Below are 71,164 nucleotides of genomic sequence, written 5' to 3' on the forward strand. Positions count from 1 at the left end.
CACACGTGCACACGTCGAAAGGAATCAAAAAGGCACTTGACAACGATGCCAAGCCCATTAAAAAGAGGATCGGTTTTGTACAAAGGTTTTCCATAAGCCAGCATTTTTAAAAAACATAAGTTCTCTACAGTAACAAGTTATTTTAACTAAAACAAAAGTATTGAGATGTGCAGAAATGCAAAAATAAAAGTTTAAAAAAAATCCCAAAGTATGATACATTTTATGTATCATGCAGAAACACTCAAGTTTCCTGAATCTTAGAACACCTTTGGCATTTCTGAATCTCAAGGACACAGAAACACAGATACACCCATGACTTCTGCCAAACAGAATCTTCAGAAGTAGACCAAAAGTTAAATTTAAGATGAATTTTTCTATGGAAAAACAATACAAGTTATAAGGCTGCAAGTTGCTGGGGGGTAGGTGAGTCAATTTTACCCTCCTATAAGCCTGTCAACCTTCACTGCTCCTTTGATTTCATATAGAAAACGCACAAAAAAACAAATGAAACCCACTGGATGAAAGAGTGAAATGTGGAGACTTACCCTATATTTCAGTAGTAAAGAGGCAAGTATCTTTATAGGAAACATTTGGTTGCAAAAACTAGACCTACGTGTTAATATTTTACTTAGAACAAGCCATATATTAAAATTCACATTTAAATATTTAATTTGAATTTACTGAAAACAAACATCATAGGTTAAAATGGTTATATTTATCCTTCAAAGCTACTATATTTTATGTTATTTTATTTATTTATTTTAATAGATCTTGATTGGAGTATAATTGCTTCACAATTCTGTGTTAGTTTCTGTTACACAACAAAGCGAATCAGCCATATGCATACACATGTCCCCATATCCCACCCTCTTGAGCCTCCCTCCCACCCTCCCTATCCCACCCCTCTAGGTCATCGCAAAGCACCAAGCTGATCTCCCTGTGCTATGCTGCTGCTTTCTACTATATTTTAGCAGCATTAGGATGCAGGGTAAAATGGAGTGTATTCGGTAATATAGGACAAATATTTCATAGAGTGTAGCTTATTGATAATCACCACACGATCCTCTGTGATTTACATGCCTCTTAAAAATATATAGGAGGGCTTCCCTGGTGGCGCAGTGGTTGAGAGTCCACCTGCCGATGCAGGGGACACGGGTTCGTGCCCCGGTCCGGGAAGATCCCACATGCTGCGGAGCGGCTGGGCCCGTGAGCCATGGCCGCTGAGCCTGTGCTCCGCAACGGGAGAGGCCACAAAAGTGAGAGGCCCGCGTACCACACACGCACACACACACACAAATATATATATATATATATATATATATGTATTAAAATTTTTTAAAATTACACTTTTCTTGTTAGGAGATTAAAAAATTTCTAATAAAAGTTCCCATCTTTTATTAGGCATACATAAGTACAATATAAATGTGACACAATTCACACCATTATTTCACCCCTATACTCCCCTGGATCTAGGTATATACCCAGATACTGATTTGGCTTACCTCTATGTCTCCAAATAACTGAGGCAAATACAAAAAAAAAAGCCCAAGAAATAAAATTACTCTTAAAAGAGCTCAATGAGCTTGTATACTGCAGTTACATTTCCACTTTGTTTAATCATGCTAACTAAAAAAAAATGTTTAACTGTTCTCATTCCATGATGCCCTATTATTCTGTACTAATTTTACAGAATTCCAAATACGTTGTACATATACATGTTTTATTTATATATCCTTCCATTTCTAATATCATAGCAAAAGTCAATGTAGCTATTTTAAGAATGCTTTACATAGGATATAAATTTTTAATAATAATATCTAATTAGTGTGATATCACAAATCTTAACTTCTTTGAATGTACTATTTGATTATTAAAATATCACTCTCTTTAGCGGAGCGGGTAGCGGAGGCGCGCGGGAGAATCCATGTCCTTCTTAGAACCGTTTCCTCTAAATACTTTTAAACCAACAGCTCTTGGCGAAAGTCTTCATCCCTTTAAGGCTAAGTTCTCGCGAGACGACAAGACGCCGGATAGCTTAATCGCACGTTGTGCCTGCGCGCGCTGGGGCAGCTCGCACTTCCGCCCGAGGCGTGTTGCGACTCACAGCAGCTGCCGGTCTCGCGTGGTGACGCAGCTGTTTTTTCTCGGCTAGGTCTGCTGTAACGGACGGAGGCCGCCTGAGCTGCGGAGTTGCAGAATCTGGCGTTCGGAGCTGCGGTTCTTGGCGAGATTTCGCGTTGCCCGTCCTCAGCCGTTTCACCGATAATCAGCGGATCGCTTTGCCAAGTGCCGGGAAGAACAAAGGAATTCGGAAGGAGACTCTCGGCTCCCGGCCGCCTTTCTCTGAGTGGCTTCGTTTCCCGCTCGCGCCTGTCCGGAGAAACTGGACTTATAACCGTCACTGGATTGTAAGTACCCGAGGCGAAGAGAGCTCACTACGCCCCGCTTTTTGCGTATCTTTGTTCCGGGAGAGTTTGTGGATTGGGAGTATCTGCTGAGCCTTACTTTCTGTGCCGAAAATCATTCCGTAGGAGCCGCCATTTGCTTTCCCTGCGTTGTCCTGCAGCGGCAGGACAACCTCTATCTAGAGGTTGGAACTTGGCATTGCAGCTAACAGATTTAAATGGACCTGAGTAAGGCAATGCGTCATTAACGACTGGTATTGTCACAGCATATTTAGAAAGACTTGGAACTTAATTCCGAATAGACGCTTAGTTGCTCTTCTACCTAGAACTCTTTGTAATTAAAGACGTCAATTTATAAAGAACTGGTCTTTCTGTTGAAATAGCTGAAATTTTTTAGTGCAACAAGTGGTTATTAGAGAAAAACTGAGTCACAAAGAAGTAAAGATGAGTAAGAGCAAAGATGATGCTCCTCACGAAGTAGAGAGCCAGTTTATCTTACGCCTACCTCCGGAGTATGCCTCTACTGTGAGGCGGGCGATACAGTCTGGTCATGTCAACCTGAAGGACAGACTGACAATTGAGTTACACCCTGATGGGCGTCATGGAATTGTCAGAGTGGACCAGGTCCCATTGGCGTCAAAATTGGTAGATCTGCCATGTGTTATGGAAAGTTTGAAAACCATTGATAAAAAAACCTTTTACAAGACAGCTGATATCTCTCAGATGCTTGTCTGTACAGCTGATGGTGATCTCTATCCTCCTGTTGAGGAACCAGTTGCCACTGCTGATCCCAAAGCAAGCAAGAAAAAGGATAAGGACAAAGAGAAAAAGTTTATATGGAACCATGGAATTACTCTGCCTCTAAAAAATGTCAGAAAGAGAAGGTTCCGTAAGACAGCAAAGAAGAAATATATTGAGTCTCCAGATGTGGAAAAAGAAGTAAAGCGGTTGCTGAGCACAGATGCTGAAGCTGTCAGTACCCGTTGGGAAATAATTGCTGAAGATGAAACAAAAGAAGCAGAAAGTCAAGGCCTTGATATCTCTTCCCCAGGAATGTCTGGCCACAGGCAGGGCCATGACTCATTAGAACATGATGAGCTTCGGGAGATATTCAATGACCTCAGCAGCAGCAGTGAAGATGAAGATGAGACACAGCATCAAGATGAAGAAGATATAAACATCATTGACACTGAGGAAGATCTGGAAAGGCAGCTACAGCACAAGCTAAATGAGTCAGATGAACACCACCAAGAAAACGAGGGAACTAATCAGCTGGTTATGGGAATTCAGAAACAGATTGATAACATGAAAGGCAAGCTCCAAGAGACCCAGGACAGGGCAAAGCGACAGGAGGATCTCATCATGAAAGTGGAGAACCTGGCTCTCAAGAACAGATTTCAGGCTGTGCTGGATGAACTGAAACAAAAGGAAGACCGAGAAAAGGAGCAGCTCAGCTCTTTGCAAGAAGAGCTAGAATCACTCCTAGAGAAGTGAGGAGAGTTTTGATACTTAATTTCATTCCTGACAGTGGTCAGCCTTGAAAGAAAAACTTTGTTTTCATCACCTGGACTAGACAGTAAAACTTTGCAGTAGTTCCCAGTTTCCTCCACTGCCTTCTATTGGATTTGTTTTATAATTGTGAATTTCTATCTCATTTGTTTTTTGGAACCACTTCGGTGGGTGTTTGTCCTGTAGTAAGTAGGAATGTATAGACAGATAAATGTAGGGAAGTTGTAGGATTAGTGGAGTGAACAGTTCAGTTTGGTAATTAATCACAGCTTCACTGCAGGACTTTGCTGCTGTTTCTCCGTTTACCAGAAGCTGCCATTGCTACTCTGTGATGCCATCTGAGATAAATTAGTAGATTCTAGTTTGGTGGCAGTGAAGTTTGTTTACATACGTTTTCCCATGCTGTAGCTATTTTCCCAGTTATTCAAAGCAGTTTTCCACATTTTGCATTGCAAATCATTTCATAAAGTTGTTTTAACAATAAATAAAAGCAAGTAATTTTCACCTTAAAAAAAATAAAATATCACTCTTGAAATAACAATTGGCAGACGATCATAAGCTTTTTTTTGACTTCATAAACACTCTTAACAACTTATTTAATACACTATTGTCCAAGCAAGTTGATTAATAGAGAATCAAAAACATACAACTTGAAGTAGAAAAAAAAAAAGCTGTATTTATGAAGATGTTTACAATAGTTTATTTGAGGTTATTTCCAATTTTTCACCAATTTAAAAAATTGACCTACTCAATGAAACCATGTGAATGCAATGTTAAAAAGTATAACTATGAATCACAGAATTTAAATTTAGTATGAAAAGATAAGAATGGCAAATTATATTGAAGCTATGTGGAATTATGTTTATAGACAGCAGGAAGAGAAAATTAAAATGTAAATATTGCTTGATAGGATAATGGGATTAGAGGTGGTCTTTTAAATTTTTCATTTTTATGCTAATACCTTTATAAAACCCAAAAATCTTCAAACAACACATTTTTTTAAAATTGTGGTAAACGACACAAAACAGAAAATTTATAATTTTAACCATTTTAAAGTGGACCGTTCATTGTTACGAAGTCAACAAATTTTTAAAACTTTCAGAGGGCACCTGAATAAAAGATGTGTTGTCCACTGGTGATTTTAATGTATCTGGTATATAACTAAAGTCACCACAAAACCCTTTCTGGGAAATTGGCAGATCATAAACATAAAAAATTTATTTTGCTTTTTATTAAACCTTATTGTTTTGCTGTTTCAATATTCAAATTTACTCACAAGAAAGAGTCAGTTTCATATTAGATTTGGTTTCACAAATGCTGCTCCTGCTATTCATTCTTATCACCAAAAAAAAAAAAAGACTATTTGTGACTAACGATAATATGTTACAGAAAATAAAAAGTTAAAAGGTTTTCAATCTGCATATCTGGGAACCTAAATTAAAGCATCACACAACATTTTCAAAAACAGAAAAGCCATTTGATTTGACTCAAATCTTAGTTTTAAGATGGCAGAAAGTACCTTGATAATTTTCTTTTAAGAAAGAAAGAAAACCAAGCCATTAAAGAGAAATTCTTCCAAGAGAACTGAAACATGCTATATACCTCTGACTTGGCACTCCTTCTATCTGGAGAACTTGTTTGGTAACTGTTTTCATCACAGAATGATCTAAAGTAAAATGAATTGAAATTAGAGTAATTATTTTCCAATGAGTGGCTATTTCCATTTAAAACCAAAAGCCAACTAATTATTGCTTTTCCCAGACATTTAAATATGAAATCTACATTATATAATTATACACTTATTTCCCCCTTTGTGTATTCTAATTTCTTCCTCAGAAACCTAAGATGCCATCTTGCAGACTGCCCACAGTGGCTACTATTTTGGCAGCAGCAAAGGTCAACTTGAAACATTTTGCATCTGAAGTGGCTTTGGATACCTTTGGATACAAAGTACAGTCTGAGCACCGTCCAGACGCTTAGATACCTAAAGAGCATCTAAGATATCAAACCAGGGCATCCAAGATAACAAACCAAGTCCTGATATTCCCTCAAAAGCTGCTCCTCCCATCAGCTCCCTTCTTCTAAGGGATACTACCCAGTTGCACACATAATCATCAACGACTTGTCTCCTTGTTACTATTTCCTTCATACCTCACATCTATCTGCAGGTCTTGAGAGCTACACCCTCAAAACACAACCTGAATTCAACCACTTTTCACTTGCTGCAAACTTCCAACCTAACCTAGGCCATAAACATCTCTTATTTGGAGCACTGTGATAGTCTCCTAACTGGTCTCCCTGTTCCTCTTCTTTTTTTTTTTTTTTTTTTTTTTTTTTTTTTTTTTTGCTGTACACGGGCCTCTCACTGTTGTGGCCTCTCTCGTTGCGGAGCACAGGCTCCGGACGCGCAGGCTCAGCGGCCATGGCTCATGGGCCCAGTCGCTCCGCGGCATGTGGGATCTTCCTGGACCGGGGCACGAACCCGCGTCCCCTGCATCGGCAGGTGGATTCTCAACCACTGCGGCACCAGGGAAGCCCCCTGTTCCTCTTCTTTATCCTCCCAAGTCCCTTCTCTATACCAGGTCACCTTATTCAGATACGATTTGGATCATGCCTTTTTCCAGTTCAAACCCCTCTACTCATTTAGAATAATCCACATCTTTACTCTGGCCTTCAAGACTTTACAAGAGCAGACCCCTGGCTAGCTCCTTGACCTCATGTCATACCACACTCTTCTTCACTCAGTACTCTGCCCAGATTGGCCTCCTTGCTTTTCCTTAAATACTCCACCCACCTACATGCCTACATACTCATTGCCTCCTTGTCCTGGAATGTGCTTACTCCACATCTTCCATGGCTTGCTCCTCTCTTCATTCAGGTCTCCGTTCAAATGCCACTTCTCCAGTGAAGCTGTCCCCTAACAAACCTATCCAATGGAGTCCTACCTGCTCTCCCTCACTCTCCTTACATTAAGATAGTTTTGCACTTCCTACTCTCTAAAATTATATGACTTATCTGTTTACTCATTTCTATCTGATGTCCTTCACTAGAATGTAAGTTCCATGAGGGCAAGACTTTTGTCTGTCTGGTTCACTGCTTTATCCCTAGTCCCTAAACCCGTATCTGGCACACAGAAGATGATTACAAAATTACTTGTGAATCTGACAAATGAATAAAGTACTCCTGGCAAGAATTCAGAGGCTGCACAGGAAAGAAAGAATGCTCTTGGTGGAAGCAGGCTTAGTATCTAGGTTCACCTCTATTCAGAGTAGAGATAAGAAAAATTGACAAGTATAATTCACTTTAGTTAGTACAGTAGCTGCTAAAAACATAAGGGAAGTGCAACACTAGAAAAGTACAGTTGAAGCTTGAACAACATGGGTTTGAACCTCGCGGGTCCACTGACACACGCATAGTTTTCAATACATATGTACTATCGTCCTACATGATCCAAGGTTGGTTGAATCCACAGATGTGGAACCACTGACTATAAACTTATACCCAGATCTTGAACTGTGTAGGGGTCGACACCCCTAACCCCACGTTGTTCACGGGCCAACTGTATATGATGAGGAAAGTTAAACACATTAAGTTTTAAAAAACTGTCAATACCTGAACAAATTGTTTTTGTTTTGCTATGTGTTCATCAATTTAAAAAAAGTGACCACATACCAACAAGCAGATTTTTTCTTATATCCAGAACGAGCAGAGTTCTGTTGGTTTCAGGGGCCTTTAGTAAAGCCTTTGCTCCTTCACTGGTGAGGCCGCACTGCTGCAGGTCAAGTGCTTTCGATGAAAGACAAACGTCACTTGCTAACTCTACAGATTTAACATATAGACAACTCTCATTTTCTCACGTGTGGAAGAGTCCTGCACAAGACAAGTCATGGCAGGTTTGTAATTTTGGGTATGGAAAAAAACAGAAACATATACGCACACACATAATGCATAATCCAATTTAAAAACCTCTTCTTGGATGTGCAGTGATAACCCTGGCTTTAGTACCAATAAATCATACAACGTATTTTACAATTACAGAACTGAAGAATAACTGTATATAACCTATGAGCAAAAAGCATCACAAAATGAATCTCAGTTCATAATTAGCAAGGGCGGCAGGGGCATGTAAACCTCACAAGCAAAACCTGGTGGAGCTCAGAAATGCACTGCATTCTTTTGATCATGATCTTCAGCTCCAAATCACACTTGAAACTAGTTCAAAGGGGAAAACAAAATAGAAGAAATGTAATAACTGTTAGTTTTAGAGGAAAAAAAGACAAATCTAAGAGGATACAAATAATAAAAACTTTCAACAATGTGTGAATAGAGAATACATACTAAAAACCTATCATGAAAGTAGGATAGTCAAGAACCCTCGCAGTAAAAGGTCAGACAAAACCCAGAAAAACTGATCATGAATTCTAGTAGTTCTGGGGCTGAACAACCTACTCATTTAAACCAAAGGGATCATCACTAAAGCACAGGTATTAAAAAATATTACATGAAAGGAAACTATCATGAGTCTTTTGTTTAAGTGTTGTGTGGACCATCACATTAAAATAACTGGAGTCTTTCAACACCCCCATGACACATAGAAATAGCAAGTCAGACATACGGATCTGACAGGATATGATACAACCCTTACAAACTCTCACTACACTAAGAATGGACACAGGGTATAATTAACCAAATAGCCAAATTAATACAAACAGCCAGTAAACCTCACCAGTCAATCAAATGAATACAAAATAAAACAAAATGTGGTTATTCTCCTATCAGATGAAGCCAAGATTCTGTAAGAAAAGCCTTTAAATAATGTCTATACCCTTTGGATCCAACAACTCTCTTTCTAAGAATTTAACCAAAAGAAATAGTCAGAGATATAGGTAAGGATATATATCAGAGTACTATTTGTAACTGAAAAACTGGACAAAGCTTATATACAAGAATGGATAAGCTATGTGCACTGTGGCATATTCATATAATGGAATACTGAACAATCACAAAAAATGATGTAGGAGATGCAAATTTACTGACTTGCTAAAATGCTCATACTAAATTAATTGAAAAAAGTTATAAAATTTGGAGTAATCCCACTTGCATAGAAAATGGAGAGGTACTCATTTTTGTAGTTTCACATTTTTTTACAAGTGCTACAGGCCAGTGTTTGTGAGAGGCAGGCTTCCCATCTACTGTTGGGGTGGACTACAAATTGGCATAGCCTTTCTGGGTGGTAATTTGGCCATGTGTATCAAATGTCTTAAAAATAGGTCACACTTAGTCATTCCACTTGTAGTACCTTATTCTACAGAAGTAATCCCGATGGACACAGAGATGTATATACAACGTATTCACATTGTTTCTGACAGGGAAAAGCAAACTGTCTAAATAGAATTGCAAAGAATTGATTAAACTATGGGACATCAATACGACGCAATACTACATGATACATCTTTAAGTGAAAAAAGCAGGAATGTGAAATAGCAAGTATACTACAATTCTATTTTTGTAATCCCTAAGTGTACATATATATTTGTAGAAGAAAAAAAGACTGAAAGTATATACGCCAAAATGAACAGTGATTATATCTGGGTATTAAAATTATAGGTTCTCTTGTAACTCTGTATTTTCTGTAAAGGATATATGCAACTCTTAGAGAAAGTTGAAAAGCAAAATAAAAGCTATCAGTAAAATGAGGCTTTAAAACATCCTATCACAATAGTATCATGCCAAAAGCTAAGCATATTAAAAATTCAATATTTTCAATTTTAGAATTTCCCTCTAAGCCATAAATCCTCACTAAGAGATTCTGCCAAAGCACTTGCACCCAGGTCACCAATGAGCGGGTTGCAGTTCAGAGTGATGCGCCTCAAACCAGCCATGCAGTCAAGATCACGTCTCCTGGAATGAAGACTCTCAGCCCAGGTTTCTTCATGCCTTCTGGTAGTCTGATACTTCAAAGATTTAATGGGATGAAATTAAGATGCTTGAATAAGGAAACAGGGTGTGCCTGAGTATGGCTTCTTATGTCAGAGATTTACACACACACACAGATCAAGCATATATGCCAGGAGCATCAACCTGAGAACTTCAACAGTCACTTCTGGTTTACGAGTCCAGTGAGTGACCCAGATTCTGCTCGGTCAGTGATTAGATTCTAGCCACTGCATTTCCTGTTTCTGAACACTTATGTAAAGTTGGACAACTCAATTACAGTCTATGAATTATTTTCCTTATCTTCTAAGTCAGGGAATTGGTTCTAAATTCTATCTTTGCTGAGGCCCTATATTTCATCATCCTGTCCTCCAATGGCCTCCAAACACCTGACTGGGCAAATCATAAGAAAACTTTTTAATATGCATCTTATTTATTAACAAATTATATACACAAAGTTCCATACATATAATTTATGTACATGATAAACTACACAGATTTTTAAAAATAATACAAAGGTAAAAATGTTCTAATATTTTCTTTTCCTAACTCCTAAGGCATTATTTTATTTTACTTATTTTTTTATAAAGATTTATTTATTTATTTGCTTGTTTGTTTGTTTGGCTGTGCCGGGTCTTTAGTTGCAGCATGCCGGATCTTTTAGTTGTGGCATGTGGGCTCTTAGTTATGGCAGGCACGTGGGATCTAGTTCCTTGAGCAGGGATCGAACCCAAGCCCCCTACATTGGGAGCACATAGTGTTAACTGCTGGACCGCCAGGGAAGTCTCAAGCATTATTTAAAAAACTATATTTACAAAATGTATCTCACATGCTACCTAGGGTGTGCACACAAGCTTTAGAGGCCTGGACTATGCAGAGCCAGTTTGATGTGCCTTGGGAAAATAATGGTTTGACATTTAAGCAAAAGTACTGTCTTGAAGATATTCAATTCTTTATATTCATAAAGTAAATTTTGGTAACAGGGAACACTGACTGTCAATGAAAAAAGTCTTATTACATTCCTGAAAATGTAAAAGACTCAAAGTGCCTTTGTTACTCTATAAGGAAAATCATTAGTGTCATTTTTCTATTAACAATAACTTATTAAAGCTCCAAGCAGAAACAACAGCAATCACTTACACAGAGCTTAGTATGTGCCAGGCACTATTTATACAAATAAGTGCATTTAAACCTCATAATGAGGCATAGAGGTTAAGTGATTTGCCCATGGTCACTAGCTATGAAATGGGAGAAAGGGAATTTGAACCTAGGCCATTTGGCTTCCGCACCCAAGTTCCTGTTTTCTACCTCAGGGGTCAATGGACTTGCCCTGTATAGGCTCAAAGAAGTTTTCAATTTTTAAAATCTAAATTTAAACATTTCCAGATTTGTGGGCTATACAGTTTCTGTTGCAACTACTCGGCCCCACTGGTGTAGGGTGAAAGGAGCCATAACTACCACGTAAACAATGGGTGCGACTATGTTCCAGAAAAACTTCCTTTACAAAGCCAGGCGACGGGCTGGATCTGGCCCACCAGCCAGAGTTTACCTATCCCTGATCTGCACCATCAAACTATTAAAAAGCCTTCATGTCAAATTATTAACTAACTTTAGGCCTAAATACAGTCATTATAACCACTGTAAAGTTGTTAAGGCATTATTTCAAAAACTGTATTTACAAATTGCTGATGTACTGACTTTTATTAGTTTAAAAACTACAACAGCTAATAAACACTTGATTCATTTAAGTCTTGAAGACTAGAATGGCATAGTTTCTTCACAGTATTACAATAAATGTTTTCAGTAAAAAAATACATAAAAGTATTATTAGGTATTATATATTAAATCTCTTATTTCTAAAATTAAGTGGACTATCTTTCCTAAATGGTAGAATCCCAAACTGAAAACTGGTCATATTCTTTCAGCAAAATGAAAGCTGCGCTCACATGTATCAAAAGGCAAAAATTAGGGCTTCCCTGGTGGCGCAGTGGTTGAGAGTCCGCCTGCCAATGCAGGGGACATGGGTTCGTGCCCCGGTCCGGGAAGATCCCACATGCCACGGAGCGGCTAGGTCCGTGAGCTATGGCCACTGAGCCTGCGCGTCCAGAGCCTGTGCTCCGCAACGGGAGAGGCCACAACAGTACCACACACACACACAAAAAAAGACAAAAATTAACTGCCCTCTGTATCAATATATTAATGTGTTTCAATCACATATGTTTTCATGAAAGTTTAAACATAAAATCACCTTTAAGATCTAGGCCATGGGATCTGCTCCATGCCATTTCAGAATACACCCCGTGACGTTTACTTAACTTGTCTTAAGTGTGATAGAATTCTTTATACCTTGACAAATAACTAAAAGGAAAAAAAAAAAACCCACACACACAAAAGATGAAGAGCCTATACATTTGTCAATCTTGACTTATTTGCTTTTCTTGAGTCAGTTGGAGGTTTATAGCCACATTCTCAAAATCATTAACTACAATCTTCCCAAACAGGTAATTGACGAACAGATGCATTCTAAAACTTGTCAGTAACAAAGTGCTATTCCACTTTACAGCAACAGTTTAATTCTATTTAGATACTAAAACTGAATACACTGAATACTGCAAACTTTATTCCCAACCACTCAGCAAAGTACTACATACCTTTTCAGATATAGGAAAAAAAAGAAAAAAAAAAAAGCATACGATTCTTCCTATTTTCATTTCCAAAGATACATCCCAATCTTAATGATCAATCAGCGATTTAAACGTCAACTGTAAACCCAGTATACTGCTGCTATGCAGTGTACTAGAGCAATAGAAGAGAGAGGACCACAAACCCTCTGTTCCCTCAAATTCAAAGGCAGGCTTCCTGACCCCTCCAGACCACTACTGGACACAGGGAAGGCACACTAATGTTTCAGGACCCCAACCAACAGTCACCTGCTTTGTGATTACTTCCATGACACACCCTCACCAACACCAGAGTTTGCTGCTCCTACGGGACGTTACATGTATTTACTATTTTAACACATACCACAGTGCATCATAATTATGATTGCAGATAGATGTTCTAACAATTGAAAGAGAATGATGACTTTTTTGCTCTTTACATCTTGCTATTTCCCTTCCCATAATTTTTCTTGAAGCGAAACCGTAAAATATAGACAAACACAAAAAACAGATAATATACAAAACGTGTGCTTTGCACCTTAACACAAACTTAAGTAAAATGAGTTCTGACAGTATCCGGCATGACAAACTTCCATGGTACAAATGAGAATGGACCAAGGTTTGAGCAGGTACAGGAGATAATCCAGGCATGAACAACACCAAGGAAAGGTAGACAGGAAGTAACATGGTGTGTAGGAAATCACGAGACCAGTCTGATGGGAAGAGACTTAAACAAGACTGAAACTCACTTCCTAAACCTCCATCTCCAACTGGACAATTCGCAGGACACAGGTGCACCAAAGTGGCCAATTTATTCAATCCCTTTAATATGGAGGAAGAGTTTAAAATTTTACTGGTTTAATTTGCCCCCAAAGCAACTCTCAACAGTTATGGCCTCTGTCGTCGGAGCTTTGTATGAAATTAAGTCAAAGTGTGGAGCTCCTTTGCCTTTTTTTTTTTCTCCTTAAAAAAGAAAAGAAACAATTGTTCCGAGTAAAAACAAACATATTCCGAAGCATGTGTACATTGAAAAGTAAAGAAACTTTATTAACAACTTCATAAAAACTGACTTAAAATTTTAAAAAGAAAGAAACATGTTTCAAAGTCCTTCCGACTGGAGTCGTGTCTCATCGTGTCCTTTCTTTACAGAAATAGTCGTATTAGGACACATATGCACAAGGATTAACACCATGACACACTGTACACGGCGGGCCCCGGCGAGCTCACCAGGCGTCGTCTGAGTCCAGGTCTCTGGGGAGGATCCACTCCACGGATGAGCCCAGCAGAGTCTGAAGCTCGTTCGTGAACTCCACCACATCTAAGAGCTCCTTACTTTCCGGATTAAAGGACTCCAGGTCTTTGGGGCAAGAGAATAAGAGACTTGCTGACACTTGCCGGTAGAACTCGGCCTCCGCGATGGTGACAATTTCCACATTTGGAAAATTGCAGCGGAATATGCAGGAGGACATTTGCAGTTTCTTGAGCAGGTCTGAGAGCAACAGCCAGTTACGAGGCCTACACCAGAGAAAGGACAGTGGTTTGAGTTTCCGGCAAAATTAGAGGCGCTCCCAACTATAAACTACCCGTCTCCTGGCGGTGAAAGGGCCTGCTACTTCCACTTTGATTACCCCACCCCCACCCCACTTCTCACTGTCCTTAGAAGATCTACTACTTTTTTTTTTTTTTAATTTTATTTATTTATTTATTTTTGGCTGCATTGGGCCTGTTGCTGTGCACGGGCTTTCTCTAGTTGTGGCTCGCGGGCTCTAGAGTGCAGGCTCATTAGCTGTGGCGCACGGGCTTAGTTGCTCCGTGGCATGTGGGATCTTCCCGGACCAGGGCTCGAACCTGTGTCCCCTGAAATGGCAGGCGGATTCTTAACCACTGTGCCACCAGGGAAGCCCAGAAGATCTACTTCTAGCGGGGGAACTCTGGACTCATGTGCATGTGTTAAGAGACCACCTAGGGCAGATCAGCCAACTTAGACAAAAGCAGGAGCAGCGCCCCTGAACCAGCCTCGTTGCAGGCCACCCCAGTGCTGCCTTGGCTCTGGCCACAACTCAGGTCACCCCTCTCCAAGTAAGTGCACCCCGTTCTAGTCACTGGGGAAAACCAGTCTGTATGCCAACCCAAGGGAGATGGCAAACACCTCTTTGACCTCTCCTCTCCTCCGGCCCTCACGGAGAGAGCATGAGAAACACTCGAGGTCACCTGGCTTTCCTTGCCTTTCCCACACCTCCAACCCGCCCCTCAATGCTGCCGGGAGTGAGGCTTTTTCGAGAAGGGAGGTGGTACAATCCTTCCTGATACCCTGCCACGCTTTATCATCTCTATCCCGAATACAATGTCACCACAAAGGCAGACACGGTCCCAGCCTCAGAGTCCAAGGAGGATGCTACTCCTTAAGCACCGGGGTCAACACACAGCAGAGCAAGGTTTCCTGATGTGTTCACTCCGAAGGGTTGGTCATGGGGCACAGTGGCCCGACTGTGGGGACAAGACTCGATCTAAGCAAATCTGAAGACACATAAGATCCCAGGTGCCACATACGGCTTTCTCTAATCTTATACGAGAAGAGGGTACAAATCAGTATTGTCCCGTGGACCTCACGCGCCTTGGAAGGCCCCTATGGTAGCCGTTTGGGGAGGATCCCTTCCCCAAGAGTTTAGTGACTGAAACTGTGCAATTGCAGTCGCTGACTCCCGTGTCCTTTGGGCTCTAGGGGTGTGTTCCAATGAGGGCAGTTGGCTGGGGAGCCCTCCCACCCCCCAAACTTTTCTGGAAAAGTTCCACTGCATTATGTGAGGTCGGTGGACACTTGGTGAGGAATTCACTCACCCCCCAACCCATCCACCCTCATCTGCTGAAGGGGATTTCTAACTCCTGCCACCCCACAGAGCAGCTGGGCTGGCTCTCGACCACACGCTGGCCACGCTCACCCCTGAGCGACGGACACCTGGACGTTATAACACGGCAAAACGGGGTCTTCGGAAAATTCAGATTCCAATAGGTCACCATAGGCCTCGTTGCTGTCATCCTGGTCCTCCGGTCCTGGGGGATTTGCTAAAACATCGTAACCACTTTCATCATCTGGTTCTAACCGGGGGGGCAAACAAGAGAGAGGTCAGTAAGCTGGAGCAAGATTCCAGCTGTTCTCCAAAAAGGACCCTGGAAAAATTCTTTCCCAAGAAAGCCCTGCTCACAGCACCACCCCCACCCCCACCCCCACCCCCACAAGCCCAACTGAAACGAACAAGGCTGCTCACCACACACACAGCTGCCAGAGAACTCCGAAGAGCAACCGGGGTTACCGTCGTCAGGAGCCTGCAGGTTATTTCAACAGTGTGGAGAGAGAGGGGGAGAGAGAGAGAGAGAGAGAGAAACAAGATAACGCCTGCTGGTAAGAGGCAAATGCTGCTGGAGTTCGGGAACATCTCACGCTGGGGCTGGTGTCACCTCCTGACAAGTCCCACTGCACACGCCTCCAGGTATCTGACTGAAACCTCCCCACGCGTCCACCCGCCTTCCTGAGGGACTGCCCGCCTCACCGCCCCAGCCTGCCAAACAAAAGCTAGCCTGGCTAGCTAAGAGTTTTCCAGCCCCCCACCTCGCAAAACTCAAAGTATGTATCTCTTCTTTGACAGACTAACGTTGGGCCGCTTTTCCCAGTAAAGGGTCACTTAGAGTAAACGGGGGGTGGGGGTAGGGGGAACCCAGGTGAAAGGCTGTGAAGTCACCGTCTAGATGCTTGAACAAGACCGTGTCTTGACCTCTGCCGTACCTGTTAAGAACTTCTCCAGAAGTTCGCTGTGGTTCACTTTCTTGATGGTTCTACCTGAGTATGTAGCCAGGGTAGGAACAGCACCGTAGGAGAGGAGCAAGCGGACAATTTCGAGATGATCATTCTTGACAGCATCGTGGAGAGGCCTAGGAGAGGTGCGGGGGATTACACCCGTGCACGCGACGCTTGCTTCTAAGGACACGGGGCAAAATCGAGCGTGTGCGGCCAAGCCTCGTAGGCGCGCTATTTCACCGAGGAGGTGAGTGTACGGTCGCTGCGACAAATTACTCTGTTATTTCAACACATAACCCTTTACGGGACAGGTGAAGGGACCATCTCAGGCCTCATTCTTCAATGCAAATCTCTCTTAATGCATGGCCCAAGGAGGAACTCAGGCCTAGATGAAAACGTTTCCAATGAACTTAAATAGTGACAGACTGTAAGAAGGTAACGTACGGAGGGGTGGGGGGAAGAATCCCAGCATCACGGAAGCAGATACGACAAGCCATTGTTATACCATTACAAACAAAACCCAAAAAGTGCAGTTTGTCAAAGAAACTGGGGGCAAAGTGGAACCTCTCCTGAAACCAACTTGGAGATGAGTGATCAACCCTCTCGCCCAGAAGCAGTCGACAGGCAGGGCGAGTTCTCAGGAGGATACAGAGTCCTCCTGCCCGTGTCCGCTGGGGTCAGGAACACTGTCCGCAGTCCCATCCAGAAAGGATGCGATTTGGAAACCACGAACCACCAAATACCTTACAGTTTTGCTAATGTTATGACCGTCAGGAAAGCCCCAGTGCCCTGCCTCGTGGTGGCATCCCAGGTACAACCAGGAAGATGCTTGGGCTGACTCAGACCTGGGCCTCTGGCCAATAAACCGAGGTCAAGGACAGAGTGGGGGCCAGGCCCGGGGATGTGGGTGGACACGGCAGGTCCTATCAAGCCAGTTGCCACTGGACCTGTCTGTACTCCTGCAACTTTCAACTCACATATATGTTCAAGAGTGAGATTCAACAGACGCTGGTGAAGAGTCCAGGGTCTTAAAAGAGAACACCCCTGATTATTCATGCAGGCTCAACATTTTCAGGGACCTCTGTCCATAAGAGTGTCACAGAGTTTTAAAGTTCTATGTAAATTTGCCAGAAAGATCTGTCCGATTCCATTCTAGAGGACTCCACCACCAGTGTGCTTACATGGCACTCACTCTCCATCTTTCCTTCTGGGGTTCCCCGCACACCCTGAGAACCACTGCCTATGCCCCAGCAGGGCCAGGCCAAGAGCAAGACCGCCACTGACCCGGTTCCATCCTGGGCACTGCAGTTGACATCGGCGCCATATTCAAGGAGGTGTCGTACGATGTTGAGCCAACCTCTTGCACAAGCCTCGTGCAGGGCACAGTAACCCGCGTTGTCGCGGTGGTTCACATCACAAATCTTGTTCTGCAGGCAGTACAAGACCACTTCCTACGGGGAGAGGAGAGGAGAGGAGAGGAGAGGAGATACCATCAGTCAACCATACAGTGAACCTTGTAAGGGTGACCTCCCCATAGCTTGGCGGTGCCCACTTTCAAAGGCATACATCCTTGGGGCCAAAAGCCCACCATAGCGCAGGCAGGCGGCAGGCATCCTGGTCGGGGGTGAGAGTGTGTGAGAAGGGCTTGGAGATGCAGACAGTGTTGTCTAAGGCTCTGCTGCACCAGTGGCCTGGCCATGGGCAAGTTACCCTTGAACTTCTCCAAGCTTCCACAGGGCTGCTGAGAGGACGCATTCGGATAGCGATGAAAGCCCTCAGCCCAGGGGCCGACGTGACCAGTACAGAAGTGTCACAGCTGCTAACATCTTAGATGACACATTGCCAAGCACAGACCATTCTCACTTGATGGGTCTGTTCAGTCAGTGGCAGTGGACGATAACACAAGTTTAGATAAAAGTATGGATGACCAACACTTAAAGAGAGCTTAAATCAGCCAGAGAAAATTCCCCAGCTTAGAGAAGCAGGGACACACAGGTCAGCTACATCCTCGCGCCCCCTGTTAAGACCCCAAATCAGAACCTGGGCCTCAGATGCTCTTGTCTGTACGTTAAGTAGAGTTAAAGAGAAGCTCTCTCCCTCCATCCTCGAGGAATGACACAAAATGCCTCCAATAACCCCACCCTCTATTTTGCCTCACTCCACCCTCTCGGGGCAGAATCAGTCTAATATTCTCATATTTACTCAAGTTAATGACAGGAACCTGATACACCACAGGCTGCAACCTCCACATTTCAAGAATCAAATAAAACATTCACCCCCGCCCCGGGAGATGTTCTGTGTCAACACTGTGCATTAGAATCACTGTTATTAACCTTATTTCTTTGGCTTGTTAAAATATTAATATGAACCACTCCCAGTAAGCAGAGCAGGAACTTATTCAATGTTTTATTACCTTAAGAAAGTTTTCAGACACATCGAAAGCATTTGCCACCAGAAAACACATTATACTGTTTATACTGGGTAAGTCGTGCCCAGCAGAGAGCCGTCAGGTTCTGAGAGCTGGGAGTAGGCAGAACGTGCATGTGGCCCAACACATGGTCTGCTGGGTAAGGGGGGATGGGATGGGGTCAGAACAGGCCTCCTTGTGACATCTCTCAGGTAACTCATCTGTTAAACCTAAAACGGGGGTCATTCTAGCCGCCCATAAGTGCGAGATGGGTTCTGTAAAACCTTTTATGCCCTTTGGAGGACACGCCAATCAAAGGTGACCACTCACTTGGGAGCGAACTAGAATGTTCCATTTGCTTACCACGTGAACCTAATGGGGCATGCTGGTAAACCTGGCCATTGGTGCCCTGTTACTTCAGGTCACTGCAGCAGCTCCCTTCCAAAACAAGAGGAGGAAGAGAAAAGGCACGCCCACGAATGCATTTCTCCGTTTACATCCCAACCTGCCAGAAAGCCCACAATCCTCTGGGCTCCCAGGCCACCTGCCCCGAGCCCTGGTATCCAGGATACCGCATGAAGCTGCTGCTCTTTTAGCAGGCCCTCACTAGCCAGACTTGAGTGGACGGCTGCAAGCTAATGAGTTGTGTGCGCCAGCCAGGGAGAGGCCCTGTCACGTGGCTCTGGGATCAGTTCTGAACGCCACCAACTGCTGTGCACACATCAATTTACTCAACCCAGGGTTTATTTGCTGTGACAATCATGGCCTTCACCTGGAAACCTTCATCACTACTAGGGCAGATTCAAGGGTACCTAGAAATGAAAGGCCGTCCAAGCTGGTGGGTAAGTCAACTCTCTTCTCCTGGAAGATGGCAGCAAAGGCAGCAGTAGCCCCACGGCCAGGTCAGACTTTTTGCCACGGGCTGTCGTAACTCAACCACGTTGATCCCACTGTTTACACAGTGCTTCTCATTCCCCAGATGAGGACGTCTTCTGTCACCCACAGGAACCCAGGAGCTACCAGGAAAGGAAGGTAGTACTATCCTCATTCAACACTTGGAAACTGAGGCCCAGAGATATTAAACCCCAAGTTCAATTAACATGAAGTACTAGACCTAAAACTCAGGTCTTTGGTACCTGGTCAGCTGGGAAGATTCAAAAGGCCCAAGAGGGCCCCAGTTAGAGGGATGCAATCCAGCTGTGACGAGCACCCCACAGGCCTTCTCTGTTGGGGGTCAAGTGGGCTAACTACACTCTCCTAGCTAAGAGGGTGATGGCCTCTAAATGGATGGCAACCGTCACCACCAGCACTTTCTCTAACTGAAAGGTGAAGAGGCGGGACGAGTCTGTCGACGCAACACATTCCTTGGTTTATTTTCTCCGCTAGAAATAAACGGGAGTGTCTGAAGGGCAGCCCAGCCATTCCAGAGCAAAGTCAAACTGCTTTTGTCGGACAGCTCTCTGTTCAGCGGCTATAAGCCGAATGCCACTACCCGCAAAATGTAACCATAAAGGCCATAAGCCCGACGTTGTGAGTTAATTAAATGCCTCATTAACTTTTTAAAAAACATGACTTATTCAATTCATAGAAAATTTAACCATCACCGCTAAAGGCACAAGCATGTGGTTGCACACTAGCGTTTTAGCCTAAGAAATAGAAGCCTTTTTCCCAGGAGGGAAAGGTTTGAGGTCTTTGGCCACGCAAGTGATCTATTTAACTCGGATCTGAAGCCAGAGTGTGTTTCTAAACTTCCAGAACCACATTATCATGACATAAAGCTCAGACAGCCTTTATACTGCACATGGTATCTTTGGCTAAGCAGAAGAAAATAACCAAGAATGCTGAAGACAAAACTTCAGGAAAACCCTCCCAAACCACACCCTTATCTGCTTAAGCAAACTGTCCTTCAATTTGAAAAGGTTGAAGCTGCCACATCTCCCAACTGGGCCATCATCCCAACATTTAAAATTCTGCCCAGAGAAATCCCAGAAAGTTGGATTCAAAGTTGAAAGCGTTCATCTACTTGTCACAATGTTCAGCATCAACACTGGTGATGTGTGGAATCTACATATTGAAATTTACATTTGAAGAAAAAAACAAATCCGACCTTAAACATTCCCAAGGCTTCCTGTGCAATCAAAGGCCAGGTAGCCTAAAAAAGGATGGATCAAGTGCCCCTTGGTCCAGGCCTCAGAGCCACCAAACCAAAATGGAAACTGTCTTAGAGGACCAACGAGGGTCTTTTGACCTCTCTGGTCCCAAAGGGAGGCTGCTGGAAATGATGCCAAGTTCACAGGTGGGGCTCGGAGCCCCGCCCTCCACGGCGGGTGCAGCAGCACCCCGCCCCCCCATCTCCAGCATTTGCTGGAAGCGGGAGTCTACTTTCTCAACCCTAACCCAAAAGTTGGGGTTAGGAGTCTCCCCCCCACTTCCAGCGTTTGCTGGAAGCAAGGAGACTATCTTCTCAACCACGGGGGGTCTAGCTCAACACTATGTGCAACATCTGCTCTGTCCTCCTAGGCGCCCGCTCTCAGCTCTTGGGAAACCAACTGGGTGCTCCTTGGACTTCACCTGCAAGTAACTGCGCTAACTACCAGAAAGTGCTCTCTAGCTAATGGAGAGGTCTCCAAGAGACGTGTAGATATAAACAACAGCACATTCAACCCACAACAACAACAACAAAACACCCCAAACTAAGCATAGCCCTAGTGCTTCCAACTTCCCACCCACAGTCATGCCTTAAGGCCAAGGCAGGCACACTTCCAAGGGCTCACGGCACTATGGACCGGGGTGGGGGGACACGACGGGAGACGGGGGACAGGGGCACAGAGCTGGCTGAGGGTGTGGGCGCCAGAGCTCCGGGCCAGCCTGGGTCCTGCCACCCCAGTGCTCAGCCACACCTCCACGCTCAGCCTGCTGAACCGCGTTTTACTGTCACCATTCAACTCCCAGAGGGCTGATGCCAGCACAGAAAAATGCCTTTGCCCTGTGGGCTATTACATCACAATTGCTACTGACAAGTATGGTGGGGGAACTGCACAGGGCATGGAGAGTCATCTGTCTCACAGAGGTTTTGAACTGTCAAAAGGGCAATTCCAGTGTGAGCCAGTCTTGCTGAGGAGCGTGGTGGGCTGTGGAGCACTGCTGGATTGCTACCTGTACGGGTATCAGCTAACCCCTCTGAGGCTCAGTTTCCTCATCCGAGAGTGGGCTAGTACGCGTTACTCCCAAGTGAACATGTTAAAAGGGTGAAAGGAGTTACTACAGATCACACGGGCTTAGGCAGATATCAGCTATCTTTCTATGTTGCTCTAGCAATAGAGGCCATCACTGTCATCAGCCGTGCTGGGTTGGGATACAGCAGTGTGGACAGGGAGTTTTGTGCAAGGCTCAAGCCCTGCTCCCCGCCCATCAGCCCTCGGCTCCCGTGCCCTCTCAGAAAGAGACTGCTCAGGTCTGCCCCACTCCCACCCCTACTCTGCACAGACACTTCCCACCCGCTACCCCACAGGGGCATCACTCTGCCCCAAACAGCACAAGTTAGTAGAGCTAATAACTACTCTCCTACTCTCCTTCTTGCTATTCAGAATCCAAAAGGGCTCATTAAAATTCCCCTGGTCGCCAAGCCCTGGGTTAGGTCAGATTTTATATCAGAGATAAGTGAGCCAGACTGGCCGAAGCAGCCTGCCTGCCTGAACGGGAACGGAACATCAGAGAGGCCTGCCTTTCTTTTCACACCACGACTGAACAAGCCACCAAAGAGCCCGCAGTGTGAGCGGGAGCCAACGCAAACACCCTGCTGGAACACCCAGCCCAGCCCGCCACGTGGAGGGGGCTGGGCTCTGAGACCCGCCCCCCATCCCCAGACAGTGTGTCCCCCACCCAAGGAGCAGCAGCCGGTGGATCCTGATCCGGGGCACCCACAAGGATGCTCACCTCGTAGCCAAGCCGGGAGGCCTGCTGTAGGAGGGTCTCGCCCGCGTTCTTATTGACAATAAGTCTCCGCGCTTCCAGTGGCATCGGGCGGGACTGGGTGGTCTCTGGAGGGGAGCTTGACCATGTCAGCTGCGAGGCCTGGGAAGCTGGTAACAATTGCTGCAAACAGTCCAAGGCCTTCTGGTCCTGCTTGGCCGGCGAAAGATCATAGCCGGAACTGGGCTCAGGCCGCTTTCAAAATCTCCGGACGGTCACCTATCACGAAACCAGGCAGCGCACACATTTCAGGCTGTCCTTCCTCCACCCGCCTGGTTCGCCTCCTCCCTGAGTTACAAACCTGAGTGGAGGAAAGCACTTTTCCTCCTCTCAGTCTGGGGGAGGCGGGGCGCGAGGAAGGGGTTGCATTTTTACTAGCTGGAAACTTCACCACCACCCAGGAGACACGTCCCCTAGGAAGGGGCAGGGACGTTTTGGGGGGAGGGGTTCAGGAAAAGGAAAGCTTTGTCCCCAGAAGCAGAGAAGCAGGCAGGCGGGATGTGCCTGCATGGGCCCGGGGGGCGGGGGAGAGCCAGGGGCAAGAGGTACCTTGCCATCCGCATTGTCCACCTAGGAGTCCCCTGGCAGCGGCAAGCCCCGCCTGGGCTCCTGAGGGATCAAATGCTTGGTTTTGCACAGTCGCTTCCCGGATGGTTTCTCGCTGTTGTCGGTGTATTTCTGCGGCAGGGGCGAAGGCTGCCAATCCATTTCTTCGTCCATGCACAGCACATCTGTCAGGGGGAGAAGCAGCGGGCGTTACACAGTTGTAGCCGGTGAGGAAAGAAAAGCCCATTGTTAGCACTGATCGTTGGAGCAGCTTCAGTTTTTAAAGATATACCAATTATGTTTTCAAAGCACTAATATTTTAATTATCCCACATTCAACCGGCAAATAGGCTAACCCACGAAACGCCAAATGGCAAGTCGCTTCAAAGGGCCGCAAGAGAGGGCAGAAGCCAGCCCTTCGTGCGCTCCCGGCCCCACCCGTGGGGGGCCTGGGTGCTCGGGACAGGGCGACTGGGGACAGCCTGAGGCTGGAATGAGGGCACTGACAAGCGCCCGGGGTCACCCAAGACTTCCCTTCCTGCCCAGCCGCGGGCTGGGTGATGAGGAGCAGCCCAGGAAGTCGAGCTCCCGCCTCACTGTCCATTCCATAAGGAAGTGTGCAGGCTGAAAGGACCTCAGGAAGAAAACTCCCCGCTCGCCACACGCTACTCTTGTCAACTTGGATGGCGCTCAGGTCCCCTCCAGGGCCGTTTCCCACAGAGGGCGGGTGATCCACCCTCCAGGAGCGCCCCCCGCCCCGTGCGTATCCTTGTTCATTGTCACTGCATTTAAGGGACTCCTCCAACCAGCTGCTGTTGCTTTTGGCCTCTGCCCTTTTCCTGCCAGGTTTCTCTTCGGAGATGCTATTGCCCTGGGGGGTGACCGCAGGCTGAACCGCCTGGGTCACTTCCTTCCTGCCCTGCCGGCCAGGTTTGCTCTCTGCTCCCGCCGTTCTCTAAGGTGCAGCAAGCGGCGCTGCTTTCTGGGATGGAGCCCTGTTAATTCAATGCACACCTCAGGTTGGTCAGCTCACTATAATGTGGCTCTTCTAAGTGGTTAGAGGAACTGTTTGTCATTTCCCTCTCAGGCCAGTCAGCTAATGGAGAAATAACTACAAATTAATGAAGAAGCCCCCCGGGGCGGGGGTGGTGGTGCGGGGAACAAACTGTCTTACACATCACTAACAGGGGTGGGGGAGGGGAGGGGTGTGGTCACTGTGTTGGCTGGAACTTGTCACCAAGTCTCGGGAGGGGGTCTATTTGCCTTTGGCCACCTTTGGGCTCCAGCCCCGCCACCTGGCTTTGGGGGGGTGGGGGGTGGGATGGGGGTGGGGGGTGGGATGGGGGTGGGGGGTGGGGAGGTGTGAGTGGCTCCCCCCAGGGATCCAGGGTGGGACTGGAACTTTCCACTGCTCCGCTCCAGGACTTCCGTAGGGTGCCCTGCGGGCCCGAAGCCAAACCGAGCTCACCTTTGGAGACCCGTCTCCGCTTGGCTTTCAGCAGAGAGTCCTCCGGGAGCACAGTGGTCTCAGTGTGGTTCCTATTGCCAGACACCTTGCGCTTTCTGTTCAGCCGGAGGGTGGGGCTGCGTGACGCGTCCGGGGCCGCCTGGTCGGCGGGGGACTCTCTGGGGGGCTCCGTGTCCATATCCTCAGGAAGATCACTGTCTTCTGGGGCTTCAAAGCGGTCAGGTTTGCTTCCATCATAACACTCCCCTAGGGGAGGGGAGACAACCCGGAAAGGAGGGAACAAAGGTCACCAGGAGCAGGCAGGACCCCCACGCCCAAGGCAATCTGCTACCAACAGACCACCCCCCTTTGGAGACCAGGGGCCTCACACGCCAGAAGCACAAAACCCTCAGAAAGACGTCCCAAAGGAAGGACAGCTGAACACAACCAGCAAAGAAAGCAGAAAATGAGGCGCGTAGCCCACTCACAATCCATCCTTCAAGGGTCAAGGTGAGGCATCTACACCATCCGTCTATAGGCATGTGAGATCACTCCCTAACTGCTTAACTCTCCAAGGTGGCTTACTTTTAAAGGGGGGGTGAGTGACCTCACAGTAAGATCCAACCAATCAGGGCAGAGCTACAACGGGGGGTGAGTGACCTCACAGTAAGATCCAACCAATCAGGGCAGAGCTACAAATGACTATGGAAACAGCTGCTAGTCAACAAAAAAGGCTGATGTCATCAAGAGACCAAATAGCCCCCAACTGCCATCTACACAGACATAGCACCAATGTTCACTTGGGTCAGCAGGGGCGAGGGTGAAGAAAAAGGGTAGGGAAAGAATGGTGGGAGGCTGGGAAGCTGGGGAGACCAAGGCAAGAGGAGCCTGGCAAAGGGAAAGGAAAGGCTTCCTGGTGCACACACAAGGGTCAAGGGCAATTTCAAAGAACTCAACCAGATTGCTACAAGTCCGTCTGTCCTCTTTCCACACCCGTGGGGGGAAAGCATTTCACTGCCATCGAGGGGCTGCTCCTATTTCCTGTCTAGGAAGAAGGCCCACAGTGACACCAGTCACCCACCTGGCACGTCTCCACGCCTTCCTTCCCAGGCAACAAGCATCTAAGGACATTTCAAAGACAAGACTCCAACCCCCTTCGTGGGGGTGGGGTGGGGGGGTGCGGCGGGCAGGGCTGAAGTACTCACACCTCAGCTCCGCCTGTGTTGCTCCTGCCCCTCTGCTCAATCTAGCATCCACTTAGGGCTTTTCCTCCAATCACCCCAGCCTAACATCACTCCTCACTTTTGCTCTAGCCAAAGAAACAGTTCAACTGCTTTGCTAGTCACATTGTTTCTAACACACAAATAATTCCATAATGATCACTGTGCTGTTAAAGAGTTCCCCGAAGATGACCCTGTGTCCATCACCGGCCGGGGGTGGGGGTGGGTGTATGAGTTTGGTATTTCGTTAACACCTGAGCTAAGCTCCCACAGCCCGTTTTTCTAGATGAAATCATGGACACACCCCTCACATGCTGCTCGCATTCCTCCTCCTCTCCCTAGACCACTTCAAGTATCACTCCCACTTCTGCTCAGCAGGCTGGTCCCCTGATCAGCCTCTCTTGGGAGCATTCCCAGCATTTAATGGCAGCCAGTTGTGGGGATGAACCTCACCCTGGCCTGGGCTAGCCTGACCTGTGTTCTCAAGGGTGGAACACACTTAGCTTTTCTCCAAGGGTATCCCAAGGTGGGAGAGATCCCCATCTAGTCTTGCCGGAATGGTGGAATCACCCCAACCGCGAGGGTCTCCTGCCATGGCAGCAGGAGAAACCCCAAACTCCTGGCCTGTGCTTACGGGTGATGCAGCCCAGGCTACCGCAGGCCCGGTGAAGACGGCGTGCTGCAACTCTCACTCGGGCTGCTCTGTGACCCTCTTAAACACTCGGGCAGGAATGGCGCCGCTTTACAACTCGGCCCCCTTCACTTGTAAAGTGGGAATGTTGGGTTTCCTTGGTGGCGCAGTGGTTGAGAGTCCGCCTGCCGATGCAGGGGACACGGGTTCGTGCCCAGGTCTGGGAAGATCCCACATGCCGCGGAGCGGCTGGGCCCGTGAGCCATGGCCGCTGGGCCTGCGCGTCCGGAGCCTGTGCTCCGCAACGGGAGAGGCCACAACAGTGAGAGGCCCGCATACCGCAAAAAAAAAAAAAAAAGTGGGAATGTTACTGCTAGCCTCCCTCCAGGGTGGGCTTCATAATCACGGGCCGGGCTCAGCACAGAGAAAGGCTGGAAAAATCCCTTTAACCAAAAGATGCCAAGACTTTCAGACCAGCCTGAATCTCAGGCCTGAAATGTAGGAAATTTTAAGAGGTGAGCCCTGCTGGTTACACCATTGGACTTCTCTGGTCCAATCAGCCTTCCCTAAAAGCTCCGTGGGAGGGGATCCATGGAGGGATGGAAGGGCTACAGTAAGAACCCCCATGTCCAAGTTGAAAGTTTCTTTTTCCAAACTAGGTCCATCCACCCTTCCCCCAACCCCAGAGCCTTTTAGGGCAAAGATCTCAATTCCCCTCAGCTAAGGCCCCCCAAGACCTTACGCTAGTGTGACCTTACCCAGGCCAGTAATAACCCTGAAGGACACCCACCCCGACTGCCCAAGATGCCCATGGCCACCAGCTATGGGGTAGAGGCTCCGTGTCACTTGGAGCTTCTCAAAGACTGTTCTAACCACGACCCACACGAGGATGACCCTTGAGGGCAAAAGAGATGGGGAGATAAATAGATGCACGGGGATCCTAACCATCAGGCTTTGCCATCATTGCTACTTTTGGCCCTTCTAAAAGTGGGAAGCCATGTGCCCTTGGTCACCCAGTCTAAGCAAGATGTGAACGTGGTCCCTGCAGCATGGTCCTATGACTCACAGCACATATATCCCAAATTCATTATGGTTGTACCATAGCATCACCTCACAGAAGCATCACCACAGCAACATTTACAAGTCACTGTGGCAACAAAGCACCCTCACCACTGTTGAGCCATGCCCAGTGAGGCCTAAACAAGGTGAGAGGGTTCTGAGTCGCTGCAAGGCTCCCCAGGATTAAAATCCCCTTCTCTGTAGCTTAACTGTAATAGCACCTCCAGTCAGGGCTAACCTTGTTCAAAGTTACACCCGCTACAGAAGGAGTGCAGGGGATCTCTGTTCCAAAGTAGTTTACAAACGTGCAGGTGCTCAGCTGGAAGAGAAGTTCCCTGAGCAAAGAAGTTTCATGAAGCCCCTTGACTGAGCCTTCCTCCAGCTCCTGGCCAGGCACTGCCACTGAGCAGGACCTAGGCCTGTCCCAGCCAAGTGGTTCGCAAGGGAGATGGTTACTCCAAGTTTGAGAAGGAAGGGACCAATGCCTCCTTGCCCCGCCCCATCTTCAAATGCCACTGAGGGTTCCTAGTGATGAACTTCCAAGTCTGAGGAACCTCCAAACTCATTTGGTGAACTTCCAAAATAAAAATTTCACTCAGCCACCCATGTGATCATAAAGAATAAATGAGTATCTCGGCCACTGTGTTTTCAAGTTAATTCCTTTTTTTAAACAACCCCTAGCAACAAGATGCACCCGCGCCAGGACAACCAGGGCCGTGCAAACAGCACCCACCACCTTAGAAGCTCCTGGGCCCTCCATGGGTAGGGGCTGCCTCAGAAGGGGGAAGGCATCTTGAAGGTGTCCTGGACCCTCTCTGGGACCCATGCCCGCCCCAAATCCCCGCCCCAGCTCCCATGTGCTCACAGCTCGGCTCTCGGCCACACCGACACCCATGAGAAGGACCTGAGCCCATATCAGCTGAAGACGTGATGGCCCAAGAACAAGAAGGCCCGTTCATATCCAGCTGAATGGAATGAACACCTGCTGGGCCTTGGACGTGGAGGCTGCAGTAAGAACAGTGGCCCCTTCAGGTGACCTTTCCTGACCAGCTATTTACAAACCCCACGTCTCTACAAGACAGAGGGTGGGTGGGGAACCCACCTCCGTTGCCCCAACCTTTCAATCGCAGCCCCTCACCTTCCCCAACCCTTCTCCTGCCCTCCCATGGTGGCGATTCATGGCTCACTGGGCCACGTCCCGGGTGCTCCAGGAAGAGACCCGTCGGTCGGTCTGAGATTGGAGGCAGGCGGTGGGGGGAGGGGGCTTTCGGAATCATCTGGGGCTCAGGCCCTGCTCCCCATCAGCCACACCGAGTTCTCGTCTCCACGGTCAGCAGGAAAGACTGGGAAGGACGCACACTAACGTCTCTGGGAAGAAGGGTGGGTGAGGCCACTGAGACATGAAGGGCAGCGGCCACCCTGGGTTTGGCCACGTTGCTGGAGAAAAGGGCGAGAAGACTCGAGGCCAGTTAACTGCCCGCTCCCTTCCTCCAGCCTCCCTCACCATCCACCCGCAACAGGCAGATTCCCTCCTCAGAAAAGTGCATCCCCGTGAACTTGGCCTTGCCCACTTTTACCACATCTCTCTGAGAAACTTCCCTAGGAGCTGAGTTATGAGGCCACTCAGGAGGGTAAGGGCTGCGTGTCAGCTGTGAGCACAGGCAAGGAGGGAGGCCTTCTTGCTGCTTCACTCCAGGGTGGCCTGGACCCTCCGTTTTTCATTCCAATCCCGAGGGGGAGGAGCTCGGAATCGTCTACTCCAGGCACATCAAGAGCCCCATCCCTCGGGTAAGGCCGCCACTGACTAGCCCCAGAAATCCCCTTCTACGGGAGCCACGTGGGACACACCGGTCCCGGTGTGGCTTACCCAGAACCCTGGCCACAGGCCTTTGTCTGACCCCAAAGATGAGCTGGGGGAGGGCAGTGCTCCAAGCAGCAGAGAGAAGCACACGCTGCTGCTGACCACAATTTTCCCGAACTGCATCAGGCACCCACGACCTAAGCGTGCGGGCCAACGCCGACCCTACGACTGGGTCCAAGGGCCTGGGCCTCCCAAACGTGCCCACCACCCCCGACTGTCCCGTCTCAGGAGGATTGCACGCCCACCCTGTCCTCGACGTTCACCTAGGTGCCCTCACTCACCATCACCGGTGAGGTTTCTGGGGTCCGGAGCAGGCTGCAGGCCACAGGCCACAAGCACGCACACTGAAGAAAGCGGGAGAAAGACCTCCACTTGCTGCCAACGCATCTCATTAGCCCAGGAAGTCTCGAGGGCAAAGCCCGAAGTCAACCCCAGTGGGGGAGCAGCCGAGGGGACCGCAGAGTGTGACTCAAGGCCAACACGAGCTTTCTCTCCAGTTCGGCCTCCAGAACAGAACACAGCCGTCTGGTGGGAAGAACGGCCTCGCTGATCCCACGGCCTGGGAGCGTGGTGTCAGCTCCTCCTGACTGCAAACGAGCCTCCACAGAACACAATGATGCTCATCTCTCTGGGGCCTTCATCAGCCCTCATCGCACGTGAACGAAACCTCTGCCTCTGGAGGGAGAGTCCGAGTACTCTCCACTCCCTCCCACAGGAGACTGTCACTCTGGAGGGTCTGGCTCTGGCTGCAAGTGTCATCCCACTGCTACCAAAAACCCGTGTCCGTACCTGCTACACAACAGAACACATACCTGCTACACCGGAGGTCCTGCACTGCCATTCCTCTGCTCTACTGTATCAGACTATTACTAACTACAGGACTAGCATTGCTCCGGAAAAAGGAGACGCGTGCCAGGGAACAGCATTTCATAGGTGCTTCACTCCTGGATGCCGCAACGCTCAAAAGGACAGCCAGCCTTGCAATCCACAGCTGGGAAGGGTGGCCAGAGCAGCCCGTTCTCCGAACAGCCAGCACCCAGACGCTGGGCCGTCGGAAGCGTACTGCTTCCTCTCACCTCCCTCGGCACTGGGAGCGGAACCGCCCCGTTCCCACCGACGTGGTACCACACGCGAGCCGCCTGGGTTCACTTACATCTCTCACTGTCGTTCTGGTCGGCAATGGCCTCCTCCGGGGTGACCGACTTTGGCTTTTTGTCCTGACTTCCTTTCAGCCTTTCCCAGTCAGTGGGGCTGAATTTGCGCACCTCGGAGTCTTTGGTCGTGGGGTGGCCACCTTCTCGCTCTTTCATCTCCAACTCTGAGAAGCGCATCACTGCACGCTACAAAGAGAACGGAGATGGAAAAAAGACACACCTTACCACCAAAGCTATTTCACTGCCCTTACCTTAAAGGAAAGTATCTTCAAAGAAAAGTTTGCCCAAAACCAACCACAATTTATGATACAACTGAGATATTTTAAAATTGAACGATAAAACGTAAGAGTGTCTATGTGTAACTAGTCACACACTCTTTATTCGTAAAGCCATACGTATGTAGAGATATATGTGGTGTGTATATATAGCCATACATACACTGTGGCATACAGACAGACATTCTCTTTCGAAGGTAAATAAAACAAAACAAAAACACAACGCAAAGAAAGCGAAACAAAAACACAACAGAAAAGAAAACAAATGCACAGTGAATAAAGACGACCATGGCCCACAAACTTCCCTTTGTATATTTGGAAATGAAATTTAACTCAAAAGGTTTATGGAAGATTCTAGTAATAAAAATTTGAAGAATTGACCTCACAGTAAGCAGCGGGTAGACATAAAATACTGTCCTCTTGTAATCCTTCCATCTATGTAATTAAAATGGGCACTCAATGGATCATTTAGATAACTTCAGCCATTTTTATAAGCATAAACCAATTTTTTTCTTAACATTGCAAAACAATTTGGCTTTATTTGTGTTTTAATTAAAAGTAAAATATCTTAAGGAAATTCCTATACAACATCTATCATTCACTAGCAAGTTAAATACATACTCTATCCCATTAAGCAAGGTTTGTGTTTTTGTTTTGTTTGTTTGTTTGTTTTTTGGGTGGAAAAAAAAATTGCACGAATCTCACAGACATGCGGCCGCTACACACCTCCACCAAGTATCACGTAAGGCACTCTAAGCAGCGCTTTTAGGTATATTTGTTAACGTACAGTAACGGCAGAGAAATCAAAGCGATTGATAGGTAAATGTCATGCAGTCTTTTAGACATCCTTCGCAATAATTAAAACTTCCGTTATCAGCATTCGAGTGGAGTTCGCTTAAAATCTACAGAATAACTTAAAGTATCCACTTACGTCCCCTTACTGGACACATTTCAAACATTTAAATTATCCTAAGCTTCATTAACCAAATCAGCCCAGTGTCCTGCCCTATCATACCCCCGGCCCCCTCCTCTTCACACATTAAAAAAACCTGACAACTGGTCAGGCTCCTGAAATTCGGGTGGTGGGGGCTCACCTGCAATGCCCGCTCCTCCCGACTGAGCTGACGGGAGTCTGCGTACAGTCCGGTAGCGACACACTTGAACCGGTCACCCACGTAACCAGCGGAGTTTGCGATTCTCTTTGCCAGCTTAGATGGCTTCGGTTTCAGAACTTTGCCATCGGTTGATCCTGCCTCGTCAGCTCCGTCTTTGGTGTAGGTGGGGGTGACGTCCACACTCGGTGGGGCACTGCCCACGCAAAATGGTTTGGGATCCTCTTGGGTTTTCCCGAACGTGACCGCAGAGCCGTCGCTCCCCAGGGTCGGCTCCAGGAATGCAGTCGAGACCGGCGTCACCAGGTTCTCCTTGTTGGTTACCGCTGGAACATTCTCCTTGCTTAAGCCGGAAACTGGCTGGCCCGGAGCCTGTTTGAAAGTATAGGCTTCGTGGAAGTCACTGATGCACCCCAACTCCTCTCTCAGGGCAATGAAATCCCGGTGTGGCTGTAGGGCCATATTTTACTTTTTTATTTTTTAATATATGTTCACATGTTTCCATAAAGGATCCAAGGTGGCCCATAACATAAGGACACACAATATTAGCTTTAAAAAAACATGGGAAAAAAAAAAAAAAAAGGGAAATCATGATCCTGGAAATGGGTTGCATCCTTTTAAGGGGTGAGAATAACAGAATGAGTGAGCCAAAGATTTGGGAAAGGATCTCACATTTCCAAACGTCCAAATCTTAAAATTGCACCAAGTGGGAATGTAGCTGTGGCAGTATTAACCTGAGAGAGCTCTATGATCGTTGTCTTTACTCATCACTTGGTTGCAAGGTTATAAATGACAGGGTAAGTGAAGGAGGGCAAGTAGACAGATAAGAGTCATTTCCTGATTCTCAAAAGAAGGGGCATCACCTAGGGAAGGGGACTGCAAAATCCTACAGGAATCCTCTTCATATACTAAATTTTCTAGGTGGCAAAAGTATCTCCTTTGACCCTAGCAGCCAGATGGAACTTAGAAAAGTAGTGAAAAGCTACTCAACTGAATGCAAGTCATATGACTAGGAGCATGTCAGTGAAAAGTTCAAGGGAAGATGCTGTGGAAGAGCAGTTCACCTTGTGGTTGAGCGTCCTCAGAACGTGCAATGGGAGGTGCAGTACCTGCTCTGTCTCACAGGGACCCTCCAACCTCTAAACGCATCTTTCCTGGGAAGCTGAATTCAAAAAGTCAATTTTAAAAAAAGATAGGGCTTCCCTGGTGGCGCAGTGGTTGAGAGTCCGCCTGCCGATGCAGGGGACACGGGTTCGTGCCCCGGTCCGGGAAGATCCCACATGCCGCGGAGCGGCTGGGCCCGTGAGCCACGGCCGCCGAGCCTGCGCGTCCGGAGCCTGTGCTCCGCAATGGGAGAGGCCACAACAGTGAGAGGCCCGCGTACCACAATAAATAAATAAATAAATAAATAAATAAATTTTAAAAAGATAAAAGTCTCTAGTAGAGAAATTGTATCAGAGCCTAGTATTAAGAGCTGTAGAGCCACAAGTTTCCCATGATACGGCCTTAGCAGAGGCTGTTAAGGCAGTGACAGAAAATTTGTACCGAGGGAAATAGCAGAAGAGTTTGCCTACAATTCACGAAAATGCTCCCTGCAATTGGCCTGAAGGAAATCAGCAAAATTTGTAACAGCTTGTGTATTTGTATGCGGGATGGAGAACGAGTTTAATTTTTTAATTTCTCTGAATTATCACGTAAGATTCAGAAGATGCTCTCTATGCCTAGAAGCCACCCCACTGGGATAACTATGCCTACGGAGTGCCTTTGCCTATGACTCCTACTTGCTAACAGACTGGCAGCCTGGCCCCAGGGCCTGGTCGCTGCTCCCAGTGCAATGGTGGATATGGTGTCAACAGTTGCAAAATCAAAGCCCCTTACATCCTCTCCATGCCTCGGTCCCACCCCGCACCCCACTCACCATTGATGTTCAGGAAGGGGAAGGTGTCCTGGATGGGAACGTGGTGCTGTGACTGGTCCAGCTCACCTTCCTCATCTTCTTCATCCACACCATTATCTTTCTCATCCCAAGGAGCAGATCCAGTGGATCCTACCCGAGAAACACACACACACACACACAAAGGTCAAAAGTGAGGCGCTCACGTTGCACTGTCATCCCTGCAGCCCACTCCCAGCTCCTCCTACGGAGCCCCAGTGCAAGCTCTCATCCCCTCCCCTATCCAGGAGCTGCAGACCCTACTCCCTTCTCCTAGAAACCTTTTAATTCCTACTCTAAACCCCTTTCTACACATTCGCATCCCTTCTAAGGACCCAAGGAGCACAGCTTCTCTCCTTTATAAGCTTACTGTGAAGACAGACCCTTCCCTCATGGCAGAGCCTCACTAGATTCACTGGAGGTCAAGTCTAAATTATCTGGCTCTTAGTCGGAACTGGCTCAACATTGAGTAAATATAGGGATCAGGTGGTATTCTCCTAGGAAAAATACCATACAAATTAAATGATCACTTACCCATCATTTATAAAGAGAACTTAATAGCCTTCATAATGTCATGGCAATTGATTCTTACAACAGCCTTTGAAATACGCAGGAAAGATGAGAACCCAGATTTTATAGTGGAAGAAGCTGAGGCTCAAAATGTTGAATGACTTGATTCAATGTCCCACAAGTAGTGAAATAGAAAGACCGAGGTTTATAACTCAGACCTTCTAAGTTTTAAGCCCTCCTTCTTCTAAACTACCTGGCCTCTGTTCTCAGTGTTGAGTCCCAAGAGAAGTTATTTTTTATAGAACTCAATACCCCCTCTTCTTTCTAATGCTTTACTGTTCCACTGGGTGGGCAGGAAGACTGTGCTGAGTTTATATCTTTTGTTCTCTGGGTTCTTTCTAGGGACAGCATTTCTTGCTTTATTTACCAGTCTTCAACTTTGTAAGCGAGGCGACTTTCAAGTCGACTATCGCTTTAAGGGTCCAGCCCGGAACCTGGCACACTGTCCACCTTCTCCCCAGCAGCTGGGGCCTCACCTGGGTTAATGATAGAGCCCTGGGGCTGGGGGATGTCACACACTTGATATATCTTCACTGGGTTCATGGGCACCTCCTTGGTGCCGTCGTACATCAGGTTGAATTCCCTGCTCTTGTTGAGCGCACAGCGGAGCTGGGCCTTCCATTTAGCTGGGTCGGGGTCGTCCACCCCTTCCTGGTACTTCCCCTGTCTCCACAGCCCAGGCCTGAGGGATAGGAAACTGCAGTGAGTGCCTGATTGTTGCCCAGAAACACTGGAAAGTGTGCCCGCCCTCCCTCATACAGACACAGATACACACAGCCCTGCCTGACCGCCCCATCACCCCAACTCCAATTTACAGAGACTGCAGCAGAAAACACCACGCTGGGGACCAGGCAAGGCAGGGCCTGAGACAAATTCAGCCAAATGCAAATACAGTATTTTAAAAAGATGAGTCTCATCTCAAGTGCTTGTGCCAGCATCATCTGTCAAGACTACAATGGCCTTAATGAAGGGTTAAAAATAAAGAAAAATCTGGAACACGTATACACCAAAATACTAATGGCAACTTTTGGATAGCAAGATTTCAGGTAATTTTGTTATGGTTTGTTTGCCTTATTTGTTTTTCACATGAATTGCTTATATAATAAGAAGAGAAAGGAGGTGGCGTATGATATGAAGAATTTAGGCTTGCAGTTCCCTCTCCCTTCAGTCTTTAACCTGATGCACAAATAACTGTTGAAACCAAGTACCTTTAGGAGTAGCAGCCCATAGGAGGGCAGGAAGCACGCTCTGGGGGTCCAGCTGGCCTCAGTGCGAGGCTGAGGGCCTCAAGTCCTAATAAACTCACACCACCTGCCTTTCCCTGCTTCCTCAAACTCCCACATTGGGAACATTTTGCTGGGAACACCAGTGGCTGGTGGCCTGGGCCAAAACCAGTGTGGCCCCGCCTCTCTGGTTTTCAATTTCCAGGTCTAACAGGCATCTATGTGTCTGTTCACGGGATATCAGCCCTCCCCCACTGTTAACCTATCTCAGATGTCTACACTTTCTTCAGGGCTGTGACGTATGTGCTGGTGCAGAAAAGGGGGATGTCTTTTGCAGAGGACTCAAGATCAAGAGAACGAGATGGACCGGCCAGACTGCTCCCACTTGATGTTAGGAAGATAAGGTGGCCATGCAGTTAGAATTCTGCAGGGGAACATAGCCTATAGAGTCTATGGGTTTGCGGATCCACAACTTTTATTTTTTCAGTAATGCCAACCAAGCTCGTAAGAGACTGACATATAATCCAGAATGCCAGTCTACTCGTTTTCAAAGGGGGATAAAGCTGGTCAGTGACCAGCATGGTTAAGTCCAATAACCTGGACATAACCATGTATGATCTCAACCAGTAACTCCTGTATCTGGTTTCTAATGACAATTCCAAGAACATAAGACCCACTCAACATTTAAATCCAAATTTTCAGATGACTCCAAAGCTAAATGGAAATGATTTGATATTGAACTCTAAATCTGCATTATCTAGACTATCTCTTACCCAGTTGGGTAACCCAGAAGCGACAGTAAAAGGCTCCTGCTTTCCCAAAAATCACAGGGCGTAAAAATGAAAAGCACTGGAAAGGCAAGACCCCCAGTGAATTTGCAAAGCTGCTCTTGTGTCTTTTTCTTTTTGACCTTGAAGCCAGGAGAAATTCTAAAAATACAAATGTATTAATTTTTAAAACTTGACTTTACTGAATATTGTTCAGATCCCCAAGCCTACAAAAATAATTTTATTTTTTTAAAAATGCTCCCTCTTCAGACTATACTACAAAGCTACAGTAATCAAGACAGTGTGGTACTGGCACAAAAACAGAAAGATAGATCAATGGAACAGGATAGAAAGCCCAGAGATAAACCCACGCACATATGCTCAACTTATCTTTGATAAAGGAGGCAGGAATGTACAGTGGAGAAAGGAAAGCCTCTTCAATAAGTGGTGCTGGGAAAACTGGACAGGGACATGTAGAAGTATGAGACTAGATCATTCCCTAATACAATACACAAAAATAAGCTCAAAATGGATTAAAGACCTAAATATAAGGCCAGAAACTATCAAACTCTTAGAGGAAAACATAGGCAGAACACTCTATGACATAAATCACAGCAAGATCCTTTTGGACCCACCTCCTAGAGAAATGGAAATAAAAACAAAGATAAACAAATGGGACCGAATGAAACTTCAAAGCTTTTGCACAGCAAAGGAAACCATAAACAAGACCAAAAGACAACCCTCAGAATGGGAGAAAATATTTGCAAATGAAGCAACTGACAAAGGATTAATCTCCAAAATTTATAAACAGCTCATGCAGCTCAATAGCAAAAAAACAAACAACCCAATCCAAAAATGGGCAGAAGACTTAAATAGGCATTTCTCCAAAGAAGATATACAGACTGCCAACAAACACATGAAAGAATGCTCAACATCATTAATCATTAGAGAAATGCAAATCAAAACTACAATGAGATATCATCTCACACCAGTCAGAGTGGCCATCATCAAGAAATCTAGAAACAATAAATGCTGGAGAGGGTGTGGAGAAAAGGGAACACTCTTGCACTGCTGGTGGGAATGTGAATTGGTACAGCCACTATGGAGAACAGTATGGAGGTTCCTTAAAAAACTAAAAATAGAACTACCATATGACCCAGCAATCCCACTACTAGGCATATACCCTGAGAAAACCATAATTCAAAAAGAGACATGTACCAAAATGTTCATTGCAGCTCTATTCACAATAGCCCGGAGATGGAAATAACCTAAGTGTCCATCATCGGATGAATGGATAAAGAAGATGTGGCACATATATACAACAGAATATTACTCAGCCATAAAAAGAAACGAAACTGAGCTATTTTTAATGAGGTGGATAGACCTAGAGTCTGTCATACAGTGTGAAGTAAGTCAGAAAGAGAAAGACAAATACCGTATGCTAACACATATATATGGAATTTTTAAAAAATGTCATGAAGAACCTAGGGGTAAAACGGGAATAAAGACACAAACCTACTTGAGAATGGACTTGAGGATATGGGGAGGGGGAAGGGTAAGCTGTGACAAAGCGAAAGAGAGGCATGGACATATATACACTACCAAATGTAAGGTAGATAGATAGTGGGAAGCAGCCGCAGAGCACAGGGAGATCAGCTCGGTGCTTTGTGACCGCCTGGAGGGGTGGGATGGGGAGGGTGGGAGGGAGGGAGATGCATGAGGAAGGGATGTGGGAACAGATGTATATGTGTAACTGATTCACTTTGTTATAAAGCAGAAACTAATAAAAATAAATAAATAAATAAATAAATAAATAAAATACAAAAAATACAAAAATAAAAATGCTCCCTGCCTCAAAGGAGTTTACAATCCCTTAAAGGAGACAGATGAGTCAATAGATCAGAAATATAGATACTATGTAACACCAGTAAAACTGCCTAATCCATAAAGAGTCGGGGGGTAGGTATGGTTGGCTAAGTTTATCAGAATTTATGATTCTAGGGCTGAATCTTGAACGTGGGTAGAAGTTAACCAGGTGAGAAGCGTGGGTCACGATACTCTAAGCAGAAGAAGCTTTATGGGCAAAGGCAGAGGCTGAAAAGCACAGTGCTTAGGGGACCTACAAGCAGTTCAGCTTGCGTGGAGGCAGCATGAGATGAAAGTCTGGGCTTGTAGGTAGGAACCATGCCAAGGAGTTTGGACCTGATTCTTAGAACACTGAGAAACACTGAGAGATGTAAGCAGGTTGTGATGGGATCAGATTTAAGTTTTAGAAAGAACCCTCTAGCTGCAGGACTGAAAAGGGTTTGGAGGGAGGCAAGGCATGAAGATAACACATAGTCTCTATATAAACCATATAATAGTGTCACTAGGGTCTGAACTAAGGAGGTGGCGGTAGGGATAGAGGATACAGGTAACGAAGGAGCCGTTAAAGACGCTGACTTGACAGAGCTTGATGAGGAACTGAGTCCTTGAAGAAGGTGAGAGAGAAATCAAGGATGATTCCCTGGTTTAGGGTTTGGGAGACTGGGTGGGGGGTGATGCTGGCCACTGAGATAGGAGCAGGTTTAGAAAGATGATTTCCCTTTGGAAATGTCGGAGTTCAAATGCCTGTGGAAGGCCTAGGGGAGGAGGCCCAGCATGCCCAGGGCAGTTTCTTATCCCCACTCACCTCTCACATCACCTGAGGGACTCTCCCTGCCTGCCTCCAGCCTGGAAGAAGGTCCACCAGATTACGGACATCTCTGCCCTGTGGGCAAGGACCAATTTCTTTTCATTTCTGTATCCCTGCTCAGGCTTTAGCACACAGTTGGTCAATGTGTATTTGTTGAATTGCCTCAAATTTACAGAAATACACTTCTTGGGGAATGAATAAGTTGCTATTACAGATGGAAGACCAGAAAAACAGCCATGAGCAGAAGGCCAAGGAGACACTGCAGAAAGTGCTGGAGGAGAAAATGTGTTGCAGAACAGCAACTGCAGAGCAAACAGGTGTGGGGATGCTCCATAATCCTTGGGGCTGGGAACCCTGGGGCAGTCTGGGTGGCAAGGGAGCCAGCTGCACAACTCCCTGGAACCCCCAAGGCACCACCCTCTCCTCTGATCTCCCTCAGCGGTCCCTGGCCCTGGCCGAGCACAAGTGTGAAGAGTGGAAGAGCCAGTACGAGAGTCACCCCCAGCATGCAACTGTCCCCTACCCTGCCAGCCCAGTAATCATGAATGCCGTCTTCCTTCTCTTTTTTACAATGTGGTACATATGGATTTTTTTTTGAATGAGATTTAACCAGCTTTTAAACCTTTCTTCTTTCTAACAATATCAGTACTCTCTGACTCTCCAAATGCGCCTTTTCAAGTTGATTTAATTTATGGAAAAATCACCCTTCATACTTTCCCTTTCTTTTTTAAACCTCCCCATGGTAGTGTAATGTAGTAGAAGGAGATTTGGCCTGGGAGTTTGGACACCAGGGTTCTAGCTGCAGTAACCCACAGTTACACACGTTATATTATTAAAGAAAAAAGTAACTTACAGAAATGTATGAGGCCATTATGCACATACACACAAATATATATTCACTCATATATCCATAAAAAAGTAGTCTGGAAGGTTCTATAAAATGTTAAAGGTGTTCATCCCACGGGGGAGGAGATATACGTTAACTATATTACCCTCTTAAAATTTTACAGTAAATATATATTACTTTTATAATTTAAAAAGCCAAACTTTTCATTTTTAAAAACCTAAAACATGAAAGAAAACTGGAAAACCAACAAAATTAAAACAATCCCTAAGTCTGAGGCAACGATTTTTTTATCCGAGTCCAAGTGATGAATGAAAATACTAAGAATGGTGTGTGACACCTTAAAGTATAGAAAAAAATACAGTAAGGCAAGTAGGCATTAAGATAATAGAACATAAAAAGTTACCCAGATATATTCAGACAATGGACTACTATTCCAGTAATAAAAAGAAATGAATTACTAATATGAGCTACACGGATGAGTCACAACAACATGAGGAGCCAAAGAAGCCACGTGCAAAAGGGTACTTGTTGTATGCTTCCATTCATATGAATTTCTAGAATAGGAAACACTAATACATAGTGAAAGAAAGCATGTCAGTGGTTGCCTGATGCCAGGCCTGGGAAACTGACTGTAAAAGGACAAGAAGGAACTTTTTGCAGGTATTGGAAGTGTTCTGTATCTTGACTTTGGCGACGACAATATAGATATACACATTTGTCAAGACTTATCAAATTACATGCTTAAAACGGGTACACCTCGTTGAATGTAATTCATACTTCAATAAAGTTGATTTTAAAGTTAAATTAAAAAGTCACCTATGGGGACTTCCCTGGTGGCACAGTGGTTAAGAATTCGCCTGCTAATGCAGGGGACGTGGTTTCAAGCCCTAGTCTGGGAAGATCCCACATGCCGCCGAGCAACTAAGCCCGTGCGCCACAACTACAGAGCCTGTGCTCTAGAGCCCGTGAGCCACAACTACTGAGCCCGTGTGCCACAACTACCGAAGCCCACGTGCCTAGAGCCCATGCTCCACAACAAGAGAAGCCACCACAGTGAGAAGCCGGCGCACTGCAACAAAGACACAATGCAGCCCAAAATAAATAAATTAATAATAATTTTTAAAAAAATAGTCACCTAGACGTCTGAGTGAGACAGAGTTCCTTTAAGCTTTCAGTCCCAGCTCTTCTCTGAAGCCTCCCCTCATCTACCCTGGCAGCATGTGACCACTTTGCATCTCTTTAACACCTTATATTTATCGGTTCCATTCAGATTTGATGCTTGAAAAGTTTTGTATATTTTATGTCTATCTTCCATTCAACTTGGTTCCTCTAAGGCAGGAACAATCATCTCTTTCATAAATTGAGACCATTACAAAAACAGAATTATGTTCCCTTTCCTCTCAATCAGGGGAATTTGAAGTAGGATTGATGAAATCCTGGAAATCATAAGCAAAAATGTCATTTCTGCATTTTTATGGCCACAGGGTCCTGTTTTCATCAGATTCTTGAAGATATCACAGAGCCCAACAATGTTAAGAATCTCTGCTTTGAATCCATGTGCTTTCACCCAGCTCTGTGGTACAAGGCACCCTGCCCCTGGGGCAATCTGTCTGTGGTCCCTGCAAAGATGATAAACCCACATCAAAGACACTCACTCTTCTGCATGTCAGTGGACTCCACTGCCAGCTCTTCCTCCACAATGACGTCACTATCGCCATCTTCAAGATTCATTTCTGTCTCATCTAGAACACTGTCTTCTTCCTCTTCCTCCTCCTCATCTTCCTTGGAGACATCCTTTAATGTGGCAAGTAGTCTGTTGTAACCAGAAACTTGTTCTGGTTCACTCTATGCTTCACTTTCAGAACTTGAAGTATCTATAAACTCTCCGACTAAAAGGAAAATGGGGATTTTAAAAACAAAAATTATACTGTTCTTGTTGCTACCCCACGACTATCATCAGGCCCACAGTGGAACCAAGTTCAGACTTTTCTAGATAAAAACTAGCTTTTCTGCAAATATGCAGTCCTATCTATTCAACCAGACCGAGCACCAAATTTGTTTCAAACAGCTAATCTAGCTATGATTCTAGAAGCGCTTCCTCTTCTTTGAACTGCTCATGTTCCACATGGGAAGACAGCAAACTAAACACATGGAGCTTTAGGTTATAAGGTGATCTAACCTATGTGTCAGACATTTGGCACCTTTAAAGGAGCAACAGGAAAACTTACAACAAAAAAGTGTACTTTATTTCTGAGTCTGTGGTAATGAAATAAGACCTTTGATGATTTTGCACTCTACTTTATGTTAAGCAAACATGACATTCCATCTTAGGATTCACCAAGAGCCCTCTGGTAAGCCTCCTTAACAGGTTCTAACAGGCTAATCTCTCAGGACAGTTTCATACTCTATACTGTATTAGTTATCACAATGGCATTTTAACAGACATCTGCACTTAAAACTAAGCAATATTACTAAAGTATAGCTTACAACTAAAATCAAAGAGAGTGGAAATGTAGCCAAACTTTACTACCATATATAATCTTAAAAGTAACAGTCCACAATCTACTATCATAAAGAAGGTATAAAGCATTACCAGTTGACAAGTCTGTGGTTTTGCTTCCTTTCTGGAAACCCTGAGAAGAAACAGGCAATGTTAAACTTTAACTACTAGTAGGTAGCAATTACGAAAAGTCTAATGATACAACTTTAAATGAACATGGCAGACTATACCGTTATAAATACATTATATCTATTGTCAAGTAAAAACTCCATATGCATTTGGACAGGTTTTGGAAGGATATGCCAAATAGATAATAAGAGACGAATGAAAAAGTCTAACAAGACCACATGACAAATACTACAGTCACACAGTAACAGGCTCTCATCCAAAAGACGGGAAATTTTGGCAAATAAAAGCCCTCGGGGTTCACCTTTTCTAGCAGATTTCTTAAGTAGACTATCCCTCTAACTGTTGATAAAGCAGCCCAAAGGGGTGGGATGAGCACTAAGATCATAACTGAGAGTCTGGACACTTAGAGAGGAACCCACAACTACCCAAACATTAGTTTCCTCATGGTCATTGAATAGATAGGTGATGTCGAGGGTCCCAAGCAATTCTTTTTTTTTTTTTTTAACTTATTTATTTATTTTTGCCTGCTATGGGTCTTCGTTGCTGCGCCCGGGCTTTCTCTAGTTGCGGCGAGAGGTGGCTTCTCTTGTTGCGGAGCAGGGGCTCTAGGCTCGCGGGCATCAGTAGTTGCACCACCCTGGCTCAGTAGTTGTGGCTCGCGGGCTCTAGAGTGCAGGCTCAATAGTTGTGGCGCACGGGCTTACTTGCACCGCGGCATGTGGGATCTTCCCGGACCAGGGCTCGAACCCCTGTCCCCTCCCTTGGCAGGCGGATTCTTAACCACTGCGCCACCAGGGAAGCCCCCAAGCAATTCTTTAAAAACATAGAAAACGAACACAAGCTTATAAAACCTCTGCCCAGTCGCCACACAGGAGGCGTGCCGTCTAGCATAAAACTACAGGCTCAACAAAGGGTAGGAAGACCGGCGAAGAACCCCACCTCAGGCGGGAAGCCGCCAGGATCCCCGGGCGAGCTAGGCCGGCGCCGGGGCAGCGTGGCACGCGGCGGGAGCTGCCCTGTCACTACCCCCGGGGCACCGGCGGACCAAACGCGGGGACACGCGGGCTCTCACCGGGAAAGGACGCCGGCAGCGCCGGTCCCAGCCTCGCCTCTCCATACCTGTCATAGAAGGGATGCTCCTCGCCGAAATCCCTTAGATGCTTCTTCTGCTTTTTAGTTAGGGAGTTGAGCAGCTGGCTCTGGCTCCGGCTCCGGCTCCCGCGTTTGCCCATGGGGAAGACGTCAAGTCAGCCAACCTCCAAGAATCGCGTTTTTCACCTGGAAGTCGTCTCCTCAACCCACTCACGCGGGATTGCCAACGGCGCTTTACGGCGGAAGCAGGGTGCCGTAAAGCAGACCCGCTTTACGTCGCGCTTGTACGACAGGCGTGGCTGTGAGAATCAGCCTGCATAAACGTGTAGTAACTGAGATGGTTGAATGCAGTGCCTTTCTATTATGCCATAATACAAATACCAACTAACATTTAAGGCTGCCGGTGCATCTCAATTCATCCTCACAACAGTAAACAAATAGGCCTTGTTAATAAGCCTGATATTGGAGATGAGAAAGCTGATGCTTACAAAAGGTTACACACACACTAGCAAGAGAGGAGATGGAAACCTAATTCTCTCTGATGCGACCACAGGCTTTTCCCACTAGGATCTGCCACGTGCGTGTGCTATGTGAAGAATGAGGACGCAAGGCTGAGATTCCCGCCCTTACCCTACCCCCTCATTTTCTGAAAGTATTGCAAGGGCCCTTGGTAACACATCTGTTCTGGCATTTTTCATGTTATAAAAGCAAAAACACATCCAGAGAGGTAAAGTGACTTTCCTAAATCACCCGGAGAGTCGATGTTAGAGAAAGCAGTAAAACTCAATAAAGTGTCTCAAAACTGAATTGGGGCAAATTGGGATGGAAAACTTTTAAAGGGTAAGTAACTTTTCTATATCTGGGTCGTGGTGGTGGTTACACCTGGTATACAATTACCAAAATTAATCAAACTGTACCTTTGAAATTGGTACATTTTAATGCAAGTAAATAATAATCTCAATAAACAAAGAGGTAAAAACAGCGCAACTGGACTTAATACTCTAGAGACAGGCAGAGTGTGCAGGGATACTTAAAAACCACAGGATAGGGCTTCCCTGATGGCGCAGTGGTTGAGAGTCCACCTGCCGAAGCAGGGGACGCGGGTTCATGCCCCAGTCCGGGAAGATCCCACATGCCGCGAAGCGGCTGGGCCCGTGAGCCATGGCCGCTGAGCCTGTGCGTCCGGAGCCTGGGCTCCGCAACGGGAGAGGCCACAACAGTGAGAGGCCCGCGTACCGAAAACAAACAAACAAACAAAACATGAAAAAGTCTCCAAAGTCTGTTGGAGGTGGGCAGCATCAGTAGCGAATCGGCTGCTCCAGGAAGGCGTCGGAAAGGAAGATTTAATGTCCTTGTCACCCATACAGACATCACACTGATTTCGCTGAAGTCCAAATCGGTTCACATAACCCCCTTGCTTGAAATCCTTTAAGGGTTCCTCACCTTACATGGGATTGGGCCTCAATGCCCCAGCAAGGCATGCAAGGCCTTTAGTGGGCTGAATCCTCACGTGTCCGTCTCTCCAACCTCTCTACTCCCACCCACCCACCTCAGCAACAGGGTCCACAGACAGTTCTCCAAACACATCTTTCCACCTTGCTCATGCTATTCCCTCTCCCTGGAACCTTCTTTCCCAGGAAACCCTGACTCAGTGCATCCTCTGTGCAACTCCCCATGACCTTTCCTCTCTCCTCCACAGAAAGAGGAGCTTCTTTATCTTCTGGGTTCCTAAAACCCTTTGTAGACACCCTTCTAATCTAGCCCATGACAACATAATTATTTGTTCATTGCTTTGTCTCCCCCAACTAGACTATGAGGTCTTTCAAGGGGAAAGCCTGAGGTCTGAGCTTTTTAAATCATTAATGCCTAACATTATGACAGGAACATGGTAACTGTTTAGAAAATGTTTGATAAATGAATGAAGGTTTGCCTGCTAAGCCTCTGCCAGAAAAATGTGAAAAACAGAATGTAGTTACACCAACATTCCACTAGAGAGAGGGAGGTAAAACTTTATCCCCTCTAGTGTAGCATTTTAGCCTTGTTCTCAGTCAGGTGAATATAATCTTTTTTTTTTTTTTTTTTTTTTTTTTTTTTTTTGCGGTACGCGGACCTCTCACTGTTGTGGCCTCTCCCGTTGCGGAGCACAGGCTCCGGATGTGCAGGCTCAGCGGCCATGGCTCACAGGCCCAGCCGCTCCGCGGCATGTGGGATCTTCCTGGCCCGGGGCACAAACCCGTGTCCCCTGCATCGGCAGGCGGACTCTCAACCACTGCGCCACCAGGGAAGCCCCAGGTGAATATAATCTGATAAAATATTTCAGTTTTAGGCTAGGCCTAATATAAAACAACCTCTGATAAGCTTGAGGAAACATAATTATTACAGGTCACTCTATGCCAGTCTCTGGGTTTCACAATGGATAGTTCTTCTGGGTACAGATGAATAGAAAGTGAATGAATAGGCACTATATATAATATGAATAGGCACTATATATAATAGTGTTTTACATTTTCAAGTTATGTAGAGTGCATTGAAATGCATTACAAAGCTTTTCTCTTTTCAGACATAATCTCGTTATCTAAAACATGCTCCACCTAGAAAGCTCATTGCTCCTTACACAATAAACGCTGTGGAATCCGATGACTACCCAGCTCTCTAATTTCCTGTTGCCCTATATCCCTCATACCCTGTCTTGAACACACACACATGCTGTTCATGAAGTCAGCTGAAACAACTCATACAGCCTAAAATCTAGAATCTAGATTAATCTCAAGTTCAATACCGATGTTCAATGAGCGTGACAGGCTGACAAACGCTCAAAGGCAGCAGATGACCCTCCCCCCTGGCCCCCAACCCCCATCAGCACCAAAACTCTGACTGAGCTGCTTCCTTAGCACCCAGCATCTATCAGTTTAGCATTCATCACAGTGTATCGTCAGAGTCTGCATACGTATCCATACCTGGATGGGCTGAGAGCTCCTTGCAGAGGCTGGAATGGATCTTATTCTTCCCCCAGCCTCAGCTACTAGCACAGCACCTGGCACGTGGTGTTCAGTACATTTTTTTTAATGAATAAACAAGCTCATTTCATTATACAGGTAGCGAGAGACTGATTTCTGCCAGCACTCTCAGGAAGAGGCTGGATGGCTTTGGGGTGTATACAGTCATGTATGCATACATGTGGTGGAGGAGACTGTCTGATTTGAGGCATCTAGGAGGAGACAGATGTGTGGGTGCACACACACCTTCCCCAGAATCTTCCCAAATCAGTAGCTGAGGTGTCAGAGCTTTCATAATTAGAGAGTCATACCTTTGGATTATTTATGGCTCCCTGTCAACATATCTTGAACACATGTGCCCTTGTTACCACTTATATTATCACATAAATTTCAAAACTCAAACTTCCCCAGCATCTGATCTGTATCCTCAAATTGTGCTCCTTCCCCACCTTCCCATTCCTGCTCTGTTGAGAATCTCAGATAGACTCCTGTTTCCTTTCTGTGGTTTGTATTAGGACATAGTTTGTCTTTTCAAATACATCACTATATGTCAAATAAGCGCTTTCAAATCATGTACACCATAATACTTGCAAGGGATTAAAACACATCAATTTGTATAATTCCATGAGTTCATAATAATACTAAAAATTAAAAAAAAAACTTGATTGGTCAACATGAGAAGATCCAGTGAATTGACTCCTTGTGTTGAAAATTAGTAAATGAAGGGAGAGACTCAAGCATTTCTTCTGCTTTTCCTATACAAACAGTACCACTGGGTAAGCAAAATTTAGGGGAAGGAAAAGCTTGCTTTCATAGAAATAGTCCAGCAAGTAAGTGAAGAAGAAATGATAGAATTAGAATATCACCTCATGATAGAATTAGAATGTGACCTCTAATGAATTAACGAATTTAGACATTGACTACCAATGACGGGTAACATCACAAAATGAAAGACAACCAGACGGTATACGCCTCCTGATGGAAGTCTAAAATATCAGCTATAATGAAATCTGATCCAAGTTCTAAATCCCACAATGTATTCGCGAGAGACACAGAGAACAGCAGAACATGTTCAACTAACAGTGTAAAAAAAAAAAAAAGACGACATTTATGAGACAATCAGAAATCTGAATACTGACTGGTTACATGATGATATTAAATAATTGTTATCATCTTTTTTTAGGTGAAATAGTGCCATTGTAGCTATGTTAAAGAAAGAACCCTTATCTTTTAGATATTTAGAAATAAATATTTACAGATAAAATAATACAATGTCTGGGATTTGCTTCAAAAATAATACAGGGGCGGGAGGTAGGGGTAGTGGGTGGGCATACCTTGCATTGAAGCCGAGGGATGGGAACATGGGAGTGTATTATACTGTTTTGTCTACTTTTGTATATACTTGAAATTTTCCAAAGAAAAAGTTTTTAATAAAGAAAAACTAACACTTTTCTGAATATTCTGACCATCTTGTCTTAAGGGACAGCCACCCCCCTCCCACCCCTTGAGATCGTTATCCTAGGGAGTCTCCCCGAATTGAAAATACCCAAGTAACATTAATTCATCAGCCTCTCTTTACAAACTAGTATAAAAGATTATTTCCTGGATTGTTTTTACCCCAGAAAATACTGAGTCCCTGAGGGCAAAGGGCAAAGAAAACCCTGCAGGAGGGAAAAGGAAGGGCTGAGCGTGAGAAGAAGAAAGGGAAGAACAAATTTTGCCTTTATTACAATTTTCCCAGGGCCTTCACTAGTTGGCACATGCATCTTCTTTGTGTGGGTTTTACTAAGAGAACTTTCACTGGAGGCATGAAAAATATGTTTCAATTCCGAACTCTCAGGTTAAAATTTCACAAAGCATCCCCTTTTATGTTGTCAAAGGCTAATATAAATATTTTCAGAAGCGGGCTCAGTGAGCCAATGATGAGAGCACTTGGGTGGAGCTAGGGCACAGTTGTGTCTGAACCTGGGAACAGTCTAGAGCTGTCCATAGGACTACAATGACATGGAAAGCAGGAGAGAGTAAAGAGTCACATCAAGTGCTCAGGAGTATAGCTTTTTATAGCAGATCTCTGGAAGAACACCAAGAAACTGGTTGCCTCTGGGGAAGGAAGCTGGGGCACTTGGAATAGGGTGGGAGGAGAAAAAACATTGTATGACTTTATTGTCATAGCCAGGTTATACTGTGGTTAGTGCCTTAGTATGTATGATGACATTTGCAAGCAGCCTTTTGTTTACATAAGTGCCTGTACTTTTTATCTTGAAATGAGACAGAAGACACATGTCTGTTTGTTTCTGGGTTCCTTGGCTGGGCCATCAGCTGGCACTACCTGCTGTTTGCATATTTTCTTTTTTTTTTTTTAATTATTTATTTATGGCTATGTTGGGGCTTCGTTTCTGTGCGAGGGCTTTCTCTAGTTGTGGCAAGCGGGGACTACTCTTCATCGCGGTGCGCGGGCCTCTCACTATCGTGGACTCTCTTGTTGCAGAGCACAGGCTCCAGGCGCACAGGCTCAGTAATTGTGGCTCACGGGCCCAGCTGCTCCGCGGCATGTGGGATCTTCCCAGACCAGGGCTCGAACCCATGTCCCCTGCATTGGCAGGCAGATTCTCAACCACTGCGCCACCAGGGAAGCCCTACATATTTTCTTGATACTCCCTCCCCTTGCCTCCGTACGCCACCCTAAGCTCCCAGAATCTAATTAGGAGTAGATGGTCCCCAGAACGACAAAACTAGGATTTTAATAGTTGTAGTGCGACTTCTATAGGTGTGACATGGTATTGGACAAAGCTCCTATTCTCTCACAGACGCTCCCCTAATAGCAGAGGCAGTGAACACTATCTTTGATGGCTCCTATTTTACCTTAAATATTCAGGTGAATTCTGTGGTTTATGATTGACATTGTAAGTTACTATTAGAAAAAAAGTGTCTCTGTGTTTATCCTGTGGTTTTTGTTTTGTTTTTTCGGTACGTGGGCCTCTCACTGTTGTGGCCTCTCCCGTTGCGGAGCACAGGCTCCGGACACGCAGGCTCAGCGGCCATGGCTCACGGGCCCAGCCGCTTCGTGGCACGTGGGATCTTCCCGGACTGGGGCATGAACCCGCGTCCCCTGCATCGGTAGGCGGACTCTCAACCACTGCGCCATCAGGGAAGCCCTATCCTGTGGTTTTTAAGTATCCCTGCACACTCTGCCTGTCTCTAGAGTATTAAGTCCAGTTGCGCTGTTTTTACCTCTTTGTTTATTGAGATTATTATTTACTTGCATTAAAATGTACCAATTTCAAAGGTACAGTTTGATTAATTTTGGTAATTGTATACCAGGTGTAACCACCACCACGACCCAGATATAGAAAAGTTACTTACCCTTTAAAAGTTTTCCATCCCAATTTGCCCCAATTCAGTTTTGAGACACTTTATTGAGTTTTACTGCTTTCTCTAACATCGACTCTCCGGGTGATTTAGGAAAGTCACTTTACCTCTCTGGATGTGTTTTTGCTTTTATAACATGAAAAATGCCAGAACAGATGTGTTACCAAGGGCCCTTGCAATACTTTCAGAAAATGAGGGGGTAGGGTAAGGGCGGGAATCTCAGCCTTGCGTCCTCATTCTTCACATAGCACACGCACGTGGCAGATCCTAGTGGGAAAAGCCTGTGGTCGCATCAGAGAGAATTAGGTTTCCATCTCCTCTCTTGCTAGTGTGTGTGTAACCTTTTGTAAGCATCAGCTTTCTCATCTCCAATATCAGGCTTATTAACAAGGCCTATTTGTTTACTGTTGTGAGGATGAATTGAGATGCACCGGCAGCCTTAAATGTTAGTTGGTATTTGTATTATGGCATAATAGAAAGGCACTGCATTCAACCATCTCAGTTACTACACGTTTATGCAGGCTGATTCTCACAGCCACGCCTGTCGTACAAGCGCGACGTAAAGCGGGTCTGCTTTACGGCACCCTGCTTCCGCCGTAAAGCGCCGTTGGCAATCCCGCGTGAGTGGGTTGAGGAGACGACTTCCAGGTGAAAAACGCGATTCTTGGAGGTTGGCTGACTTGACGTCTTCCCCATGGGCAAACGCGGGAGCCGGAGCCGGAGCCAGAGCCAGCTGCTCAACTCCCTAACTAAAAAGCAGAAGAAGCATCTAAGGGATTTCGGCGAGGAGCATCCCTTCTATGACAGGTATGGAGAGGCGAGGCTGGGACCGGCGCTGCCGGCGTCCTTTCCCGGTGGGAGCCCGCGTGTCCCCGCGTTTGGTCCGCCGGTGCCCCGGGGGTAGTGACAGGGCAGCTCCCGCCGCGTGCCACGCTGCCCCGGCGCCGGCCTAGCTCGCCCGGGGATCCTGGCGGCTTCCCGCCTGAGATGGGGTTCTTCGCCGGTCTTCCTACCCTTTGTTGAGCCTGTAGTTTTATGCTAGACGGCACGCCTCCTGTGTGGCGACTGGGCAGAGGTTTTATAAGCTTGTGTTCGTTTTCTATGTTTTTAAAGAATTGCTTGGGGGCTTCCCTGGTGGCGCAGTGGTTAAGAATCCGCCTGCCAAGGGAGGGGACAGGGGTTCGAGCCCTGGTCCGGGAAGATCCCACATGCCGCGGTGCAAGTAAGCCCGTGCGCCACAACTATTGAGCCTGCACTCTAGAGCCCGCGAGCCACAACTACTGAGCCAGGGTGGTGCAACTACTGATGCCCACGAGCCTAGAGCCCCTGCTCCGCAACAAGAGAAGCCACCTCTCGCCGCAACTAGAGAAAGCCCGGGCGCAGCAACGAAGACCCATAGCAGGCAAAAATAAATAAATAAGTTAAAAAAAATAAAAAAAGAATTGCTTGGGACCCTCGACATCACCTATCTATTCAATGACCATGAGGAAACTAATGTTTGGGTAGTTGTGGGTTCCTCTCTAAGTGTCCAGACTCTCAGTTATGATCTTAGTGCTCATCCCACCCCTTTGGGCTGCTTTATCAACAGTTAGAAGGATAGTCTACTTAAGAAATCTGCTAGAAAAGGTGAACCCCGAGGGCTTTTATTTGCCAAAATTTCCCGTCTTTTGGATGAGAGCCTGTTACTGTGTGACTGTAGTATTTGTCATGTGGTCTTGTTAGACTTTTTCATTCGTCTCTTATTATCTATCTGGCATATCCTTCCAAAACCTGTCCAAATGCATATGGAGTTTTTACTTGACAATAGATATAATGTATTTATAACGGTATAGTCTGCCATGTTCATTTAAAGTTGTATCATTAGACTTTTCCTAATTGCTACATACTAGTAGTTAAAGTTTAACATTGCCTGTTTCTTCTCAGGGTTTCCAGAAAGGAAGCAAAACCACAGACTTGTCAACTGGTAATGCTTTATACCTTCTTTATGATAGTAGATTGTGGACTGTTACTTTTAAGATTATATATGGTAGTAAAGTTTGGCTACATTTCCACTCTCTTTGATTTTAGTTGTAAGCTATACTTTAGTAATATTGCTTAGTTTTAAGTGCAGATGTCTGTTAAAATGCCATTGTGATAACTAATATAGTATAGAGTATGAAACTGTCCTGAGAGATTAGCCTGTTAGAACCTGTTAAGGAGGCTTACCAGAGGGCTCTTGGTGAATCCTAAGATGGAATGTCATGTTTGCTTAACATAAAGTAGAGTGCAAAATCATCAAAGGTCTTATTTCATTACCACAGACTCAGAAATAAAGTACACTTTTTTGTTGTAAGTTTTCCTGTTGCTCCTTTAAAGGTGCCAAATGTCTGACACATAGGTTAGATCACGTTATAACCTAAAGCTCCATGTGTTTAGTTTGCTGTCTTCCCATGTGGAACATGAGCAGTTCAAAGAAGAGGAAGCGCTTCTAGAATCATAGCTAGATTAGCTGTTTGAAACAAATTTGGTGCTCGGTCTGGTTGAATAGATAGGACTGCATATTTGCAGAAAAGCTAGTTTTTATCTAGAAAAGTCTGAACTTGGTTCCACTGTGGGCCTGATGATAGTCGTGGGGTAGCAACAAGAACAGTATAATTTTTGTTTTTAAAATCCCCATTTTCCTTTTAGTCAGAGAGTTTATAGATACTTCAAGTTCTGAAAGTGAAGCATAGAGTGAACCAGAACAAGTTTCTGGTTACAACAGACTACTTGCCACATTAAAGGATGTCTCCAAGGAAGATGAGGAGGAGGAAGAGGAAGAAGACAGTGTTCTAGATGAGACAGAAATGAATCTTGAAGATGGCGATAGTGACGTCATTGTGGAGGAAGAGCTGGCAGTGGAGTCCACTGACATGCAGAAGAGTGAGTGTCTGTGATGTGGGTTTATCATCTTTGCAGGGACCACAGACAGATTGCCCCAGGGGCAGGGTGCCTTGTACCACAGAGCTGGGTGAAAGCACATGGATTCAAAGCAGAGATTCTTAACATTGTTGGGCTCTGTGATATCTTCAAGAATCTGATGAAAACAGGACCCTGTGGCCATAAAAATGCAGAAATGACATTTTTGCTTATGATTTCCAGGATTTCATCAATCCTACTTCAAATTCCCCTGATTGAGAGGAAAGGGAACATAATTCTGTTTTTGTAATGGTCTCAATTTATGAAAGAGATGATTGTTCCTGCCTTAGAGGAACCAAGTTGAATGGAAGATAGACATAAAATATACAAAACTTTTCAAGCATCAAATCTGAATGGAACCGATAAATATAAGGTGTTAAAGAGATGCAAAGTGGTCACATGCTGCCAGGGTAGATGAGGGGAGGCTTCAGAGAAGAGCTGGGACTGAAAGCTTAAAGGAACTCTGTCTCACTCAGACGTCTAGGTGACTATTTTTTTTTTTTTTTTCCGGTACGCGGGCCTTTCACTGCTGTGGCCCCTCCCGCTGCGGAGCACAGGCTCCGGACGCACAGGCTCAGCGGCCATGGCTCACGGGCCCAGCCGCTCCGCGGCACGTGGGATCCTCCCAGACCGGGGCACGAACCCGTGTCCCCTGCATCGGCAGGCGGACTCTCAACCACTGCGCCACCACGGAAGCCCGTGACTATTTTTTTTTAAATTATTATTAATTTATTTATTTTGGGCTGCATTGTGTCTTTGTTGCAGTGCGCCGGCTTCTCACTGTGGTGGCTTCTCTTGTTGTGGAGCATGGGCTCTAGGCACGTGGGCTTCGGTAGTTGTGGCACACGGGCTCAGTAGTTGTGGCTCACGGGCTCTAGAGCACAGGCTCTGTAGTTGTGGCGCACGGGCTTAGTTGCTCGGCGGCATGTGGGATCTTCCCAGACTAGGGCTTGAAACCACGTCCCCTGCATTAGCAGGCGAATTCTTAACCACTGTGCCACCAGGGAAGTCCCCATAGGTGACTTTTTAATTTAACTTTAAAATCAACTTTATTGAAGTATGAATTAACATTCAACGAGGTGTACCCGTTTTAAGCATGTAATTTGATAAGTCTTGACAAATGTGTATATCTATATTGTCGTCGCCAAAGTCAAGATACAGAACACTTCCAATACCTGCAAAAAGTTCCTTCTTGTCCTTTTACAGTCAGTTTCCCAGGCCTGGCATCAGGCAACCACTGACATGCTTTCTTTCACTATGTATTAGTGTTTCCTATTCTAGAAATTCATATGAATGGAAGCATACAACAAGTACCCTTTTGCACGTGGCTTCTTTGGCTCCTCATGTTGTTGTGACTCATCCGTGTAGCTCATATTAGTAATTCATTTCTTTTTATTACTGGAATAGTAGTCCATTGTCTGAATATATCTGGGTAACTTTATATTCTATTATCTTAATGCCTACTTGCCTTACTGTATTTTTTTCTATACTTTAAGGTGTCACACACCATTCTTAGTATTTTCATTCATCACTTGGACTCGGATAAAAAAAATCGTTGCCTCAGACTTAGGGATTGTTTTAATTTTGTTGGTTTTCCAGTTTTCTTTCATGTTTTAGGTTTTTAAAAATGAAAAGTTTGGCTTTTTAAATTATAAAAGTAATATATATTTACTGTAAAAATTTAAGAGGGTAATATAGTTAACGTATATCTCCTCCACCGTGGGATGAACACCTTTAACATTTTATAGAACCTTCCAGACTACTTTTTTATGGATATATGAGTGAATATATATTTGTGTGTATGTGCATAATGGCCTCATACATTTCTGTAAGTTACTTTTTTCTTTAATAATATAACGTGTGTAACTGTGGGTTACTGCAGCTAGAACCCTGGTGTCCAAACTCCCAGGCCACATCTCCTTCTACTACATTACACTACCATGGGGAGGTTTAAAAAAGAAAGGGAAAGTATGAAGGGTGATTTTTCCATAAATTAAATCAACTTTAAAAGGCGCATTTGGAGAGTCAGAGAGTACTGATATTGTTAGAAAGAAGAAAGGTTTAAAAGCTGGTTAAATCTCATTAAAAAAAAATCCATATGTACCATATTGTAAAAAAGAGAAGGAAGACGGCGTTCATGATTACTGGGCTGGCAGGGTAGGGGACAGTTGCATGCTGGGGGTGACTCTCGTACTGGCTCTTCCACTCTTCACACTTGTGCTCGGCCAGGGCCAGGGACCGCTGAGGGAGATCAGAGGAGAGGGTGGTGCCTTGGGGGTTCCAGGGAGTTGTGCAGCTGGCTCCCTTGCCACCCAGACTGCCCCAGGGTTCCCAGCCCGCCCCAGGGTTCCCAGCCCCAAGGATTATGGAGCATCCCCACACCTGTTTGCTCTGCAGTTGCTGTTCTGCAACACATTTTCTCCTCCAGCACTTTCTGCAGTGTCTCCTTGGCCTTCTGCTCATGGCTGTTTTTCTGGTCTTGCATCTGTAATAGCAACTTATTCATTCCCCAAGAAGTGTATTTCTGTAAATTTGAGGCAATTCAACAAATACACATTGACCTACTGTGTGCTAAAGCCTGAGCAGGGATACAGAAATGAAAAGAAATTGGTCCTTGCCCACAGGGCAGAGATGTCAGTAATCTGGTGGACCTTCTTCCAGGCTGGAGGCAGGCAGGGAGAGTCCCTCAGGTGATGTGAGAGGTGAGTGGGGATAAAAAACTGCCCTGGGCATGCTGGGCCTCCTCCCCTAGGCCTTCCACAGGCATTTGAACTCCGACATTTCCAAAGGGAAATCATCTTTCTAAACCTGCTCCTATCTCAGTGGCCAGCATCACCCCCCACCCAGTCTCCCAAACCCTAAACCAGGGAATCATCCTTGATTTCTCTCTCACCTTCTTCAAGGACTCAGTTCCTCATCAAGCTCTGTCAAGTCAGCGTCGTTAACGGCTCCTTCGTTACCTGTATCCTCTATCCCTACCGCCACCTCCTTAGTTCAGACCCTAGTGACACTATTATATGGATTATATAGAGACTATGTGTTATCTTCATGCCTTGCCTCCCTCCAAACCCTTTTCAGTCCTGCAGCTAGAGGGTTCTTTCTAAAACTTAAATCTGATCACATCACAACCTGCTTAAATCTCTCAGTGGTTCTCAGTGTTCTAAGAATCAGGTCCAAACTCCTTGGCATGGTTCCTACTTACAAGCCCAGACTTTCATCTCATGCTGCCTCCACGCAAGCTGAACTGCTTGTAGGTCCCCTAAGCACTGTGCTTTTCAGCCTCTGCCTTTGCCCATAAAGCTTCTTCTGCTTAGAGTATCGTGACCCACGCTTCTCACCTGGTTAATTTCTACCCATGTTCAAGATTCAGCCCTAGAATCATAAATTCTGATAAACTTGGCCAACCATACCTACCCCCCGACTCTTTATGGATTAGGCAGTTTTACTGGTGTTCACATAGTATCTGTATTTCTGATCTATTGACTCATCTGTCTCCTTTAAGGGATTGTAAACTCCTTTGAGGCAGGGAGCATTTTTATTTTTGTATTTTTTGTATTTTATTTATTTATTTATTTATTCATTTATTTTTTATTAGTTTCTGCTTTATAACAAAGTGAATCAGTTATACATATACATCTGTTCCCACATCCCTTCCCTCATGCATCTCCCTCCCTCCCACCCTCCCCATCCCACCCCTCCAGGCGGTCACAAAGCACCGAACTGATCTCCCTGTGTTCTGCGGCTGCTTCCCACTATCTATCTACCTTACGTTTGGTAGTGTATATATGTCCATGCCTCTCTTTCGCTTTGTCACAGCTTACCCTTCCTCCTCCCCATACGGGTTCGTGCCCCGGTCTGGGAGGATCCCATTTGCCGCGGAGCGGCTGGGCCCGTGAGCCATGGCCGCTGGGCCTGCGCGTCCGGAGCCTGTGCTCCGCAACGGGAGAGGCCACAACAGTGAGAGGCCCGCATACCGAAAAAAAAAAAAAAAAAGTAAAATGTGGCCCTACAGCCACACCGGGATTTCATTGCCCTGAGAGAGGAGTTGGGGCGCATCAGTGACTTCCACGAAGCCTATACTTTCAAACAGGCTCCGGGCCAGCCTGTTTCCGGCTTAAGCAAGGAGAATGTTCCAGCGGTAACCAACAAGGAGAACCTGGCGACGCCGGTCTCGACTCCATTCTTGGAGCCGACCCTGGGGAGCGACGGCTCTGCGGTCACGTTCGGGAAAACCCAAGAGGATCCCAAACCATTTTGCGTGGGCAGTGCCCCACCGAGTGTGGACGTCACCCCCACCTACACGAAAGACGGAGCTGACGAGGCAGGATCAACCGATGGCAAAGTTCTGAACCCGAAGCCATCTAAGCTGGCAAAGAGAATCGCAAACTCCGCTGGTTACGTGGGTGACCGGTTCAAGTGTGTCGCTACCGGACTGTACGCAGACTCCAGTCAGCTCGGCCGGGAGCAGCGGGCATTGCAGGTGAGCCCCCCCAACCCGAATTTCAGGAGCCTGACCAGTTGTCAGGTTTTTTTAATGTGTGAAGAGGAGGGTGCCGGGGGTATGATAGGGCAGGACACCGGGCTGATTTGGTTAATGAAGCTTAGGGTAATTGAAATGTTTGAAATGTGTCCAGTAAGGGGACGTAGGTGGATACTTTAAGTTATTCTGTAGATTTTAAGCGAACTCCACTCGAATGCTGATAACGGAAGTTTTAATTATTGCGAAGGATGTCTAAAAGACATTTGCCTATCAATCGCTTTGATTTCTCTACCGTTACTGTATGTTAACAAATATACCTAAAAGCGCTGCTTAGAATGCCTTACGTGATACTTGGTGGAGGTGTGTAGCGGCCGCATGTCTGTGAGATTTGTGCAATTTTTTTTTTCCACCAAAAAAACAAACGAACAAAACAAAAAAACAAACCTTGCTTAAAGGGATAGAGTATGTATTTAACTTGCTAGTGAATGATAGATGTTGTATAGGAATTTCCTTAAGATATTTTAGTTTTAACTAAAAGACAAATAAAGCCAAATTGTTTTGCAATGTTAAGGAAAAAATTGGTTTATGCTTATAAAAATGGATGAAGTTATCTAAATGATCCATTGAGTGCCCATTTTAATTACATAGGTGGAAGGATTACAAGAGGACAGTATTTTATGTCTACCCGCTGCTTACTGTGAGGTCAGTTCTTCAAATTTTTATTACTAGAATCTTCCATAAACCTTTTGAGTTAAATTTCATTTCCAAATATACAAAGGGAAGTTTGTGGGCCATGGTCATCTTTATTCATTGTGCATTTGTTTTCTTTTCTGTTGTGTTTTTGTTTCGTTTTCTTTGCATTGTGTTTTTGTTTTGTTTTATTTACCTTCGAAAGAGAATGTCTGTCTCTATGCCACAGTGTATGTATGGCTATACATACACACCACATATATCTCTACATACGTATGGTTTTAGGAATAAAGAGTGTGTGACTAGTTACACATAGACACTCTTACGTTTTTATCGTTCAATTTTAAAATATCTCAGTTGTATCATAAATTGTGGTTGGTTTTGGGCAAACTTTTCTTTGAAGATACTTTCCTTTAAGGTAAGGGCAGTGAAATAGCTTTGGTGGTAAGGTGTGTCTTTTTTCCATCTCCGTTCTCTTTGTAGCGTGCAGTGATGCGCTTCTCAGAGTTGGAGATGAAAGAGCGAGAAGGTGGCCACCCCACGACCAAAGACTCCGAGGTGCGCAAATTCAGCCCCGCTGAGTGGGAAAGGCTGAAAGGAAGTCAGGACAAAAAGCCAAAGTCGGTCGCCCTGGAGGAGGCCATTGCCGACCAGAACGACAGTGAGAGATGTAAGTGAACCCAGGCGGCTCGCGCGTGGTACCACGTCGGTGGGAATGGGGCGCTTCCGCTCCCAGTGCCGAGGGAGGTGAGAGGAAACAATACGCTTCTGACGGCCCAGCGTCTGGGTGCTGGCTGTTCGGAGAACGGGCTGCTCTGGCCACCCTTCCCAGCTGTGGATTGCAAGGCTGGTTGTCCTTTGGAGCGTTGCGGCATCCAGGAGTGAAGCACCTATGAAATGCTGTTTCCTGGCACGCGTCTCCTTTTTCCGGAGCAATGCTAGTCCTGTAGTTAGTAATAGTCTGATACAGTAGAGCAGAGGAATGGCAGTGCAGGACCTCCGGCGTAGCAGGTATGTGTTCTGTTTTGTAGCAGGTACGGACACGGGTTTTTGGTAGCAGTGGGATGACACTTGCAGCCAGAGCCAGACCCTCCAGAGTGACAGTCTCCTGTGGGAGGGAGTGGAGGGTACTCGGATTCTCCCTCCAGAGGCAGAGGTTTCGTTCAAGTGCGATGAGGGCTGATGAAGGCCCCAGAGAGATGAGCATCATTGTGTTCTGTGGAGGCTCGTTTGCAGTCATGAGGAGCTGACACCACGCTCCAAGGCCGTGGGATCAACGAGGCCGTTCTTCCCACCAGACGGGTGTGTTCTGTTCTGGAGGCCGAACTGGAGAGAAAGCTCGTGTTGGCCTCGAGTCACACTCTGCGGTCTCCTCGGCTGCTCCCCCACTGGGGTTGACTTCGGGCTTTGCCCTCGAGACTTCCTGGGCTAATGAGATGCGTTGGCAGCAAGTGGAGGTCTTTCTCCCGCTTTCTTCAGTGTGCGTGCTTGTGGCTTGTGGCCTGCAGCCTGCTCCGGACCCCAGAAACCTCACCGGTGATGGTGAGTGAGGGCACCTAGGTGAACGTCGAGGACAGGGTGGGCGTGCAATCCTCCTGAGACGGGACAGTCGGGGGTGGTGGACACGTTTGGGAGGCCCAGGCCCTTGGACCCGGTCGTAGAGTCGGCGTTCGCCCGCACGCTTAGGTCGTGGGTGCCTGATGCAGTTCGGGAAAATTGTGGTCAGCAGCAGCGTGTGCTTCTCTCTGCTGCTTGGAGCACTGCCCTCCCCCAGCTCATCTTTGGGGTCAGACAAAGGCCTGTGGCCAGGGTTCTGGGTAAGCCACAGCGGGACCGGTGTGTCCTACGTGGCTCCCGTAGAAGGGGATTTCTGGGGCTAGTCAGTGGCGGCCTTACCCGAGGGATGGGGCTCTCGATGTGCCTGGAGTAGACGATTCCGAGCTCCTCCCCCTCGGGATTGGAATGAAAAACGGAGGGTCCAGGCCACCCTGGAGTGAAGCAGCAAGAAGGCCTCCCTCCTTGCCTGTGCTCACAGCTGACACGCAGCCCTTAACCTCCTGAGTGGCCTCATAACTCAGCTCCTGGGGAAGTTTCTCAGAGAGATGTGGTAAAAGTGGGCACGGCCAAGTTCACGGGGCTGCACTTTTCTGAGGAGGGGATCTGCCTGTTCTGGGTGGACAGTGAGGGAGGCTGGAGGAAGGGAGCGGGCAGGTAACCGGCCTCGAGTCTTTTTGCCCTTTTCTCCAGCAACGTGGCCAAACCCACGGTGGCCGCTGTCCTTCACGTCTCAGTGGCCTCACCCGCCCTTCTCCCCAGAGACGTTTGTGTGCATCCTTCCCAGTCTTTCCTGCTGAGCGTGGAGACGAGAACTCGGTGTGGCTGATGGGGAGCAGGGCCTGAGCCCCAGATGATTCCGAAAGCCCCCTCCCCCCACCGCCTGCCTCCAATCTCAAACCGACCGACGGGTCTCTTCCTGGAGCACCCGGGACGTGGCCCAGTGAGCCATGAATGGCCACCGTGGGAGGGCAGGAGAAGGGTTGGGGAAGGTGAGGGGCTGCGATTGAAAGGTTGGGGCAACGGAGGTGGGTTCCCCACCCACCCTCTGTCTTGTAGAGACGTGGGGTTTGTAAATAGCTGGTCAGGAAAGGTCACCTGAAGGGGCCACTGTTCTTACTGCGGCCTCCACGTCCAAGGCCCAGCAGGTGTTCACTCCATTCAGCTGGATATGAATGGGCCTTCTTGTTCTTGGGCCATCATGTCTTGAGCTGATATGGGCTCAGGTCCTTCTCATGGGTGTCGGTGTGGCCGAGAGCCGAGCTGTGAGCACATGGGAGCTGGGGCGGGGATTTGGGGCGGGCAGGGGTCCCAGAGAGGGTCCAGGATGCCTTCAAGATGCCTTCCCCCTTCTGAGGCAGCCCCTACTCATGGAGGGCCCAGGAGCTTCTAAGGTGGTGGGTGCTGTTTGCGTGGCCCTGGTTGTCCTGGTGCGGGTGCATCTTGTTGCTAGGGGCTTGTTTAAAAAAGAAATTAACTTGAAAACACAGTGGCTGAGATACTCATTTATTCTTTATGATCACATGGGTGGCTGAGTGAAATTTTTATTTTGGAAGTTCACCAAATGAGTTTGGAGGTTCCTCAGACTTGGAAGTTCATCACTAGGAACCCTCAGTGGCATTTGAAGATGGGGCGGGGCAAGGAGGCATTGGTCCCTTCCTTCTCAAACTTGGAGTAACCATCTCCCTTGCCAGCCACTTGGCTGGGACAGGCCTAGGACCTGCTCAGTGGCAGTGCCTGGCCAGGAGCTGGAGGAAGCCTCAGTCGAGGGGCTTCATGAAACTTCTTTGCTCAGGGAACTTCTCTTCCAGCTGAGCACCTGCACGTTTGTAAACTACTTTGGAACAGAGATCCCCTGCACTCCTTGTGTAGCGGGTGTAACTTTGAACAAGGTTAGCCCTGACTGGAGGTGCTATTATAGTTAAGCTACAGAGAAGGGGATTTTAATCCTGGGGAGCCTTGCAGCGACTCAGAACCCTCTCACCTTGTTTAGGCCTCACTGGGCATGGCTCAACAGTGGTCAGGGTGCTTTGCTGCCACAGTGACTTGTAAATGTTGCTGTGGTGATGCTTCTGTGAGGTGATGCTATGGTACAATCATAATGAATTTGGGATATATGTGCTGTGAGTCATAGGACCATGCTGCAGGGACCACGTGCACATCTTGCTTAGACTGGGTGACCAAGGGCACATGGCTTCCCACTTTTAGAAGGGCCAAAAGTAGCAATGATGGCAAAGCCTGATGGTTAGGATCCCCGTGTATCTATTTATCTCCCCATCTCCTTTGCCCTCAAGGGTCATCCTCCTGTGGGTCGTGGTTAGAACAGTCTTTGAGAAGCTCCAACTGACACGGAGCCTCTACCCCATGGCTGGTGGCCATGGGCATCTTGGGCAGTCGGGGTGGGTGTCCTTCAGGGTTATTACTGGCCTGGGTAAGGTCACACTAGCATAAGGTCTTGGGGGGCCTTAGCTGAGGGGAATTGAGGTCTTTGCCCTAAAAGGCTCCGGGGTTGGGGGATGGGTGGATGGACCTAGTTTGGAAAAAGAAACTTTCAAATTGGACATGGGGGTTCTTAAGGTAGCCCTTCCATTCCTCCATGGATCCCCTCCCACGGAGCTTTTAGGGAAAGCTGATTGGACCAGAGAAGTCCAATGGTGTAACCAGCAGGGCTCACCTCTTAAAATTTCCTACGTTTCAGGCCTGAGATTCAGGCTGGTCTGAAAGTCTTGGCATCTTTTGGTTAAAGGGATTTTTCCAGCCTTTCTCTGTGCTGAGCCCGGCCCGTGATTATGAAGCCCACCCTGGAGGGAGGCTAGCAGTAACATTCGCACTTTACAAGTGAAGGGGGCCGAGTTGTAAAGTGGCGCCATTCCTGCGCAAGTGTTTAAGAGTGTCACAGAGCAGCCGGAGTGAGAGTTGCAGCACGCCGTCTTCACCGGGCCTGTGGTAGCCTGGGCTGCATCACCTGTAAGCACAGGCCCGGAGTTTGGGGTTTCTCCTGCTGCCATGACAGGAGACCCTCGCGGTTGGGGTGATTCCACCATTCTGGCAAGAGTAGATGGGGATCTCTCCCACCTTGGGATACCCTTGGAGGAAAGCTAAGTGTGTTCCACCATTGAGAACACAGGTCAGGCTAGCCCAGGCCAGGGTTAGGTTCATCCCCACAACTGGCTGCCATTAAATGCTGGGAATGCCCCCCAAGACAGGCTGATCAGGGGACCAGCTGGCTGGGCAGAAGTGGGAGTGATACTTGAAGTGGTCTAGGGAGAGGAGGAGGAATGCGAGCAGCATGTGAGGGGTGTGTCCATGATTTCATCTAGAAAAACGGGCTGTGGGAGCTTAGCTCAGGTGTTAACGAAATACCAAACTCATACACCCACCCCCACCCCTGGCCGGTGATGGACACAGGGTCATCTTCGGGGAACTCTTTAACAGCACAGTGATCATTATGGAATTATTTGTGTGTTAGAAACAATGTGACTAGCAAAGCAGTTGAACTGTTTCTTTGGCTAGAGCAAAAGTGAGGAGTGATGTTAGGCTGGGGTGATTGGAGGAAAAGCCCCAAGTGGATGCTAGATTGAGCAGGGGGGCAGGAGCTACACAGGCAGAGCTGGGGTGTGAGCAGTTCAGCCCTGCCCCCCACCCCCCCCACCCCCCACCCCCCATGAAGGGGGTTGGAGTCTTGTCTTTCAAATGTCCTTAGATGCTTGTTGCCTGGGAAGGAAGGCGTGGAGACGTGCCAGGTGGGTGACTGGTGTCACTGAGGGCCTTCTTCGTAGACAGGAACTAGGAGCAGCCCCTCGATGGCAGTGAAATGCTTTTTCCCCCACGGGTGTGGAAAGAGGACAGACGGACTTGTAGCAATCTGGTTGAGTTCTTTGAAATTGCCCTTGACCCTTGTGTATGCACCAGGAAGCCTTTCCTTTCCCTTTGCCAGGCTCCTCTTGCCTTGGTCTCCCCAGCTTCCCAGCCTCCCACCATTCTTTCCCTACCCTTTTTCTTCACCCTCGCCCCTGCTGACCCAAGTGAACATTGGTGCTATGTCTGTGTAGATGGCAGTAGGGGGCTATTTGGTCTCTTGATGACATCAGCCTTTTTTGTTGACTAGCAGCTGTTTCCATAGTCATTTGTAGCTCTGCCCTGATTGGTTGGATCTTACTGTGAGGTCACTCACCCCCCCCTTTAAAAGTAAGCCACCTTGGAGAGTTAAGCAGTTAGGGAGTGATCTCACATGCCTATAGAGGGATGGTGTAGATGCCTCACCTTGACCCTTGAAGGATGGATTGTGAGTGGGCTACGCGCCTCATTTTCTGCTTTCTTTGCTGGTTGTGTTCAGCTGTCCTTCCTTTGGGACGTCTTTCTGAGGGTTTTGTGCTTCCGGCGTGTGAGGCCCCTGGTCTCCAAAGGGGGGGTGGTCTGTTGGTAGCAGATTGCCTTGGGCATGGGGGTCCTGCCTGCTCCTGGTGACCTTTGTTCCCTCCTTTCCGGGTTGTCTCCCCTCCCCTAGGGGAACGTTATGATGGAAGCAAACCTGACCCCTTCGAAGCCCCAGAAGACAGTGATCTTCCTGAGGACATGGACACGGAGCCCCCCAGAGAGTCCCCCGCCGACCAGGCGGCCCCGGACGCGTCACGCAGCCCCACCCTCCGGCTGAACAGAAAGCGCAAGGTCTCTGGCGATAGGAACCACACTGAGACCACTGTGCTCCCGGAGGACTCTCTGCTGAAAGCCAAGCGGAGACAGGTCTCCAAAGGTGAGCTCGGTTTGGCTTCGGGCCTGCAGGGCACCCTACGGAAGTCCTGGAGCGGAGCAGTGGAAAGTTCCAGTCCCACCCTGGATCCCTGGGGGGAGCCACTCACACCTCCCTACCCCCCACCCCCCGAAAGCCAGTTGCCGGGGCTGGAGCCCAAAGGTGGCCAAAGGCAAATAGGCCCCCTCCCGAGACTTGGTGACAAGTTCCAGCCAACACAGTGACCACACCCCTCCCCTCCCCCACCCCTGTTAGTGATGTGTAAGACAGTTTGTTCGGCCCACCCCCCCGCCCTGGGGGGCTTCTTCATTAATTTGTAGTTATTTCTCCATTAGCTGACTGGCCTGAGAGGGAAATGACAAACAGTTCCTCTAACCACTTAGAAGAGCCACATTATAGTGAGCTGACCAACCTGAGGTGTGCATTGAATTAACAGGGCTCCATCCCAGAAAGCAGCGCCGCTTGCTGCACCTTAGAGAACGGCGGGAGCAGAGAGCAAACCTGGCCGGCAGGGCAGGAAGGAAGTGACCCAGGCGGTTCAGCCTGCGGTCACCCCCCAGGGCAATAGCATCTCCGAAGAGAAACCTGGCAGGAAAAGGGCAGAGGCCAAAAGCAACAGCAGCTGGTTGGAGGAGTCCCTTAAATGCAGTGACAATGAACAAGGTACGCACGGGGTGGGGGGCGCTCCTGGAGGGTGGATCACCCGCCCTCTGTGGGAAACGGCCCTGGAGGGGACCTGAGCGCCATCCAAGTTGACAAGAGTAGCGTGTGGCGAGCGGGGAGTTTTCTTCCTGAGGTCCTTTCAGCCTGCACACTTCCTTATGGAATAGACAGTGAGGTGGGAGCTCGACTTCCTGGGCTGCTCCTCATCACCCAGCCCGCGGCTGGGCAGGAAGGGAAGTCTTGGGTGACCCCGGGCACTTGTCAGTGCCCTCATTCCAGCCTCAGGCTGTCCCCAGTCGCCCTGTCCCGAGCACCCAGGCCCCCCACGGGTGGGGCCGGGAGCGCACGAAGGGCTGGCTTCTGCCCTGTCTTGCGGCCCTTTGAAGCGACTTGCCATTTGGCGTTTCGTGGGTTAGCCTATTTGCCGGTTGAATGTGGGATGATTAAAATATTAGTGCTTTGAAAACATAATTGGTATATCTTTAAAAACTGAAGCTGCTCCAAAGACCAGTGCTAACAATGGGCTATTCTTTCCTCACCGGCTACAACTGTGTAACGCCCGCTGCTTCTCCCCCTGACAGATGTGCTGTGCATGGACGAAGAAATGGATCGGCAGCCTTCGCCCCTGCCGCAGCAATACACCGACAACAGCGAGAAACCATCCGGGAAGCGACCGTGCAAAACCAAGCATTTGATCCCTTAGGAGCCCAGGCGGGGCTTGCCGCTGCCAGGGGACTCCTAGGTGGACAATGCGGATGGCAAGGTACCTCTTGCCCCTGGCTCTCCCGCGCCCCCCGGGCCCGTGCAGGCACATCCCGCCTGCCTGCTTCTCTGCTTCTGGGGACAAAGCTTTCCTTTTCCTGAACCCCTCCCCCCAAAGCGTCCCTGCCCCTTCCTAGGGGACGTGTCTTCTGGGTGGTGGTGAAGTTTCCAGCGAGTAAAAATGCAACCCCTTCCTCGCGCCCCGCCTCCCCCAGACAGAGAGGAGGAAAAGTGCTTTCCTCCACTCAGGTTTGTAACTCAGGGAGGAGGCGAACCAGGCGGGTGGTGGAAGGACAGCCTGAAATGTGTGCGCTGCCTGGTTTCGTGATAGGTGACCGTCCGTAGATTTTGAAAGCGGCCTGAGCCCAGTTCCGACTATGATCTTTCGCCGGCCAAGCAGGACCAGAAGCCCTTGGACCGTTTGCAGCAATTGTTACCAGCTTCCCACGCCTCGCAGCTGACATGCTCAAGCTCCCCTCCAGAGACCACCCAGTCCCGCCCGATGCCACCGGAAGCGCGGAGACTTATTGTCAATAAGAACGCGGGCGAGACCCTCCTACAGCAGGCCTCCCGGCTTGGCTACGAGGTGAGCATCCTTGTGGGTGCCCCGGATCAGGATCCACCGGCTGCTGCTCCTTGGGTGGGGGACACACTGGGTGGGGATGGAGGGCGTGTCTCAGAGCCCAGCCCCCTCCACGTGGCGGGCTGGGCTGGGTGTTCCAGCAGGGTGTTTGCGTTGGCTCCTGCTCACACTGCGGGCTCTTTGATGGCTTGTTCAGTCGTGGTGTGAAAAGAAAGGCAGACCTCTCTGATGTTCCGTTCCCGTTCAGGCAGGTAGGCTGCTTCGGCCAGTCTGGCTCACTTATCTCTGATATAAAATCTGACCTAACCCAGGGCTTGGCGACCAGGGGAATTTTAATGAGCCCTTTTGGATTCTGAATAGCAAGAAGGAGAGTAGTTATTAGCTCTACTAACTTGTGCTGTTTGGGGCAGAGTGATGCCCCTGTGGGGTAGCGGGTGGGAAGTGTCTGTGCAGAGTAGGGGTGGGAGTGGGGCAGACCTGAGCAGTCTCTTTCTGAGAGGGCACGGGAGCCGAGGGCTGATGGGCGGGGAGCAGGGGTTGAGCCTTGCACAAAACTCCCTGTCCACACTGCTGTATCCCAACCCAGCACGGCTGATGACAGTGATGGCCTCTATTGCTAGAGCAACATAGAAAGATAGCTGATATCTGCCTAAGCCCATGTGATCTGTAGTAACTCCTTTCACCCTGTTAACACCTTCACTTGGGAGTAACGCGTACTAGCCCACTCTCGGATGAGGAAACTGAGCCTCAGAGGGGTTAGCTGATACCCGTACAGGTAGCAATCCAGCAGTGCTCCACAGCCCACCACGCTCCTCAGCAAGACTGGCTCACACTGGAATTGCCCTTTTTACAGTTCAAAACCTCTGTGAGACAGATGACTCTCCATGCCCTGTGCAGTTCCCCCACCATACTTGTCAGTAGCAATTGTGATGTAATAGCCCACAGGGCAAAGGCATTTTTCTGTGCTGGCATCAGCCCTCTGGGAGTTGAATGGTGACAGTAAAACGCGGTTCAGCAGGCTGAGCGTGGAGGTGTGGCTGAGCACTGGGGTGGCAGGGCCCAGGCTGGCCCGGAGCCCTGGTGCCCACACCCTCAGCCAGCTCTGTGCCCCTGTCCCCCGTCTCCCGTCGTGTCCCCCCATCCCGGTCCATAGTGCCGTGAGCCCTTCAAAGTGTGCCTGCCTTGGCCCTAAGGCATGCCTGTGGGTGGGAAGTTGGAAGCACTAGGGCTACGCTTAGTTTGGGGGTGTTTTTTGTTGTTGTTGTGGGTTGAATGTGCTGTTGTTTATATCTGCACGTCTCTTGGGGACCTCTCCATTAGCTAGAGAGCACTTTCTGGTAGTTAGCGCAGTTACTTGCAGGTGAAGTCCAAGGAGCACCCAGTTGGTTTCCCAAGAGCTGAGAGCGGGCTCCTAGGAGGACAGAGCAGATGTTGCACATAGTGTGGAGCTAGACCCCCCGTGGTTGAGAAGATAGTCTCCTTGCTTCCAGCAAACGCTGGAGGTGGGGGGGAGACCCCTAACCCCAACTTTTGGGTTAGGGTTGAGAAAGTAGACTCCCACTTCCAGCAAATGCTAGAGGTGGAGGGGCGGGGTGCTGCTGCACCCGCCGTGGAGGGCGGGGCTCCGAGCCCCACCTGTGAACTTGGCATCATTTCCAGCAGCCTCCCTTTGGGACCAGAGAGGTCAAAAGACCCTCATTGGTCCTCTAAGACAGTTTCCATTTTGGTTTGGTGGCTCTGAGGCCTGGACCAAGGGGCACTTGATCCATACTTTTTTAGGCTACCTGGCCTTTGATTGCACAGGAAGCCTTGGGAATGTTTACGGTCGGATTTGTTTTTTTCTTCAAATGTAAATTTCAATATGTAGATTCCACACATCACCAGTGTTGATGCTGAACATTGTGACAAGTAGATGAACGCTTTCAACTTTGAATCCAACTTCCTGGGATTTCTCTGGGCAGAATTTTAAATGTTGGGATGATGGCCCCGTTGGGAGATGTGGCAGCTTCAACCTTTTCAAATTGAAGGACAGTTTGCTTAAGCAGATAAGGGTGTGGTTTGGGAGGGTTTTCCTGAAGTTTTGTCTTCAGCATTCTTGGTTATTTTCTTCTGCTTAGCCAAAGATACCATGTGCAGTATAAAGGCTGTCTGAGCTTTATGTCATGATAATGTGGTTCTGGAAGTTTAGAAACACACTCTGGCTTCAGATCCGCGTTAAATAGATCACTTGCGTGGCCAAAGACCTCAAACCTTTCCCTCCTGGGAAAAAGGCTTCTATTTCTTAGGCTAAAACGCCCGTGTGCAACCACATGCTTGTGCCTTTAGCGGTGATGGTTAAATTTTCTATGAATTGAATAAGTCATGTTTTTTAAAAAGTTAATGAGGCATTTAATTAATTAACAACGTCGGGCTTATGGCCTTTATGGTTACATTTTGCGGGTAATGGCATTCGGCTTATAGCCGCTGAACAGAGAGCTGTCCGACAAAAGCAGTTTGACTTTGCTTGGGAATGGCTGGGCTGCCCTTCAGACACTGCCGTTTATTTCTAGCGGAGAAAATAAACCAAGGAATGTGTTGCGTCGACAGACTCGCCCCGCCTCTACACCTTTCAGTTAGAAAAAGTGTTGGTGGCGATGGTTGCCATCCATTTAGAGGCCATCACCCTCCTAGCTAGGAGAGTGTAGTTAGCCCACTTGACCCCCAACAGAGAAGGCCTGTGGGATGCTCGTCACAGCTGGATTGCATCCCTCTAACTGGGGCCCTCTGGGGCCTTTTGAATCTTCCCAGCTGACCAGGTACCAAAGACCTGAGTTATAGGTCTAGTACTTGATGTTAATTGAACTTGGGGTTTAATATCTCTGGGCCTCAGTTTCCAAGTGTTGAATGAGGATGGTACTACCTTCCTTTCCTGCTATCTCCTGGGTTCCTGTGGGTGACAGAAGACGTCCTCATTTGGGGAAATGAGAAGCACTGTGTAAATAGTGGGATCAACGTGGTTGAGTTTGGACAGCCCGTGGCAAAAAGTCTGACCTGGCTGTGGGGCTACTGCTGCCTTTGCTGCCATCTTCCAGGAGAAGAGAGTTGACTTACCCACCAGCTTGGACGGCCTTTCATTTCTAGGTACCCTTGAATCTGCCCTAGTAGTGATGAAGGTTTCCAGTTGAAGGCCATGATTGTCACAGCAAATAAACCCTGGGTTGAGTAAATTGATGTGTGCACAGCAGTTGGTGGCGTTCAGACCTGATCCCAGAGCCACATGACAGGGCCTCTCCCTGGCTGGGGCACACAACTCATTAGCTTGCAGCCGTCCACTCAAGTCTGGCTAGTGAGGGCCTGCTAAAAGAGCAGCAGCTTCATGCGGTATCCTGGATACCAGGGCTCGGGGCAGGTGGCCTGGGAGCCCAGAGGATTGTGGGCTTTTTGGCAGGTTGGGATGTAAACGGAGAAATGCATTCGTTGGCATGCCTTTTCTCTTCCTCCTCTTGTTTTGGAAGGGAGCTGCTGCAGTGACCTGAAGTAACAGGGCACCAATGGCCAGGTTTACCAGCATGCCCCATTGGGTTCACGTAGTAAGCAAATGGAACATTCTAGTTCACTCCCAAGTGAGTGGTCACCTTTGATTGGTGTGTCCTCCAAAGGGCATAAAAGGTTTTACAGAACCCATCTCGCACTTATGGGCGGCTAGAATGACCCCCTTTTTGGGTTTAACAGATGAGTTACCTGAGAGATGTCACAAGGAGGCCTGTTCTGACCCCATCCCATCCCCCCTTACCCAGCAGACCATGTGCTGGGTCACATGCACGTTCCGCCTACTCCCAGCTCTCAGAACCTGCCGGCTCTCTGCTGGGCACGACTTACCCAGTATAAACAGTATAACGTGTTTTCTGTTGGCAAATGCTTTCCATGTGTCTGAAAACTTTCTTAAGGTAATAAAACATTGAATAAATTCCTGCTCTGCTTACTGGGAGTGGTTCATATTAATATTTTAACAAGCCAAAGAAAGAAGGTTAATAACAGTGATTCTAATGCACAGTGTTGACACAGAACATCTCCGGGGGTGGGGGTGGGGGGGCGGTGAACGTTTTATTTGATTCTTGAAATGTGGAGGTTGCAGCCTGTGGTGTATCAGGTTCCTGTCATTAACTTGAGTAAATATGAAAATTTTTGACTGATTCTGCCCCGAGAGGGTGGAGTGAGGCAAAATAGAGGGTGGGGTTATTGGAGGCATTTTGTGTCATTCCTCGAGGATGGAGGGAGAGAGCTTCTCTTTAACTCTACTTAACATACAGACAAGAGCATCTGAGGCCTAGGTTCTGATTTGGGGTCTTAACAGGGGGCGCGAGGATGTAGCTGACCTGGGTGTCCCTGCTTTTCTAAGCTGGGGAATGTTCTCCGGCTGATTTAAGCTCTCTTTAAGTGTTGGTCATCCATACTTTTATCTAAACTTGTGTTATCGTCCACTGCCACCGACTGAACAGACCCATCAAGTGAGAATGGTCTGTGCTTGGCAATGTGTCATCTAAGATGTTAGCAGCCGTGACACCTCTGTATTGGTCACGTCGGCCCCTGGGCTGAGGGCTTCCATCCCTATCCGAATGCGTCCTCTCAGCAGCCCTGTGGAAGCTTGGAGAAGTTCAAGGGTAACTTGCCCATGGCCAGGC

At 47.3% G+C, this 71,164-nt stretch overlaps 2 protein-coding genes, 2 long non-coding RNA genes and 1 pseudogene across 5 annotated transcripts in view; 3 read left to right on the forward strand and 2 right to left on the reverse strand.

The window, feature by feature from the left end:
• Window positions 1–2,678: 2,678 nt before the first annotated feature.
• Window positions 2,679–4,764, forward strand: LOC308610758 (transcription initiation factor TFIID subunit 7-like). The gene has a single exon (XM_081259775.1). The coding sequence runs from the start codon at window positions 2,850–2,852 to the stop codon at window positions 3,897–3,899; it is 1,050 nt and encodes a 349-aa protein (XP_081115901.1). The 5' UTR covers window positions 2,679–2,849; the 3' UTR covers window positions 3,900–4,764.
• Window positions 4,765–21,118: 16,354 nt separating this feature from the next.
• LOC308610768 (BCL-6 corepressor-like) lies at window positions 21,119–34,277 on the reverse strand (the record flags this gene model as incomplete). Its single annotated transcript, XM_081259781.1, has 5 exons — window positions 33,903–34,277; window positions 31,967–32,533; window positions 30,597–30,783; window positions 24,714–24,939; window positions 21,119–21,149 (listed from the first exon to the last, which is right to left on the reverse strand). Exons 2-5 carry the CDS (start codon window positions 32,444–32,446, stop codon window positions 21,119–21,121), a joined length of 924 nt encoding a protein of 307 aa, XP_081115907.1. The 5' UTR covers window positions 32,447–32,533; window positions 33,903–34,277.
• A 7,126-nt stretch (window positions 34,278–41,403) lies between these two features.
• On the reverse strand, window positions 41,404–43,946 carry LOC308610754. Its single transcript, XR_014014647.1, has 3 exons — window positions 43,747–43,946; window positions 42,592–42,631; window positions 41,404–41,887 (listed from the first exon to the last, which is right to left on the reverse strand). It is a non-coding gene; the product is annotated as an uncharacterized lncRNA (long non-coding RNA).
• Window positions 43,947–50,693: 6,747 nt separating this feature from the next.
• On the forward strand, window positions 50,694–53,235 carry LOC308610755. Its single transcript, XR_014014648.1, has 3 exons — window positions 50,694–50,891; window positions 52,008–52,047; window positions 52,752–53,235. It is a non-coding gene; the product is annotated as an uncharacterized lncRNA (long non-coding RNA).
• Window positions 53,236–57,018: 3,783 nt separating this feature from the next.
• The window catches only part of LOC308610769 (BCL-6 corepressor-like), an 18,603-nt pseudogene continuing 4,457 nt past the window's right edge, over window positions 57,019–71,164 (forward strand). The window contains exons 1-7 of the transcript in view: window positions 57,019–57,501; window positions 58,150–58,203; window positions 58,675–58,861; window positions 64,253–64,498; window positions 64,831–65,189; window positions 65,665–65,921; window positions 66,252–66,506. The product of the transcript in view is annotated as a BCL-6 corepressor-like (transcript). The remainder of the gene's footprint in view (window positions 57,502–58,149; window positions 58,204–58,674; window positions 58,862–64,252; window positions 64,499–64,830; window positions 65,190–65,664; window positions 65,922–66,251; window positions 66,507–71,164) is intronic.

Source organism: Mesoplodon bidens (genome assembly GCF_964165515.1).
Source record: "Mesoplodon bidens genome assembly, contig: HAP1_SCAFFOLD_178, whole genome shotgun sequence".
NCBI lineage: Eukaryota > Metazoa > Chordata > Mammalia > Artiodactyla > Ziphiidae > Mesoplodon > Mesoplodon bidens.

Excerpts from the sequence above, each read along its gene's own strand:
- LOC308610758 (XM_081259775.1), top strand. The coding sequence starts at position 2,850 with ATGAGTAAGAGCAAAGATGATGCTCCTCACGAAGTAGAGAGCCAGTTT.